The 72,089-nt window shown below is 38.4% G+C and overlaps 2 pseudogenes; one reads left to right on the plus strand and one right to left on the minus strand.

The window, feature by feature from the left end:
- Positions 1 to 2,591: 2,591 nt before the first annotated feature.
- Positions 2,592 to 36,439, minus strand: LOC101434884 (heterogeneous nuclear ribonucleoprotein D-like pseudogene; annotated as a pseudogene).
- A 17,844-nt stretch (positions 36,440 to 54,283) lies between these two features.
- On the plus strand, positions 54,284 to 55,153 carry LOC101438864 (RRP15-like protein pseudogene; annotated as a pseudogene).
- The last annotated feature ends 16,936 nt before the right edge of the window (positions 55,154 to 72,089 follow it).

A 72,089-nucleotide genomic window follows, 5' to 3' on the forward strand; every position in this document is an offset into this window, starting at 1 on the left:
GGAATGTGGCTGGTTATGCTGGATATCCTACAAGTCCCTGGAAACTACATTCAGTTGAGCTCTGTGGACCTACTGGAATAAACACATTGGGAAATGGATCTCTGCATTTACAATTTGCAGTTCCATCTGCCTTCAGATACCCTTGAATCTAGGTCAAGCATTGAGGGACAAGGGACCAAAAGAAAAAGGTGAAAACACTACTCTCATAGTGTACTTCCTAGTTGAAATGTATAGGCATGTCCTATTGTTCCCTTGTTCCCACACATGGACTTGAGCTGGGTGAGCAATTGTACATGATAGATCAAGACTTTTCCATGAAACTTCAATTCCTCAGTGTGCCATGACCTCCCCCTGAAGAGAGAGACTTTCCAGTGTCTGTTCTGTGAAGATGTAGAATACTTTCATTCAAGAAACCAAGTTCTGTAGAGGTATTGAAGGTACTGAGTCAGTAAATACCCATTTAATCCTCTAAGACCTCTGCGACCAGGGCTTCAAAAGGAGGTCCATTACATCATGGCACTACATAAATGCTGTATCTGAAAGCCATGCTCTATGGATGTTTATAGGAGAAAGGGGATTGTGAATATGCAGCCATTCACATTGGTTCTGCTTTGGGTACCCCTATCCCACTGCTTTCCTACTTTTAGCTTGGTAAAGCATCCAACATTTGCAAGAGATGTGGATAGAACCCAAAACTGCCTTAATCTTCACACTGAGATCTACCATTTCAAAGCCTAGAAGGAGTGGTTTGGTTTCAGTTCTTCTGTCCAGATATCCATCCCTGAGACCTTGTCGAAATTGGGTGTGTTACCAATTGGGTATATGAGGCCAATATTCATTACATATGACCACCAATTCCTCCGGAAACTCTTGACAGCATCCTATACTCTCCTTTTTCAGGTGGAGATGTTGATGGATTTTTCTGCCCCTTGATGTGAGGGTCCACCAAACTGGTTGCTTGATATGTTTAGGATGCTGTTTTATTGATTCTAGCATAATGTGTATAAATACTTTTGTTATTATAATGTCTTTGGTATCAAAGAAGAATTGGAAGAGCTTCTTTTTGGAAGTATATCTTGGAGGAGGACGGGGTAGAGCTTCCATACCTTCTTGGGAGAAATAAAATATTCATTTAAAATCTTATCTATAACTTTTCATTTACTGAGACTGGAGCCTGGTCTCAGATGGAATAAATTAGTGAGTTGTACTATTAGAGACTATAGTGTTGCAGTCACCTCCTATGTATGTAGCACCCAACTGAGGACAGGTAGTATTACACTATACTAATCTACTTAAAACATGTTTGGTAGAGTTAATTTTCAGCAGCTAGAACAATCTTTTGTTTGCAAAGTGAATTTTGAATGGTGCCCAAATGATTCTCTGGGAGTTGCCAGGTATTATTAGCCTGGTTGCCTCTGACAGTCAGGGAAATCAGAAGTACTTCTTCCCTCATCTTTATTTTAGGAGGGTTCATTTTTAAATCCCCAGAACTACAAGGGAAGATGTTAATTTTAGGCATTTGGCTATATTTACACAAATGAATACTATGTCCTGAATAGTAAATAGTTGGTAAAGTTTCTCTCCAGAAGACATAGGAAACATTTTCCCTACTTCATATGATTTTTTTCTCCACATAAGCAATTTGCATGTGAATTGACTAAACAAAAAGGTAAATGCCAGCCTACTGTGTGCTTGGCTTTAAAAAGTGGGATATACTCATGAATAAAGGAGTCCCCACCCTCAAAACGTATGGTCTAGTGAAAGAAAGCAACTAAATATATATCATATACATCTGCAATCCAATTTGATGAATTAGGTGAAAAAATTTCAAATAGGATTCAGTGATCATTGACAATAGAGATGAAAGTTGAGAGGAGTCTTTAAATTTTATTCCCCTACAGATTGGAGGAGCAGATTGATGATTTTTTTTTTTTTTAAAGCAAAATGTTTTTTAAGAATTTGGCTGAAATTCAAATTAAAACTTTGCATAAAATTTCTGGGCTTCAGAGAGAAAAAACATAAATATTTGGCAACCTAAATTTTTGTTGTTGTATGGCTAGGAACATTTTAATGTCCCCTTAGTTAATTTAAAGTAAAAGATTCACACCAGCTATTCATCATGGAAAACTCTTTGAATTCAGTTTTGTCTTTTCTGCTTTCAGCTGCTAGATTATTTCCCCCTAGCTCTTTGAAAATGAATGCTGTATGTGCAAATTACTAGATATATGGGCTAAGATGTGGGCATAAATGGTACAGTCTGGAATTGTTAAAATGCATTTTACCTAAATAGATGTTCCATGCAAACTTAACTATGCATTTTATTTACTTAACCAGAAAAACTTGCTATGTTTATTTTTTTCACATAAGGAAGCATTTATTTGAGGTTTATCATGAAATCTTACAAATAAAATTTGTATAAACATAAATCCACACCAAGGCATAACACAGGTAGCAAAGGACAAAGTAAAAACAAAGAAAACTAATTGGCAGCTGTATACAGTTGGACACAGTTCTGTCTTGTACACTGGGAAGTCTTCTACAAAGTAATCATTTTAGATCAACAGTTCCTTCTCTTTCTCCAATGTCATCCTTTAGAATGGTGGGTAATTGTTTTGGTGATTGCCACCCCCTTGAGATGCCTTGCCATATGTGCTCTGTTGGCCACTGTTGTCTGCATATCCCTATCCATAGTTTCCATGGTTATTCTCAGTATAATCATATCCACCATAGCCACTATGGTTTGATCACCACCATAGGCACTATTGTAATTTCCATATCCTTCATCATAATAGCTATTAAATCTTTGGTTCCAGTTTTGGCCCTTACCACATCTATGACCCTTAGAACTACCTCATCCACCAGCTGTAGCCCCTCTTCCTCCTTTCTGTTGTTGCTGTTGCTGCCTACATACCTCTTCGGGTTGTGCAACTTTGATTTCACATTTTCTGAACCAATTCAATGATATCTGCTTTCTAATAATTTCTTTACTGGCTCTTCATCTGTATGTGTGACGAAACAAAACCCTTTTCTTTCAATTGTTTTTGTATCACGGGCAGTTTAATATTTTTTATCCCTCTAAATACTCCAAAATATTCTTTTATTGTTTTCAGAAGTATTTGGGCTCAATCTACACACAAAAACTTTTTGGGTGGGTGGGGGGGCGGTTTCTTTCCCTTTTAAAGACTTCTCCCTTTTGGGGCCTGTCAATTTACTAACCAGTTTGTATTCTTTTAGTTCAAAACCTTATCAACACTAGCAGCATCTTTGAAAAGCACAAATCCAAATCCTCTTGATCTTCCAATGACTGGATTAGTCTTAATTGTGTGGTCTACAACCTCTCCAAATTGAGACAAATAGGTCTTTCTTGCTTGTATTGCAGCTCAGGTCTCCAATAACATCATCTCACTGATTCTTGCTGGCTTTGATTTCGAATCCCTCTGCAAATTCCCTTATGTTACTATACTCCTTCATGTTCTCCACAGTGTTGCAGTTGTTGGCAGGGGCGTGCTGGCACTCAGACCAAGTCCCAGCAGCAACGGCAGCAGAGCGTTGTGTAAAACTGGTTTTAAAATGGTGGCAAAAGAGCCACTATATTTATTTTTAGCCAATGTCTTTTCAAGATTGTATACCAAAGGCCTTGTAAAGACTTTTGCAATGAAAAATTAAAATTCTGCATTGTTGTTTTTAAAACAAGCATTTTTTTCATTCTTGCTGCTGATCCCATTGTCTATGGGAGACAAAGAAGTTGCTCATCTTTAAATTTGTAGTCTTTTTTCCCCTGTAGCCTTCTTAGAATCAGGTCCCATACTCATGTTTTTGGATGTATGATCTGAGATAAAATGAAATTAGAAAACAGAAGCATGGGAAAGCTTTATCTTTTCATCACTCTCCTTCTCCCAATGTCATTAGAGAGACAGTGAAAGCCTGTCCCAGTGGTGTGTACCAGCCCTCTTCTTTCTCTTAAAGAAGAAGAGCAGTAATACAAGGACCATCCATGTGCCACCAAGGTAAAAATTCTGGGTCTACCTACAATGGCATGAGGAGAGGGAGTTGCATGGGATGTTTTCTGTACAGTTATCAAATCTTGGAGATCTTTTAAAAAATGAAAACCTGTGGAACATTGCCCTGCACAGATTTATTTCAGCTCCATATCTGATGTGAGAATTTGAAGCTGGGTGGACCCCAGGAGATCATGTCCTGAGAGCTAATCCATTCTTGTGCCTGTGAACCTATTGTAGTGGGGTCTTTTGACTAAATCACTTTGGTTAGGGTCTTTGATTAGATTGTGTGACCCAGGGTGGGTCTTAATCCTCTCACCAGAGTCCTTTATAAATTGGAATTGGCAAGATCACAGAGACGGAGAGAAATGCCCAGAAGCTGAGAGAGAAGGCCCCGGGAATCAGAAGCTGAAATCAACAGAAACTGAGAGGAGCCAGAAGCTGAAACAACACAGTTCAGAAGAGAAGAGAGAGGTGAACACATGCCACCATGTGCCTGATCACGTACAGATGCAGCTCAGAGGAGAAAGCATCTCCTGATGATGCCTTGATTTGGATACTTTCATAGTCTCAGATATGTAAGCTTATAAGTTAATAAATTCCTAATGTAAAAGCCAACCCATTTCAGGTATATTGCTTCAGCAGCCTTTAGCAAATGAAAACATCTGAGTTTCAGGAAAAATGTGCAACTGAAACAAGTTTGACCCTCTGGTTCTCAGACCAGGATTCTACCTCTGATATTGGTGAATCTTGGTTCCTTCCATAATTTACCAAGTAATTATTGCATGCCTAGTATGTGCTAGGTGATGTTAGTTGCAGGAGATAAAATGGTAGGTAAAACCAAATGCAGTCCCTGCTCTCACAGAGCATATGCCCTAGTTGAAGGAACCTGAAGTCAAATAATTACACAAAGAAATGCCACTCATCACCTGAATGAATGAACCCAGTGCTGTGGGAGTGAATTAAAGATCCTGACCTATAACTAAAGAAAGCAAGGCTTCCCAGAGGAAATAATGTCTCTGCTGAATTAATTTGGGGTAGTGGGGTTGTGGGATGAAGGGAGGATGCTTTTGGAGAAGGGGAGAGCATGTGCAAAGGCACTGTGCCCAAAGGAGCAGGATGATTTGAGGAACTGGAAGATGGCGGCAATGTGGCCAGACTGCAGAGAGGCAGGCAGGGTGTGGTATAAGGTGAACCTACAAGGCAGGCAGAGGACAGATCATGTAGGGCCTTGTGTAATTTGGGTTTTATTATAAGAGGAGTGGAAGGGTCCTGAAGGGTTTGAAGCAAGGGGCTGGTACGGAGAACAGAAGTTAGAGTAGGGTGACATGCTAAAAGTTGCCTAGAGTCCTTGTGGCCTTAGAAGCTTAACTATTAACCAACCTATTTTTTTTTTCTTTTTCTTTTTTTCATTTTTTTTGTTTTTGTTCTTTGTTGCTGTTTGTTTTCTTCTTTGTTTATTTTTGTCCCAACCTATTTTTACTTCTTAGTCAAAGCTTATTTTTACTTTCAAATAAATGATGATTATTCTTTGTGTTTATGGTGTTCAGCTGATATTGGCTTCATAGAATGAATCTGGTATCATTTTTGCTTGTTCAAATTTTTAATAGATTTTGAGTGGGAAACAGATGTGGTTCAACCAATTGGTCTCCCATCTACCATATAGGAGGTCAGGGTTTGATGCTCAGGGCCTCCTGGTAGGGCACTCTGGCCCAGGTGGCAAGCTGGCCCACATGAAGTACTGAGGTGGCGCTAGAGAGTAATTACCTCTTTCCTACTCTGGAAGGCCCCAGGATTTGTTCCCGGAGTTGCCCAATGAGAATACAAGCAGACACAGAAGAACACACAGAGAATGTACACAGAGAACAGTAAATGGGGGGAATGTGGAGGGGGGGTGAATGGAAGGGGGGAATAAACAAAAATAAATCTTTAAAAAAGATTTTGAACAAGATTTGTACTAAGTGTTCTTTATTTTTTTTTAATTTTTAAAATTTAATTGCCTTTTAAAAAAAGACACATAGATCATACATTAAAAAATATAAGAGATTCCCATATACCCCACACCCCACCCCACCCCACTCCTCCCATATCTACAACCTCTTTCATCACAGTGGCACATTCATTGCATTTGGTGAATACATTTTGGGGCACTGCTGCACCGCATGGATTATAGTTTACATTGAAGTTTACACTCTCCCCAGTACATTCAGTGGGTTATGGCAGGATATATAACGTCTAGCATCTGTCCCTGCTATATCATTTAGGACAACTCCAAGTCCCCAAAATGCCCCTACATCTCATCTCTTCTTCCCTCTCCCTGCCTACAACTACAGTGGCCACTGTCTCCACATTTCTTCAATTGCTAGAGTCACAATAGTTCTATAGTAGAATACCAGTAAGTCAACTCTAATCCATATTTTATCTTCCATCCTGTGGGCCCTGGGCTGGTGATGTCCACTCCACCTCTAAATTGAGAGGGGTTTAGATCCCACATGGTTGATGGATGTGATTCTCCTGCTTGCAGTTGTAGGCACTCTTAGGTCCCTAGTATGGTGGTTGACTATCTTCACCTCCCTCTAACTGACCTGGGTAAGTCCAAAAAATTGGAAAGTAGGAATTGCAACCTGATGAGGCTCAGGGCCTAGCTGGCACATGGCCAGTCCAGAGATTCAAGTCTCCTGAGTATACACCAACCCCAGCGTCAACTGCACATTCAGTAAGAGTGACAGAAGGGGCATGTGTAGAAAGGTCACATCTGAGTTCAACTCCATCACACCCAGGAATACAAATTCCAAAGAGGACCCACTGACAAGGCACTGAACTCCAGAGCCTTCTGCCATGACCATAGAACCTGTGTGTCTCCATAGCCCTCAGGAGCACCAGTACCTGGGTTGTATCTACTTTGGCTGTCTCTTGGATCCTACTGAGATGTGCATAAGTGAGACCCCTCTGATGACCTGCAGACTTTTTTGAAGACTCTTAGCCATATAAACACATTTGTCTTTACCATTATCCCCCTTTTATTCAAGGTCTTTTTCTAGTTGCATCACCAACTAGTGATTGGTAGTAATCCCTCAGTGTCAGGGAGGCTCATATCCAGGAGTCATGTCCCGTGCTGGGGGGAAGGTAATGCATTTACATACTAAGTTTGGCTTAGAGAGAGGCCACATTTGAGTAACATGGAGGCTTGCTGGAGGTAACTCTTAGGCACCCTGCAGCATTAGGCCCAGTTGAAATTTTAGGCACACAGGCTCATAAACATAGTCATCAGTATCAAGGGCTCATCACTGGACCATCTTCTTCATTGGTCTTTGCCCTTGCACTTGGGAGATTGTTGCTGTTCCATTGAGGAATGTGACAGAGTTCCCCTGGCTAGGAACTCAGCACTCCCTCAGTTGTCATTTGTAACTGTAACTATTATGAAAATACCCAAAGAATATCTGAACATATTTATATACCCTATATACATACCCTGGAGAACTCCCTCCCAACCATGTGCCCATCAATAACACCCCACACCAGTGTTCCTCCCCTGCCATAGTTGAATCTTTCTGTAGTCCAAAACTTCTTCAAAAATGAAACCTACTATATTGCCAAATTCAGTTAGTAGGAAAATGAAATAGTAATGATAGGTTTAAAGATTAGAAATAGAATACATAATAATTTAGAAAAACTAAAATAAAGTAAAAAATGAATTGGGGTATTAAAAAATGAAAAATAGTTTTTGATAGTTTTTGATAGTTTGCCTTTCATCACTGTAATAGGTGTTGCCCTGTATGTACAGTGGCAAGGCAATTTCTTTCATTCCTTTCTCAGTATCTACAACTTTTTTTTTTAATTTTTAATTTTGTCTTCAAAAAAGTCTTAGATCACAGTAAGGTCACCTATACAATAATAGGGGACTCCCATATATCCAACATCAAACCCATTTCCCCCTTCTCCAGAAATGACCTTTTCACATGTTCATGTTACATTTGCTGCATCTGATGTACAGATATTAAAACACAGCTACCAAACATGGTTCCATTTTAGTTTATATTATGGTTTATACTTTAGACCATACAGTTGTCTATATTTTAGTAACATTATGGCTTACATTATGATTTACTTTTTAGAGTATTTGCTTTTATACATTTTTGGTGAAATTTAATATGTCCTATATCCATCATTGCACTATCTTGTGGAATACCTCCATTGCCCCCCCCAGTTACCCTGCTTTGATCTCTTCTATTCTTCTCTATCCCTCCTCTCAGGGCCCACAGTGACAACCAAGCTTCACTGCTTGAAGAACCAGATTCACAGATACTTGCAACAATGCTGAGGGCTTGACACACTAGACTGTCCTTCCCCGTTGGGAGTCCAATTCTCTCGAGAGACACAATTCCCTATGTTTGAGAACATCAGGCCTACCCAGGATGGGAGTACACTTTCCCATTCACTGTATGGGTCTCTGCCCAATGATATAACACACTATTACAAGATGAGCACTCACTCACATCCTAGAAGCCTTCCACTGTGCTAGATGTCCCCCATTAAGCCCCTTAAACAGGTAAACCTTCCTTATTATATTTTCTAAAGACTTTTCTCAACATTATAGTTTCAACCACATACCCAGCAATCTCCCATGTTCATTTGTTTTCCCCAACCCTATCCCCAATTCCTTGGGCCATCTGACCCAGCCTCCCAACCCTAGCCACCCTCAAGCCTGCAAAGCCTCACCCAAAGGTATCCCTGTGCCCCTGTCTTATTCCTTCTCTGTACAACTACTTACCTCTACTTTATCATAGATTTCACCCATGTAGGCATCAGCTCACAACCTTTCTTTCCTCCCTGATTTCCTGTAAGCCTATCATCCAGTCTCTAACTCTCTGAGACAGCTTGGTTTGCTTATTTCATATCAGAGAGGTCATGTAGCATTTGTCCTTCAATGCTTGGCTTGCTTCACTCAACATAAGGTCCTAAAGATTCATCCATCTTATCCCATGTGTTTGTACTATATTCCTTCCTATAGCTGAGTAGTATTCTATTGTATGTTTATACCACATTTTGTTTATCCATTCATCTGTTCATGGGTATTTGGGTTGATTCCAACTTTTGGCAATAGTGAATAATGCTGCTATGAACATTGGCATGCATATATCAGTTCGTGTCCTTGTTTTCAGTTATTTTGGGTATATACCCAGCAGTGGAATTGCTGGATCATATTGCAAATCTGTAGTTAGTATTTTGAGAAACCGCCAAACTGTCCTCCAGAATGGCTGTATCCTTCTGCATTCCCATCAGCAGTGGATGAGTGTTCCCATTCCTCCACTTCCTCTCCAACACTTGTAGTCATCTGTTTTTTTAATAGCTGCCAGACTAATGGGTATAAGATGGTATCTCATTGTAGTTTTGATTTGCATTTCTGTAACAGCTAGTGATTTGGGGCATCTTTTCATGTGCTTTTTAGCAATTTGTATTTCTTCTTTGAAGAAGCATCTGTTCAAATCTCTTGCCCATTTTTAAAATGGATTGTTAGTCTTTTTATTTTCTGGACATAGGATTTCTTTATATATGCTGGATATTAGTCTCCTGTCAGATATATGGTTACCAAATATTTTCTCCTATTGGGTAGGCTGTCTTTTCACTTTCTTGACAAACTCCTCTGAGGAGCAAAGGTTTTAATTTTGAGGAGGTCCCGTTTATCTATTTGTTCTTTTGTTGCTCATGCTTTGGGTATGAAATTCATGAAGCCATTTCCTATTACACGGTCCTGTAGATGCTTCCCTACATTGTTTTCCAAGGTCTTTATGGTCTTGGCTCTTACATTTAGGTCTTTGATCCATCTTGAGTTGATTTCTGTATAAGGTGTGAGATGGTAATCCTCTCTCATTCTTTTGCCTATATATCCAGTTCTCAAAGCACCCTTTGTTGAAGAGGCCATTCTCTCCCAGTTGAGCAGGCTTGGTGGCCTTGTCGAATATCAGGTGACTGTATATGTGAGGATATATACCAGATCTCTCAATTTGGTTCCATTGGTCAGTATGTCTATCCTTATGCCAATACCATGCCATTTTACCACTGCTTTGTAGTATGTTTTGAAGTCAGAGAGAGTGATTCCTCCAACTTCATTTTTCTTTTTCAGTGTCTTTGGCTATTTGGGGCCTCTTTCCTCTCCAAATAAATTTCATAGTTAGAATTTCTAGTTCATTAAAAAATGCTGTGTTGATTTCTATTGGGATTGCATTGAATCTATAGATCAGTTTGGGTAGGATAGACATCTCAATGATATTCAGTCTTCCTATTCCATGAACAGGGAATATTCTTCCTTTTACTTAAGTTTTCTTTGATTTCCTTGAACAGTGCTGTGTAGTTTTCTGTGTATAAGTCTTTTACATCTTTAGGTAAATTTATTCCTAGGTATTTGATTTTTTAATTTACTGTTGTAAATGGTATTTGTTTCTTGATTTCCTTCTCAGATTGCTCATTATTGGTGTACAGAAATGCTACTATTTTTGTGCATTGATCTTATAATCTGCAACTTTACTGAACCCATTTATAAGTTCTAGAAGTTTTGTTGTAGGTTTCTCAGGGCTTTCTATGTACAGGATCATGTCATCTGCAAAGGGTAAAATTTTGACTTCTTCCTTTCCAATTTGGATGCCTCTTATATCTGGCTCTTGCCTCAGTGCTCGAGCAAGTACTTCTAACACAATGTTAAATAGAAGGGGTGATAGTGGGCATCCTTGTCTTCTTCCTGATCTTAGAGGGAAAGATTTTAGGATTTCATCATTGTGAATGATATTAGCTGTGGGTTTTTCATATATACCCTTTATCATGTTCAGACAGTTTCCTTTTATTTCTGCCTTTTGCAGTGTTTTCATCAAGAAAGTGTGCTGTGTTTTGTCAAATGCTTTTTCTGCATCTATAGAGATGATCATGTGATTTTTTCCTTCAATATGTTTATGTGGTGTATTACATTAATTGATTTTCTTATGTTGAACCATCCTTGCATACCAGGAATGAAACCCACTTGGTCATGGTGTATAATTCATTTAATGTGTTGTTGAATGTTATTAGCAAGTATTTTGTTGAGGATTTTTGCATCTAGGTTCATTAGAGAGATTGGTGTAATTTTCCTTTCTTATACTGTCTTTGTTTGGCTTTAGTATTAGGATAATGTTGGCAACATAGAATGAGTTAGGCATGTTCCTTCTATTTCGATTTTTTTGAAAGAGTTTAAGCAAGGTTATTGTTAGTTCTTTTCAGAATGTTTGATGTCATTCACCTGTGAAGCCACCTGGCCCAGGGCTCTTCAGTTTTTGTTTTGTTTTGTTTTGTTTTGTTTTGTATTTTTTTAAAGATATATTTATTTTATTTCTCTCCCCCTCCCCCATTGTCTGTTTTCTGTGTCTATTTGCTGTGTTTGTTCTTCTTTGTCCGCTTCTGTTGTCAGCAGCATGGAAATCTGTGTTTCCTTTTATTGTGTCATCTTGTTGTGTCAGCTCTCCATGTGTGCGGCGCCATTCCTGGGCATGCTCACATTCTTTTGCACTGGGCCACTCTCCTTACAGGGCACACTCCTTGCGTGTGGGGCTCCCCTACATGGGGGACACCACCCCTGCGTGGCATGGGACTCCTTGCACACATCATCACTGCATGTGGGCCAGCTCCACACAGGTCAAGGAGGCCTGGGGTTTGAACTGCAGACCTCTGTTGAGAGGTTTTTAAAAACTGGTTCTATTTCTTTACTTGTGATTGGTTTGTTGAAATTGTCAATTTCTTCTTTCATCAATGTAGGTTACTTATGTGGTTCTAGGAATTTGTCCATATCCTCTAAATTGTCCTTCTTGCAGGCATACAGTTTTTCAAAATATACTTTTATGATATTTTTTATTTCTCTGGGATCAATGGTGATATCCCCTTTCTCATTTCTTATTTTGTGTATTTGCATCTTCTCTCTTTTCTTCTTTATTAGTCTAGCTAAGGGTTAGTCTAGCTAAGGTCAATTTTATTGATCTTCTCAAAAACCAGCTCTTTGTTTTGTCTGTTTTTTCTAATGCTTTCTTATTTTCTATTTCATTTAGGTCTGCTATGATCTTTGTTCTTTCTTTTTCCTTTGGGGTTAGTTTTTTTGTTTGTTTGTTTGGTTTTTTTTTAGTAATTCCTCCAAGTGTGCAGTTAGGTCTTCAATTTTAGCTTTCTTCTTTTTTGAGGTATGAATTTCCCTCACAGTACAGCTTTTGTTGCATCCCATATGTTTTGATATGTTGTGTTGTTGTTTTCAGTAGTTTCAAGGTAGTTACTGATTTCTTTTGAGATTTCCTCTTGACCTACTGTTTGTCTAAGCATGTATTGTTACCTTCTGTATCTTGGTGGCCTAATCTGGGTCTCTGGCCCTTGTAGACTTCCAGCTTCATTCCACTGTGGTCAGAAAATTATTTTGTATGATTCAGTCTTTCTGAATTCATTGAGACTTTCTCTGTGGCCTAGCCTGTAGTCTATCTTGGAGAATGATATATGTGTGCTTGAGAAGAAGGTATATCCTGCTATATTTGGTTGTAATGTTCTGTGTATGTCTATTAGGTCCAGCTTCTCTAATATATTGTTCAAAGTCTTTGTTTCTTTATTGATTTTCTGTTGAGATGTTCTGTCCACTGGTCATAGTGATGTATTAAAGTCGTCCACTATATTTTAGAGGCATCTATTCCTTCACTTAGTTTTTCCAGTATTTGCCTCATGTATTTGGAGGTGCCCTGGTTAGGAACATAAATATTTATGATTGTTGTTTCTTCTTGAAAGATTATCCCTTTTACTACAATGTTTGTCTGTCTTTGTTTATCACAATAGTTTTGCATTTAAAGTTTAATTTGTCCAATATTAATATAGCTACTCCTGCCCTTTTTTGGTTATTGTTTGCCTATAAGATTGTTTTCCAGACATTCACTTTCAACCTTCTTGAATTCCTTGGTCTAAGATGAGTTTCTTGTAGGCAGCATATAGATGGTCATATTTCCTTATACATTCTTCCAATCTGTGTCTCTTGACAGGTGAGTTTAATCCATTAACATTCAGTGTTATTACTCTCAAGGAATTACTTACATTAGCCATAGTTTCTTTGGATTTGTGTATGTCATATATTGCTTTTTTCTCTTTTTGTCTTTTTAGTTGTTCTTACACTCTCCTCCAACTCCATCACTCCTGTCTTTTTCTTTCCTCCTGCAGAACTCCTTTTAGTATTTCTTGAAGGGCTTGTTTCTAGTTGGCATTCTCTCTTAGTTTCTGTTTATCTGTGAATATTTTGAACTCTCCATCATTTTTGAATGCTACCTTTGCTGAATAGAGTATTCTTGGTTGAAAATTCTTTTCTTTTAGTAACTTGACTATGTCATATCATTGCCTTCTTGCCTCCATGGTTTCAGATGAGAAATCAGCACTTAATATTATTGAGCTTCCCTTGTATGTGATGGTTCTCTTTTCTCTTGCTGCCTTCAGTATTTTCTCTTTGTCCTGAGCATTGGATAATTTCATAAGTATATATCTTGGGGTAGACCAGTTGGGATTTATGCTGTTTGGGGTGCATTGTGCTTCTTGGACATGTACATCCATCTCCCTCAATAGGTTTGGGAATTTTTTAGCCATTATTTTCTCCAACACCCCTTCTGTCCCCTTCCCCTTCTCTTCTCCTTCTGGAATGCCTATAATGCATATGTTTGTGTGTTTTGTGTTGTCACTCAGGTCCCTAAATCCAAGCTGGATTTTTTCTATCTTTTTATCTACCAATTCTAATATCTGTTTGATTTCAGATGTACTGTCTTCCACATGACTATTTCTTTCTTCTGCCTCTTCAAATCTGTTATTTGCTGGAAGTGTGTTTTTGATTTCTTGGATTGTCACCATCATATCAATTATCTTTTTGTGTATGTTTACTACTTCTTCAGTATGCTCTCCAAGTGTTTTCTTAATATCCTTAATCTCTTAATTCACTTCCTTAAGTTGATTCATGATATTTGATTGGACAGCTTTGATTAGTTGTTTGATGTTCTGCTCCTTTTCCTGGTTTTTAGTTTGTTCATTAGACTGGGCTATGTGTTCCTGATTATTGGTACGGTTTGTAATTTTTTGTTGCTGTCTTGTCATCATTTTATCTTGATGAGTTTGTTCAGCTGCTTAGCTTCTCTGTCTAGTCTTGGGGTTTATTTAGCTGCTGTTTTTGTGTGTGTGTTTAGTCTTCTCTTTGACACTTTGTTCTTCTTTTTCTATTTCCTTGTTGTTGTCTAAGTTCCCTTGAAGGAAAATATTAGGGCCAGGGAAAGCAAAAGAGGTAAGAAAAGTATTGATAGTAAATGTTAGCAGAAGAACCATGTGAGACCTGGGTGAATGGATATTCAACTCATGTAAGCTGTGTAGCATTATAACAGTAAAAAAGTGGAGAACCTACAATGAGATGGTAAAGTGAATATGGAGAAGAATGTAGTATGAATTAAAAGGCTATTGTGGTCAGGAGAGAGAGAAAAGAAAGGACAGTAACATAAACAGTGAATGAAAGACAGAAAACAGAATAGAGGTGTTAGTAGTAAAAAGTCAGAAAAATTTGGGCTAAACAGAGAGGTGGAATGTAAGAGAAAAAATAAACAATGGAAGATAGAAAGATATAATGGAAAGGTGATAGCATTGGTAGTCAGAATCAGTATAAACAGAAAAGAGGAAATCCAGGATGAGGAAGCTCAGCAAACAAGAAACACTGCCTGTAGCACCTAATAAAAAAAGGAAAAAAAGGAAAAAGAGAAAAAAAAGGGGGGGCCGTGGGGGCATAGGAGAGGTAAAAAGGGGGGACAAAGGAAGGAAAGGCAAGAAAACAAACAAAGAAAAAAGACCAGACAAGGCCTCAAGTAAGGAATTCTCTTTGCAAGTGAATAAACTGCTTAGGAGTCTATCCTTCCCGGTTTCTCCCTTCCTCACTTCTTTCTCTCCCAGGGCAGCAGGAAGGCCAGTAAGAGCTCCCCTCTGAGATTCAAATGGGACCCTGGTGAACCAACTCACCACAGAAAATAATGACTCTTAGTTTCTTTGAGAGAGAACACCCACACCTTCCCAGGATATGCTATTGGAAACCTACCAAGCACATCCTATTGTCCCCCTCCCTTAGGTGTGCTGTACAGGACTAGTTAATTGTTTGACTCCACCTTCTGCCAGATCAAGTTTTCCTATCCAGGGCATTTAGGTAAATCAGGGTCTCTCAGCAAATTCACCTCTCCTCTCTTCCTAGCCTCTCCCTAAGCCAGCTGGCATGCTCCTCCAATCTCAAAAAAAGGGGGAATCAGACAATTGAACCTGCACTCCTCTGGGCCCTCTGCATCCCTCACCAAAACCCTCCCACTCTTGGAGTTTGCCCAAGACTGGAGGGCTAGGGGAATGCCAGGGTTCGGGGAGTCCTGGGTTTAAGGAATGTGGGCTTGGGGGAATGCGGGCTCAGGAAATGTGGATTTGGAGAACATGGGTTACTGGGAAGGCGGAGTTTGGGGAATGTGAGGTTCAGGGAACATGGGTCCGGGGAATCACGTGTTTGGAGAACAAGGGGTTCAGGGATGCCGCCATGCAACCAAAGATGTTCAGGGAATGCTGCAGCTAGGAAGGTTTTGCCTTCCCACAGCTTCTGGCTCTAATGTCAGAAACCCACACTTTTACCTTGAGCAAACACTCCTTTTGTCGCACTCTCTCCAGGTAGATGTCCAGAAACCTCCTGCTTTGTGGGTTCCCAAAACTGCTCACTTGGGCAGGATTCTATCCCCACTCAGCCAGTTTTTTGCAGGAGAGATGACAAGGGTGCACTCACTCGGACACCATCTTGCCCCTCCTCTATAAAGTATTCTTTAAATGATTGGTAGAATTCCCCTGTGAAGCTATCTGGTCCTGAGCTTTTCACTTTGGGGAGGTTTTTGATAACTCTTTTCAGTCTCTTTGCTTGTTATTGGCTTGTTGAGGTCTTCTCTTTCTTCTAGGGTCAGTGTGGGTTGTTCATGTGTTCCTAGGAATTTGTCCATCTCATCAATGTTGTCCAGTTTGTTACCACACAGTTGTTTATAGTGTCCTCTTAAAATCTCTTTTACTTCTGTTGGGTCAGTGGTAATATACCACTTCATTTCTGATTTTATTTATTTGCATATTTGTTCTTTCTTTCTTGGTAGTCTAGCTAAGGGTTTGTCAAATTTGTTGATATTCTCAAAATAACTTTAAAAAATGTCTCTATTGGTTTTTTTAATTCTCAATTTCATTTATTTCTGTTCTAATCTTTGTTATTTTTTTCCTTCAGCTTGCTTTTGAATTTCCTGTTTGCTATTCTTTCTCTACTTCCTCTAGGTGTACAGTTAGGTCATTGATTTTTGCTTTTTCTCCTTTTTTAATGTTAACATCAAGGGCTATAAATGCCTTTCTCAGCACTGCCTTCACTGTACCCATAATTTTTTTTAAGTTACTGGGACAGGAGACTTAACCTGGGACCTCGTCTGTGGCAAGCCTGCACTCAACCACTGAGCCAAAGCTCCCCTGAATTGGTTGCTTCATTTGTCTGCTTGTTGTCTACTTTTGCTCATTTTTTTTTTTGGAGGAACTGGGGATCAAACCCGGGATCTCCCAAATTGGAAGTAGGCACTCAGTCACTTCAGCCACATCAACTCCCCTCCCATAAGTTTTGACATGTGTTCTTATTTTCATTCATCTTAAGATATTTACTAATTTCTTTTGCAATTTCTTCTTTGACTCACTATTTAAGAGTATGTTGTTTAATCTCCATGTATCTGTGAATTTTCCCTTTTTTTTGCCAGTTATTCATTTCCAACTTCATTACATTATGATCAGAGAAAGTGCTTTGTATAATTTCAATCTTTTCAAATTTATTGACATCTGACTTATGACCCAACATATGGTCTATCCTGGAGAAAGATCCATGAGCACTTGAGAACAATGTATGTCCTGTTGTTTTGGGGTATACTGTTAAATAAGTGTCTGTTAGGTCTAGTCATTTATTATATTATTCAAGATGTTTCTTTATTTATCATCTATCTAAATGTTCTATCCAATGCTGAGAGGTATAGTGAAGTCTCCAAATATTACTATTTTTGTAAGTTTAAATTTCACTTCTTCTCAGTCTTTATATGACAGATCAGAGACACCAGTTTCTTGGCCTCTTCTAGTATGAAAATGAAGACCATTCTCAGCAGTCAGACTGTCAACATTCCATAAAAATGTCGACATCATGTTGAAGGGATGCAGTTATTGTGATGGTCCCCAGAAAAACCCTGTGGAAGGACTTCAATCACATTGCTGTAGACTTCAGTCTACTTGGGAAGAAAAAGAAGAGGCTTCAGGTTGACAGATGATGGAGAAATAGAAAGGAACTGGCTGCAGTTCCCACCATCTGTAGTCATATATAGAACATTCTCAAGGGTGTTATATGGGCTTCCGTTATAAGATGAGCCCCTGTGTATGCTCACTTCCCCATCAACGTTGTTATTTGAGAGAGTGGGTATCTGGTGAAATGCGAAATTTCTTGGCTGAAAAATATATTCACATGGTTTGGATGGAGCCAGCTTTTGCTTGTTCAGTATCTCAAGCCCAGAAAGATGAGCTAATTCTTGAAGGATATGATATTGAATTTGTATCAAATTCAGCTGCTTTAATTCAGCAAGCCACAACAGTTAAAAAAAAGGATATGAGAAAAAGTTTGGATAGTATCTGTCTCTGAAAAAGGAACAGTTGAGTAGGCTGATGAATGAGACCTCAGATTTGTGTAGCAGTGGAAAGAAGATGCCTATATGTGATATTTTAAAGATGCAATAAAATTCATATATTATTATTTTTAAAAAGACACCAGTTCTTGGAGGACATTACTCTCTAAGTCCATTCACTTCATATTTAGCCAGGCTGTCAGAGAAATGGAATCCCATGGTCAGGGGCTCACTTATTCACATTCCTCTGTCTCAGGTCTTTTATTGATTCATCTTTACTGTTTTGTAGCTTTAGGTCCAGGTGGAAAAGCAGGTAAACTGCCTGGAATCATTCAATGTGTGGCAAATGTTACAAGCAACAGACCCAAAAATGTATTTATTGGAAAAAGAACTGGTTCACCAAAATTCAGAGGAGACAGGAACCAAGGTAGTCTCAGGAACTTGGCAGAAATTTCATCAGGGTGCTCTTGAAACTTTTTGTTTCAGGTATTTGTGAGATGATTACATTTATGTATCGAGGCACTGGATTCATCTTAATATTATAAATGCCATTTAAAAGACCAAAAGCCAAAAATCCCAAGCAAACAGAATCCTGCACACAGAAACAAACTCATTTGTTCCATTTTTGGAAGGCATCCGAGCAACATGTAAAAAAAACTATGAAAATAATCATGCCAAATGAAAATAAAAATAATACTGATCAAATTTGTGGGATGCAGTGAAAAAGCAGCACCTGGAAGGAAATTTATAGCATTGAATGCATATATTAGAAAAGAGAAATCTAAAATCAGTCATCTAATTTTCACTCCCCTCATGGGGTAAAAGTGTGTTTGAATTCAGCTCTGCCACTTACTATTTGTGTATCTTCAGTCTGGCAATTTCTTACAAAGCTATATATAGCCTTATCAATCCTTGGGGATTGACTCATGTCCCTCACAAAAGGCACAATCCAATGGTGTGAACCCATTTGTAAATAGAGCCTTTGAAGATGTTATGAGTTACAGTGTGCTCAAACTGAATGAGAGTGACTCTTAATCCAATATTACTTACGTCCTTATAGGCAGTGGAAATTGGACACAGATGGAGAAGCTCAAAGTCAAGGAAGCCCAGAAGAGAAATGAGAAGATACCTCCATGTGCATTGTCATGTTATGGAAAAACAAAGGACCCCATGATCACCGGTAGACAAATCATAATGCCAAAGTCTTTGGGGAAAAAGCATTGCATTGCTGAAGCCTCAATTTTAGATTTTGTCTAGCCTCGAAACCATGAGCCAATAAATTCCTGTTGTTAGGCCAATCCATTGTATGATATTCGTTTTAGCAGCCAAGAAACTAAGACATAACTATTCAGCAATCATGCTTCCAAGTATTTACCCAAATGAGTTAAAAACTTATGTTTACACAAAAACCTGCACATGAATGTTTGTAGCAGCTTTATTCATAATTGCCTAAAATTGGAAGCAACCAAGATGTCCCTTAATAGGTGACTGGATAAATAAACTGTGATATATCCATACAATGGAATATTATTCAGTGATAAAGAAATGAGCTATCAATCCATGAAAAGACATGGAGGAACCTTAAATACATATTGCTAAGTGCAAGAAACCAGTCTGAAAAGACTACTTACTGTATGATTCCAACTATCTGACATTCTGGAAAAGACAAAGCTACAGAGAAAATAAAAAGATTAATGATTGCCTGTGGTACAATGAGAGGGGAGGATGAATGAGTGAAGCACAGGGGATATTCAGTGTAGTGAAATATTCTGTATGATACTGTAATGGTGGATACATGACATTATGTATTTGTCAAAACCTACAGAACTGGACAAAATGAAGAGTGAACTCTAATGTAAGCTATGGACTTAACAGTAATGTACCAATTGTAACATATCTATTACACTAATGCAAAATGCTCTTAATGGGGGAAATAATGCAATGGGAGAAAAGGGGATATTTGCAAACTCACTGTTACTTTCTGCTCCATTTTTCTGTACACCTAAAACTGGTCTAAAAATAATGCCTATTTATTTTTAAAAAGAACATACATTTGATTTAGGAGTCTCAACCTTACAGCAATAAAAAAGTTAATATGTGTTATTTATTGAATTTACATTTTTAGTGAATTTTAAAAATGCTTTTATCCTTATCTTGCACTTTGAGAGCACCTTTATAATTTATGATTCTGTAGAAATAAAAAGTTAATCAATATTAAACATATTTCCTTGATAGCTTTATGATCATAGGATTTTATGCACACATCAAATTTGTGACTTAAAGTTTCAGCAATCCGTCCCAAGGGGCAACATTTCTCAAGATGTGCAGAGTCCAAGTCACTGACTTAGGCCGAGAGGCTTAATGCATAGAAAGCTGGTTCATACCTAGCTCCCAGGATCCGAGGTTCTTTAGCTGAGAGTGCTTTTATTTTTCTTTTTCCATAGGATGTACCTGGGATTGAACACAGGACCTTATACATGGGAAGCAGGTGCTCAACCTCTGAGCTGCACCCATTCCCCAGGAGAGTGCTTTTAACTTGGAATTTGAATCAAACTTAGCACCAAAGTTCACCAAAGTGAAAGGTCAGCCATATAATGGAATATTTTTAATTAAATGGTAATGGCTTTGTGTTATATAAAAAGAAAGCAAGTTCCAAACTGGAACACTGAATAGTTAATTCTAAAGACGAAAGCAGGCATATGAACACAGACAACAAAGTTCTTATTAATTACTTTCTTTACCAAAAATTTATGGTATACCATTTGCCTCTGCATTAACTTTTATAATGAAATATATATCCTCTATTTATACTAAGTTTTTTATTACAATTTGTGTTCTTGAGTTGTCTTACCTAGAGTTACAAAACAGAATAGGTATATTGAAGATATTTTGCCATTAGAACTTGAGATGAACTGTATGTGCATTGATAATTAAAGCTCACTTTTCAATATTCATTGTTTTAAAACGAGTTTTAAGCCAGATATATTAACTCGAAGTCAAAACTATTTTTCCTCCAAATTGCTGATTTATATTACAAAGCCAGTTCCTATTTCTGTACATAGAGTTATGGATGCTCATTACTGAGTTTAAGGTTTACTCTGGGTACTTTAAACAATAGCAACCAGAGCAATTTTGTGAAGATTTGTGCTAAAGCTAAATTAAATCAGCAAGTTAACTGTGAACATAAACAAATATGCTTAGTATAAGTAATATTTAAGTGAAGCTGTTATTGGTCAGTCCAATCTTTTCAACATTTATATACCAACCACCTCCCTAACTCTCACTGCCATCTGATATAAAAACTTTAAATCTACCTTTTAGGGAAACGGACTTGGCCCAGTGGTTAGGGCGTCCGTCTACCATATGGGAGGTCCGCGGTTCAAACCCCGGGCCTCCTTGACCCGTGTGGAGCTGGCCCACGCGCAGTGCTGATGCGCGCAAGTAGTGCCTTGCCACACGAGGGTGTCCCCCGCATAGGGGAGCACCACGCCCAAGGAGTGCGCCCGTGAGGAGAGCCCAGCGTGAAAAGAAAGTACAAAAGAAAGTGCAGCCTGCCCAGGAATGGTGCCGCCCACACTTCCCGAGCCGCTGACGACAACAGAAGCGGACAAAGAAACAAGACACAGCAAACAGACACGGAGAACAGACAACCGGGGGAGGGGGGGGAATTAAATAAATAAATAAATAAATCTTTTAAAAAAATAAATCTACCTTTTAGCCAAATTACCCTATGAAAATGTTTTGAGAACTCCAATGACTATCTAAGTTGCCCATGCCAATAAGTTTTTAAAAATATATTTTAAATTGGAGTTTAATATGCAGTTAGAAAAATGCACAAATCCTAAGAGCAAGCTCAATTGTCTAAACATAACTATCATCCTTACCTTCATGATTTGGTTTTGCCTAATTTTTTGAGTTTTATGTGAATAGACTCATATGGCACTCTGCGAGTATGTGTGCATGATTTTTGTTCCACACTACATTTGTGAAATTTCTCCATGTTTTTAGTCATAGCTGTAGTTTACATCTGTCTCCTTATACTATTCCATTATAGAAGATATCATAATTTATCCATTTTAATGCTGATGGGCATGTAGGTTATAGTCAGGTTTTAACTATTATGAATAATGCTTCTATGAGCACGTTTGTGCACATATTTCTATTAATTATATACTTAGAAGCACCTAAGTGGTACTAAAACCTGAGTTGCTTTGAATGTGAGGGATGTGTAAAGCTCAGCTTTCCTGAATACCACTGCTGGGGAGCAGCACATGTCTTACAGAAGAAAGGCTTTCCACTCCTTGCAAGAAAGGCAGTGTATCTCAACAAGGACATACATTTGGAGAAAATCATAGTCCTCATTTTTCTCCATCCCATTGGGTTTTTTTTAAAGATTTATTTATTTTTATTTATTTCTCCCCCCCTCCCCCGCCTGGTTGTCTGTTCCCTGTGTCCACCTGCTGTGTATTCTTTTTGTTTTTTCTGCTGTTGCCAGAGGCACGGGAATCTGCATCTCTTCCTGCTACATCATCTTGTTGTGTCAGCTCTCCGTGTGTGCGGTGCCATTCCTGGGCAGGCTGCACTTTCTTTCATGCTGGGCAGCTCTCCTTACGAGCCCCGCCCCCCGTGCCCACGTGGGGCTCCCCCTACGCCGGGACACCCCTGCATGGCACTGGCACTCCTTGCGCATATCAGCACTGTGCGTGGGCCAGCTCCACAGGGGTCAAGGAGGACTGGGGTTTGAACCGCAGACCTCCCATGTGATAGACGGAAGCCCCACCCACTGGGCCAAGTCCGCTTCCCCTCATTGGTTTTTTTATCTGAATTATGCTGTGTTTGTCATTGAACGTAAAATAAAATGAGCCATTTAACTAAAAGACAAAAATATCAAGGGAAATCAGCTTTGCAATTACTTAAAATGGAATCTGTTCTACAATTTGGTGTTTTTTTTTAACAACTTGTATTTTACTCTTCCCAATTAGCAATACTTGCATGATATAACATGAAGATAAATATTCTGAATTCTCTCCTCTTCTTACATTAGTTCCTAGACTTAAATTGCTCCAGTACTCTGAAGTTAAAGAAATAAATAATCATTTGTCAGGATTTCCTGAAAGGGATGACACTTGAGCGGAATATTAATTAACTGGGTTCCATTTTATTCCTTTGAAAAGACAGGCATGTGATGGATTGATCTAGGTTCTTTTATCTGTATGTGTATAGAAATATATATATAGTGCTAAAATTCTGTTAGAGAAGAAAAAAGCAGAGCTGATTACCCCCACTTTGGAATGTGTCTATGCAATATATATTCCATTTACTCATGTAGCAGTTACATATTGACTTTATTATCAATGCATCAATTACCTGTGGATTTTGAGTCTTTTAAATTAGCTAATTGTATCGATCAAATGATTTAATAATCACTATCACTCTTCTAATAATTAATAGTAGGCAAAGCAGGAGCAGTAACAGTTTCTACCTCTGTAGCATTTTACATTTGACAAAGAGTGCTCACAGATTTATCTCATTTGATAAATGAGCATGCAAATGAGTGTAGCATGCATTCAACTCTCCTTTGGGAAACAAAATGCCATATTTAAATGAGAATAGTTATCTCTTTTCTCAAAACCACAGAGATTGATTTCTATTCCAAGGCCTGTTTCAATAAAATTTTTAAGTAGACAATTATCAGTTGCAACATGAATGACAGGTTTAATTAATATGAAAAACACAAAGTGAGCACTGCCTAACATCCAAAATTATTGTGCTCTACCTTCTGAGCATCGGGCTGTAATAAAGAACAGTAAAATAAGCTCTACTGCTGATTAAGATTAATCAGAAGGATGCCCATAAAATAGGAAACTGCAGAACAGTTTTGCTTTGAAAACCTTAAAATATATTTAGCATGTTTATATTTGATCAATTTATGGCTGATAATTAAAGATCAAAGAGTTTTGGGTCTAATTTTTTTTTTTACAACTTTATTGAGTATTAATTGGTTTGCAATAAGTGGCACATATTTATAATGTACAATTTGATGACTTTTGACATACACTTGTGAAACCATTGCTTCAGTTAAGGTAAGAAGCATATCCCTCACCCCAAGAGTTTTCCCAACACCCTTTGTAATTCAATCCTCACTTCCGGACTTCCTAAGTAATCTCTAATCTGCTTCCTTTTGCTATACATTTGTTTGAATTTTCTAGAGTTTTATATAAATAGAATAATGCAGTGTGTACCCTTTTTGTCTGTTTTCTTTCACTCAATATAATGAATTTGGGAATTATCCATGTTCTATGTATCAATAGTTCTTCCTTTCTAATTGCAGAATAGTATTCCAATATATAGATAGTATACAATTTTTTTAATCCTTCCACCTGTTGATGGACATTTAGATTTATCCTAATTTGGGGCTCTTATAAAATAAAACCACTATGAACAATCATGTGCAAGTCCTCATAGGGATAAATTCTTAGGAGTTAGATGGTTGGATCATATGGTAAATTCATGTTTAACTTTTTAAGAAACTGTCAAACTCTTTTCCAAAGTGGAAATCAACAGATTGCTTCCAAAATAAATACTTCTTAAAAATTGAATGTGCACTGTATGAAACAGCTGATTACCTGGAGGAGATGGTGGTGGTGGTGACTATTGTTCACACTAATTAATCAAAATTAGCCTTGAATGAGTTGATACATGCCTTGTACTTTCTGATTGAGATGTTAAAGTTCGCCCCAATAGATTTTTTTCAAGTCTTATCTGTCTGAGACATCCATTTAATTGTATAGGCTGGAGTGCAAATATATCAAGTCACTTGTCTTGCTTCTTCCCTTGCTTGTATTGACGTTAATGAAGAGATCAATAGTAATACATCCATGTTAGGATTTTCATTATATGAAGACTTTAATTTAAACACAGATTAATTGAAACCAGGGAACTAGGAAAAAGGTATCTATCTGGAAATACATTCACATTTCCTAGAAATAGTAAGTAACCTGTAGAACAGATATAGAGTTGAATGTGAATTTTCAGCTCCCCAGCTCTGCTCTAGGGAGAGAGGGTCATAAATCTTTTAACATGAAAATAACCATAGCCCCACTTCACATTCGGAACCAGCATCTCTCCTTCTCTAGTCTTCTCTACTTCTCATATTCCCGAAGATTTTGGAGCCCATGTTTCTCTTAGTGATCTCTTGCTTTAATTTCCTGCTTCTGCTGAACTCTTGATCTCCTGTGCATCTTACTTCCTGCAGCTGGAACAACCAACTTTTCTTTAATCCCACAAAGAAATACAAACACAAGGCTGTTGTATACAGCAGCGTAGTGTTAGTTTGGGGGCTTTCAGAGACATCGGAAGTAAGGGGCAAGGTATTGTATCACAGTACAGCAAACTAATTGAGTATTAAATATTATTTTTATGGAGTTCTTCAGCTATTTACCTTAGAAATTTCCTGTCCAACACCCTATTGTTCATCCCTCCACTCTTTCTTGTCAGTCTCTCCTTCTCTTAGCTTCCGGAATCCCCCAAACTCTTAATCTCAGGGTCTCAGAATTGTCTTCATTTTAATCCATAGGCTAGAGCAGAGCTTCTCAGACTTAATGTGCATATGGAGCATCTACAAACTCTCAGGTGATGTCACTGCTGCTAATCTGGGGACCGCTCTGTACTGAAGCAGTCTCATTCCTGCCCCTACCATTTCTGAGCCTGTCTATCCCAGTGGATATCAAGAGGTTGTAGGAATTTCCATGAAATACAGGAATTCTTATGGTTTTGAGAAGGACCAGGAAGTAGAGTATGTAAAGGGGACTGGGAAGAAAAGTATATTTGATCTATACTCTTATGTTAATACAACTCTACTCACAATTAATAGATTGGGAGCGTAGGCAATAAATAATTATGACTCCAAACACCCATCCTTAAGTCCAGGTGAAAGCCAGTCCCTTTGCCTAGGAAGAAATTGGACCAAAATAAAAAACAGTAGAAGTAGCTGAAGAAGAGAAAGGTGGGAATTATGCAGCAAATATTAATTGAATACAATGATAGCTACCAGATGCAGTGATGCATGAACTCACCTGAGATTTATCATTTAGTGGGAGGGACAGACAAGAAACCAAGAAATTACAGTGTGGTAAATGCTATTCCAGGGTGATTTAAATACTATGCCAGGAATGGAAGGGTGATTTGGAGGGGTACATTTTGTGTTTCCACCTAGGATTTACTATGTTTTCCTGTAAGTTTGGAAGGGAAATGTTAAAAAATAATGGTAACAACTGAAGGAGACAAAGTGTGATGGTTGAACACCCTCATCCTAAGCTTTAGCATGGGTGATGTCCTTTTTTGTCACCTCCATGTGAAGCATGTGACTGTCCCAGGACTCATTGCCATACTCATGTTCTCAGTATACCTTCACCTCCAACAACATGCCAAGAAGCAGTCTGGGGAGGAGAATGTGTGATAATTTTCTGTTGCAATGAAAAAAGTACTGGTTCACTTTGTGAGGATATGAAAGTAACAAGCTATTATATATGTTCTAAATTAATGGAATCCCAAGGAAAGAGTAAGGGCCAGAGGTTCCCACAGAATCATGGCTAACTAACTTCACTCTTGATCCTTGTCCCTGGAAGAACTAGACATGACCTGAATTCTGGAGCAAGAAAAGAAAAGCTATGGACTTGAGCTGATGGCACTTCCACCTTAGCACAGCCCCACACTCTACTCCTAAATAAGCTCAGTTCTTACCCTACTTAGCCCATATCGACCTGAATTTCCTTCAGAAAAAACTTCACAGAATTCTGATTTAACACTTTACTCTCAGCTTTTCTCAAGTGTTGATCAGTGGATGGACCATATGAAGAGCACTTTTTGCATCTTTTAAGGACTGCGACTGAGATGATGTCTATTACTTTACCAATTGTAATAAAGATCCATGTGATTTGAATTTACTGCCAGGCAAGTGGCGCTCTCTCTTGAGAAAATGGTGCAGATAGTTACAGCTGTGAAGCCACCTGCTTCAACTGCAGGGAAGTTCAGAGCTAAATTTCCTACTCAGGTAGAAAATTACATCACTCTCAGTTGCCTCTTTCTCCACTAATTTATTATATTTCCCTGTGTATATGTGTATGTGCTTTTTCTATAAGAAGATAAAATTATTTTATTAAAATAGGAATGGTAAAAATTACACACTTATTTTTAAAATGTTAATATGTTTGATAAGGTCTCTATCATTTTTCAAGTCATCCAGGTCCCAAACCTTCTAATCCTCTCTGACTTTTCCTTCCCTTCACTTTCAAAACTTATGTCACATCAATTTTCTTCTAGAAAAATCTTTATAGCCATTTCCTTCTCCACCTCCACTGCTCCCACTGTAGCTCAGTGCTTTAGTCAGTCAAAGGGGTGCTAATGCAAAGTACCAGAAATCTGTTGGCTTTTATAAAAGGTATTTATTTAGGATTAAAGCTATAGTTATAAGGTCCTAAAGAGTCCACCTCAAGGAACTATAAGAGGTACGCTGCTCAAGGCTCTGGTCTCTTCAGCTGCAAATTATCAGGCAAATGGCTTCTCTCTCTTCCGGGGCCACAGTATCAAAGCTGACAAAGTTCTCTCCTCTGGTATCTATGACACTTCTCTCTTCCCATGTGTATCTTCTGTGTGTCTTCTTGATTGGGTGTCCATCTATATAGCCCACAAAAGTTGTGGGGTCTCAACCCAGAGCCATGCCCTACTGACTTGGCCAAATCAAAGGCCCTAAATTGATTTAATCAAGTAAACATAAAACCTTTTAATTTAATGCAATCAAAGGATATCATGTCCAGAGGAACAGACCCATTTATAAACAATCTCTCTTTCTGGAATTCATAAGTAACCTCAAACTGCAACACTCCACCCTCTGAATTCCAAAAAGACATTACAATATTCAAAAAACCTTAAATCCTTTCAGTTAGCAATGATAAATGCAAAATCACATCACAGTTATTCATAGAAACACAGTTTGTCTTAGGGCAAAGTTCCCGCTGGCTGTAGACCTGTGAAACTTACAGAATAATTGATTTGCTTCCAATATACAGTGAGACAAAGTATAAACATTTGCATTATGATAGGAGGAATTGGGAAGGAAACATGAATCATGGTCCCTTACAGTTCCATAAACCTGCAGGGCATACTTCATTAGATTTCAGTCTGAGAGTCATTCTTACATGGTTTTACTCTCAAAACTGTTTTCCTTTCTGTCTCTCTCCTCCATGTCCCTTTCAGTCCAGGCTGATGGTGGTTTTGTTCATACGGCTCCAACAAAAATCTAGTTGGTTTAGCATGCAGGAAGCAGGGGTCCGAGCCATCAGGCAGTAAGACTTTCCACAAGTTTTCCTTAGATAGCTGCATTTTCAATCCTGGCTTAAAAGTTCCAAGTTTAGTTAATTCCTCAAATGGGACACTTTCATCTGGAAGCTTGATTTTCAAAGGTGTGGAATTCTTTGTGCCCAACAATTCAGGTCTCAGTTTGTCTCTTTCATCTAGCATTTTGCTATAATCTGCAAGGAGAAGCCAGGATGCACTTTACGTATTTAATTTGGAAATCTCCTTTGCTAAGTGTCCAAATTCATAATTTTCCAAACACAGATTGCCTTTCCTCCAGTATAATAGTTTCATCATTTCCTTCTAAAGCCTCATCAAAAGTCTTTTTAGTGTCCATATTCCTACCAACAGTCCCCTCAAAGCAATCTAGGCCTTTTCTATCAAGCATCTCACAATTCCTCTAAAAAATATGTTTCCCATTTATAAAACCACATCAGCATTTTTGGTAATTGCAAAAGCACAACCCCATTCCCTTGGTACCAAATTGTATTGAATTCAGGGTTCTCTAGGGAAAGAGAATGGAGGGGAGACATCGTTAAATAGTATGAGATTTTATAAAATTCCCTCAAGTGACCATGGGGATGCACAAGTCCAAATTCTGCAGGCAGGCTGCAAACCAGGGGCTCCAATGAAGGTCACTGATGAGTTCCCATGAGACACTGGCTGTCTGAAGTTGAGCTAGAAAATTCTCTCTGAATGCTGAAATCACTTCCCCCTTTTAGGCATTCAACTGATTGGGTAAAATTGTCACTCATTGCTGGTGGCAATCTCCTTCATTGATTGCAGATGTAATCAGCCATCTATGCAATCAACTTATTGATGATTGAAGTCTGTGAATGCCCTTGTATTATAATTAGCCCAGTGCTTGCTTGACCAAACAACTGGGCACAATTACCTGGCTCATATGACACATTAACCTAACCATCATGCTCAGGTTCTTAACATATTATACCTAGATTATTACAGCATCCTCTTATCTGACCTCTTGGCTTAGATATGTCCACTGAAATCCAACCTCAATATTAATATTCAGTAAATGCCACTTTCATAGTGCTATTCCTCCACTCAAAAATGTACAATTATTCTCTATTTCTTCTCTCAGTTTTACCTTCATGGCCTGGCACCTTTGATCATACCTTGTTTGCTTGTCTGGTCTTATTTCTTTTTAAGCACTTATTATCCAAACTCCATTTGGGTTCAGCTTATTTCCTCACTTCCCCATACCCCTGTTTCCAAACCTTTGCTCATGTTTCTTTCACCAAGGATGTGTTCCTTCTTCCCTTCCTTCTTCAATCAAAATGGAACATTTTTAAAGATAGTATTTTTTAAAAAGTACTGTCTTAACAGCTGGTACCAGAGTTTCTTACAGAGAGACAGTCACCTTTGTTTAAGAAACAAATAAAAACAAGATCGTGATAAGCTAATTCGGGTGAAAAGTGAGACCTTTAGGGCCTGGGTCAGCAGCTCCTAAAGCAGAAAAGAAATTGCTAACTCCTTTGTGTTAGAGAAGGAAAGAATTAGGAATGCCAGAGAGCAGGGAGAGTAAAAGTGTGGGTCAAGCAACAGCATTTAAGGGAGATTCAATGGTCAATTTGAAATTATTTTCTTCGCTGTGATGGAAAACCTTTACACCACTTTTGCCAAACTTCACTTTCCTTTGCTCCCTACACTAAAGATTACTATGAGTGTTTTCTGTTAAAAATCACAGAAATGAACTGAGTCCCACATGTGCAATATAGCACAAAACATTTTTTTCACTTGAAACAGATTTTAAATTACTTGAGGACAGAGGTTACAATTCACATTCATTCAGAATTATCCACATGGACAAGCACAGAGCTGGGCAAGCACATCACTAGCTCACTGTGGAAACCTGCCCTCCAACAGATTCTATGAGCAAGACCCAGGGATATTCATAACTGGCAGAGCAGATAAAAATCAAATACGAGAGAAAAGTAAATTGTCACAAAATCTTTTTTAGAGAGTAAGTTAAAACTGTTCTAATTTATAGTGGGTTGGCAAACATTTTATAAAGGGACAGACAATATTTTGAGCTTTGTGGGCCATGTTGTCTTTGTTTCAACTATTCAACTATCCATTATAGCACAAAAACAGCCAAAGACAATATGTAAACAAATGACTATGGCTGTGTTCCAATAAAACTTTATTTATGGACAATTAAATCTGAATTTCATATAATTTCCTTATGCTATAAAATACTATTCTTTTGATATTTTTCAGTCATTTAAAAATAGAAAACTATTCTTAGCTTGCTAGCTGTTTAAAAACAGGTGACAGGCCAAATTTGACTTTGGGCTTTTGTGGGTGATTTCTGATTAGAAAATTTATCTTGATTCCTTGTGTGTTTTATGAAGTAAAAATATCTCATTTGTTTTGACAGAAGTTTGTTGTTGACTTTCTTTTTACCTTCAAGATTTTATTCCCTAATCTAGTATTTCAAAAGAGAGTAAGGATAATTCGTTACAAATTTATTTAGCTATTGTCTTTTTCAGACTTCAATGTAAGGTCATAAAGGCAGAAACATAACATAGTAGGTGTTATATGAATATGAGTTGAATAAACGAACTTGCCAATCTTAATAACCTCTGTCCTGATTTTTGTAATGTCTGGTGTCTTATTATATTTGAAATTCTTTATTTATGGGACCTAGATATTGCTCCTTCCTCTTAACAGTGAATTGTCCTTGTGAGTTGCGGCAGCATCATGCACGTGGCAGTGTCTTTGCTTTTTAGCCTAAACAAGTACTTTAAGAAGATTTTATAAGGAATTCAGAGTTTTCCCTTCCAAGTATACTAGTGTGGAGTGAGTTGCTTTTTGACATTTTGTGGGAACACAGGCTCAGACACAACAAAGATTTCAGCAAATGTTCATTTCATTAACATAGCCGAAGTGTCCAAAAGAGGAGGGGAAGAGGTTCAATTATGAGGGTCTTCTGTGGAAGCCAATTGCTCCATTCACAGTCCCTACTTTGCACTGGAGGGGAGGGACACCTGTGCTACCCAAGGGTTGGGTATTTATACACTCTAGGGGGAGGGTTCCTGACACTTGGAGTCTCCTCTCTGATAAGCAGCTAGAACTGCTTGTTCCAGGTTTTGGGTTCAAGATACAGTGAGACTGTTATATTAGACCTAACACCTCCTCCCATCCCATCCCAGGCTGTGGAATGGAAACATATTGGAACATCAGCACACAATAGAAAAGGAAGCAGTAGGAGATGGACGCTAGGTGTGTCTATTACTCTCCAGCAACTAGCCATTTAAATTTTTTTGAGTAGTTGCACAAGGCTGTGTAAAAATGTATTTGAATGGCTTTTTTACATATGGTGTCTGTTAACAAGTTTACAAAATTAACATTGTATAAATGCTAGCAAATGAAGAAAGAGGCATCTGTGTTTGTATAAAGACCTACAGGGGCATCCGCTGCCCCAGCCTTTGTCCCAGTGTCTCCAGTGGTACCCACTGTCAGGCCCAGAGGCTCCTGAGTTCCTCACAAATGCTGTAGGAGCCAGCATGGGATAAAGAGTGGGGCTGGGGAGTGTGATGGGGCAGAACTGACAGACCTCTAGTTCCTCCCAACTCACTCCCATGTCAACCGGAGCAACTCTTATTTTTTAAAATCTAGTTTCTACTCTGAGGATTCCATACACAATTTGTTAAAAGTTTGGGTTTCTTTCCTTTAAAAAGACTGAGAACTACTGGTAATGATTTTAGGCCATCACCAAAAGGCTGTTATTTCCTTCGAGTTACTGTGAAAACTTTGAAGTGTATATCAGTGCTATAAACTATAAAGGGCTCAAACACATGGATTGGGAGAAAACACATGCAGGGCGTGATTACTCAAGCATTTGTATATAAGATGGCCATATCTCAGAAACTAGGTCCCCACCCCCCCACCCCCACCCCCACACCAGATCTCTATAACAGTTGGAATTTCTATTCCAATTAAGTTCTCAAATGTATATGCATTTGAATCTTTGCCAGTGTTGGAGGACCTAAAATATACCTGCTTTAAATTTGTACAATATCCCTGGGCTTGGAATCTAGTAATTTTAACAACATTACATGAGTTTTTAAGCCAAAATTCTGAAGAATATTTTGTCTTCAGACTGAAAATAACGCAAAGTTGTGGTATTCTTACGGAAATTTCTAAAGTTAGGACTTTACCTGCCTAGGGAAGAAATTCATAGTTCAGTATTCCTTGTTAGGTTATCTGAAGCCCAGAAAAGTTCAAGTTTGATTCACATATTTCTACCCATGAAACTTTTATTTTGCATTTTCCCCACCAGGGGTCATTTAGCATTAAAATATCATTAACCATTTTCATAAAGATATTGCAATGTACTGAAGGTATTATTGTAAACCTTTAAAGATCATTCTGCTAATTCATTTTATGTTGATTATACCCCTGACTCACTATATTTGCAACACATTCTGCTCCAAATTTGTCCCAAAGGCCTAGAGAAAAAGGAAAGACAGAAAAGAATAATGATACCAGAAAAGTGAAAATATACTTTAGGAAACCCATTGAAAAAAGGCCTAGATATTCTCACTCCAAATGAATACAAATGTACTGGATCCCTCAATAGTACCAAATACCTGATGGCCTGCAAATGTGTATCAATACAATTTGCCTTCTTATTGCTATATTGCATTGTGTTTGGAGAATATACCTTCGAATTTCTCTAGTTTTAATATTTTTTTCCTTACTGGGAGAGGTATTTAATCATTTTATGTTAAATAAATAAATAAATATATATATATATGTTATAGCAGAGAGAAGTCGGGTGATCATGGTATTGAAGGCCAGGACATGGCCTTCCTGAGAAGGAAGATTTATCAATAGCCGCCCGGACCTGGTGGACTTCTGTGAAAAAAACCCGAACCCTGAATAGGATTTCTAGGTCCCTTTTATACAGAAGAAGTAGGATCAGGAGGTCGAGTGGTGCTTTTATACAAAAAGGACTTTCTTTGTTAGTTTCTTAGGTTTTAGGGGTTTGTTTAGATACCAGGTAGGTTTGAATTAACATATCGCCCACATTCCATCTGGATGTAAGTTCGAGGACACATTCAGTCTGCGTCCTTCCTGAATATTGAAAGTCTATAGAGCCTGTATCACTTAATTGGCTTTCTGGAAACTAGGCAAACTTGGATATAGAATTAGATAAGTTTGAATTTATGCACAGGCCATATTTTTCCCCCCGTTTGATGCCTGCTTAAGGTTGTTAAGCTTTAGCATCACTATTGCCGGAGTCTTTCTGGACTGACTGGTATGTACATAGAGCCATGAGATGGGTGGCTGTTTGTGTTTTCACTGTACTATTTATTAGGATGTGTATTCTGCTTATGAGGCTGCTATCCTGCTTATGAGGAACGGGAAGAGGCAAGCGAGTATGGTGCATCTTCCTATGAGGAAGGCAATTATTCCCACTAGAAGTTTGAAATTTTCTGCTATTGACTGCCAATTTCCAAAGGGATTACTTAAATTCCAACTATTCCAGGTTTGCACTGGAACATGAGCAATTTTTACCATTTTGTTTGTAATTTCATTGATAACCTTTCTGGTGTTGTCTAGTTCAAGGCAGCAATTAGAGATTGAACTTTCTGCAAACTCCCCCTTCAGCTGCCAGGAGATAATCTAGGATGAGACGGTTTTGTAGATAGCGTTTCTCAATTTAGTTTTCTATTGGGCTAGCAAGGTTAGAGGATGGGCTGTTTCATTAGTTATTCATTAGTTATTTGTTTTATTATTCATTATGTTATGTGTTTCATTAGTTATGTTATGTGTTTCATTATGTTACGTGTTTCACTAGTTATGTGTTTCATTAATTATTCATTAGTTATGTGTTTCATTAGTTATTCATTAGTTATTATTTCTACCACAGCTTGTAAGCAGATGATTCGGTTTAGCATATAGATAGGGAATCAATAACCCCATCTGCCATCCTCCACCCAATTTGCTGGCCCAAAGAACTGGACTATACTCTCAGGGGGCCATTCATCATCTGCCCAGCTAATGACAGTCCTTTTCTCTCTTATGTTTTGATATACAGATTGGCTCAGCTCTTTCCCTTCTGCTAAGGGAATGGGGAAGAAGGAGGGTTTTATTGAATTGAGAGTGTAATTTCCCCACCAATCTAGGGGAAGTTCTCAGAATGTGGCATTCCCACAAATCCAGTACAGACCATTTGGAGCAGTAAATAGGGCCTTTTGCAGTGGAGTTCCACACTATGATTAATTTGTGGAAAGTATAATTTATGAGAATGAGGTTAGATTCATTCCATGTTCCCCAAGACTTCATTGTATTGGTGGCATGATTTCGGAATCTTCCCCCCATACATGTTAGGTTTCCAACAGATATAGAGGAGTTTAGGCATACCCTTGAAATGCAATATTTTCCTATGACAGAAATTTGCAGGGACCACATACAATCCCAGGGGATGACCTGGAGGCCAGTTTTGTTTTATATGGCTGACTGTAATTGTATTATTTAGTTTCCCAGGGCCATTGGTCTCCCATTTAGTACTTCCACATACATAGCATGAGGAGACATTTAAGGTTGTCCCTACTACCTCAGCTAGGTTTATGAAGAGGTTTTTTGCTATTTGCAGAATGGAAAAGGGTTTTTCCATTTCTTCATAGAAGGAGTGGAACACAGAGTGGGCTTTACTTATAAGTGGGTGTTCCTGATACCCGACCCAGATGAAAACTCCTGCGTCTATTCCTCAATGTGGAGGCCCATTTGGATTCCCTAGGTCTGCCAGGATTCAAGGTTCAGGATGGTGAGGTTTAAAGGGTTACATTGACCACATGGACAGTTAGTTGGGGCAGTTCCTTTGGTGAGGATGGTTGTTTGTCTAGTTGTATCTGTGGCCCAGGTGGCCCAGGTGACACAGGTCCAGTAGGGGCAGTAGTATCCACCTAGGTATTTGCACCAGTAGGCCCCCCCTTGGGCTGCAATTTTCATTTCTGTAGCACACAAATACTTATTGTTATGAGTATATTCCTGCTCCCAGCTGAGCCCTCCACAGTCAGTGTTTCATGGTGTCCCAGAGTCTATGACCTGACATACATCAAATAGGAGGGACACTCATTGGTTCCAGGCTTGTGACTAGGGTGGAGTTAAGTAGCTCTCCGTCTTGATTAGATGCTCTTATTTCCCATTGATGGGAGACTTGGGGGCTTGAGGTCAAAGCAGATTATTTGGCCAGATTTGTTACAGACACTATAGAAGAGTCCCTGAAACTGGCAGGTGTTTATATGACCCTGGCGGGTATAATGGTTAAGATATATTGACATGGGCCCCCGGCACTTCTTGGATACATGGCTCACACTCTGTGGTACCAACCTGTGACCATGGGAGGGTCAGGGCTAGGAGTAGGGAAAATAACCAAAGGGACATTTTAGTTGGGATTAAACCAGAGTCCTACCCTTCAGTTATGCATAGACCACAATCAGTTTCCAGGCTGTGATTGGAACAGAACTTGGTGTTCCATCCTTAACCTTTGGCTGTGCATGGACCATTCAGCTTCTAGGGTCTGAATGGAGCAGGGCTTGGCATCTTATTCTTTCACAAGATGAGTTTGGCTGAGTTGTGGGTGTCTGGAATACAGGTCCATGCCTCTGGGGCAGCTCATTTGACCTGGCTATGGTGTATCTATGGGGTGATTTCAGCTACTTTAGCTACAGTGGGGGTGGATAAAATGACAAGATATGGTCCTCATTATTGAGGTATTAGTGGAGCTGATTTCCAGTCTTTGACCCAGACAGCATCTCCCTCTTGGTACGGGTATGAGCAGCTGCTTAAGCTAATGAGGGCCCTTTCTTGGACCCAGTGATTCAGGTTCTATAGAGTTTTTCCTAAACTGATCATTTGCTGAACTATTGATAAGTTTCTTCTTTCTCTGAGGTCCCCTTCTATATTTTGGATTAAGGGAGGGGCCTCCCAAAGAGGATTTCATAAGGGATTAGGCTTAGCTTTCAGCTAGGGCTGGCCCGAAATTGGAGGAGGGCACTTAAGAGTACTTGCACCCGTGTTAGCCCAGTTTCTCGGCAAATCTTGGCAATAAGTCTTTATTGTATAGTTCATTCTCTCTTCTTTCCCTGAGCTTTGAGGATGATAAGCGGTGTGCAGTTTCCACCAGATGCATAGTTCTTTGGCAATCTTTTGAGTGATTTCAGAAATGAAGGTGGGTCCATTGTCGGAGCCAAATGAGAGTAGTAGCCCATATCGAGGAATGATTTCCCTGAGCAGAACTTTGGCCATTTCTTCAGCCTTTTCAGTCCGAGTAGGGAAGGGTTCCAACCAGATGAAAAAGGTGCAATTGAGGACTAAGAGGTATTTGTAGCCTCTGGATTGTGGCATTTCGACTAAATCAACTACTAGATCTTCGAGAGGCATATTGCTGATTCATTGGACTCCTGGGGCTCCCGTGGGTCCCTGGCAAGGGTTATTCTTTGCACATGTCATGCACTGCTGGCATACAGCATGGGTAATAGACTTGGGATGAAGAAGAATCTTCCTAACACTTCTTTAAGATGGGTTTTTCCCAAGTGTGTGTTTTTGTGGTAGTCCTGAACTATGGTTGCAGCTAATATTCGAGGCACAACTATTCTGTGATTGGACAATGACCATCACCTGTTTGTTCTTTGTGTCCCATTCTCGGAGAGTATCCACTCTCTCTCAGCTTGAGTATATTGTGGCTCCCGGTGATTCAGAGGCTGGGGGAGAGAGCACCCTGTGTATACTGGAGTTTATGATAATTAAGAAGTTGGGGAATGAGGGTAGTGGCCAGGTTTTCAGATAGCGAACCTTCCAATGTGGCTCTTTTTGCTTCAGCATCTGCCCTCCGATTTCCTTGAGCAATGGGGCTGTGGCTTGTTTGGTGTCCCTTGCAGTGCATCCAAGCCACTTTGGTGGGCTCCCAAACTGCTTCTAGTAGTTCCAGGATCTGTGAGCCATATTTAATGTCCTTTCCTCCTGAGTTAAATGAGTCTTTTTTGTGCCTGCAGGGTAAGGAAGGCATATTTGGAGTCTGTGCAGATGTTAACCTTCACTCCAGCCACAAGTAGTAAGGTTTGGGTGAGGGCAATGAGTTTGGCTTTTTGTGATGATGTGCTATCTGGGAGATTCTGGGCTTCTACTGTGGTTTTGGAGGTCACCACAGCATATCCTTCTTGCCGGTCACTGCCCTGAACAAAGCTACTCCCATCCATGAAGAACTCCATGTCAGGATTTGGTAGTGACTGATCTTGAAGGTCTGGCCTGCTGGAATACTTCTTGCAATGTCTCCAGGCAGTTGTGGTTTAGGACCACTGGCTCGACAGGTAGCAGGGTAGCAGGATTCAGATTTTTTTATGAGTTCCATTTGGATGGACAGATTTTCACATAATAGAGTCTGATATTTAACCAGGCATCTGTTAGTAAGCCAGTGTGTTCCTTTGGCTTCTAAGATTGTGACTACTGCATGCAGAACCTGAACAATCATAGGCTGTCCAAGAGTTAATTTCATGGCTTCTGGTGTTAGCATTGCTGCAGCTGCCACAGCTTGCAGGCACGAGGGCTACAGTGTCCAGTTGTTTGGATAGACAGGCTACAGGTCTTTGCCAGGAACCCAGGTACTAAGTGAGTATTCCTACTGTGATACCCTGGTGATTATGGAAGTAGACATAGAATAGTTTACTGAGATCTGGAAGCCCAGGTCTCAGTGCTTCCATCAGGGCCCACTTGAGAGCAGTGAAAGTATCTTTCTGTGGGTTTTCCCAGAGCAGAGGTTCATGATCTCCCCACTTTGTGGCTTCATACAAAGGGGATGTGAGGAGTCCAAAATTGGGGATCCAAATGTGGCAGAATCCAGCTCCTCCAAGGAATTCTCACAACTTTTGGTGAGTGCTGGGCTCAGGGAGGCTATAGATTGCTTCTTTTGTTTCAAGTCCTAATTTGTGGAGCACTGGTACTATTTTATAACCTAGATACTTGACCTGAGGTAGGCAGATTTGGGCTTTCTTTTAGATACCTGATAACCCTTTTGTTGTAGATATTTTAAGAGGGCATGGGTTCCACTAACACAGTCTTTGTAGGTGGGAGAATAGGAGCCCAGTCTGTCCTAATAGTCCTCATCAGAGCCCTCCATTCCTGCAAGTTCAGTAAGCTGATTTTCAGGTTTTCCTTCTGAATTTTTGTGAACTCAGTGATTAGTTTGCAATGCCCCATTTGCTCTCCTGACTAATGCTTTGGCTGCTTTCTTGGGGGTGATGGGGTTGAATGGCCTGTTGGGACACTCCTGCTGCCAGTGCCCTTCCTCCTTGCAGTATGCTCACTGATTTTACCCTATCACTGATTTTACCCTAGGGGTTAGGCCCCCCTCCTTGGGGCAGGGGCATCCTAGTTCACTTTCCTTGACATGGGGTTGCTTCTTTCGACTATTGCTGCTATGAGAAGGTCTGCTTTCTTTTCATTTTCCAGTTTTCATCTCTCCTCGTTTCTACATTGCAGTTGATGTAAACCTTGGTGGCTACCTCCATGAGCTGGGAAATGTTCATACCAGTGAACCCATCTAACTTCTGTAGCTTTCTTCAGATGTCAGCCTGTGATTGGGCAATGAATGCTGCATTGACCATTGTTTGGCTTTCAGAAGCATCTGGGTCAAAGGGTGCATATACATGAAACACCTCACACAGTTGCTCATAGCACTGAGCAAGACTTTCATCAAGAAAGACTTAGGTGGTCTTCACCATGTTTACTGCCTTTTGGCTCCCATCTCTGAACCCTTTGAGTAAGGTCCTATGGAAAGTTCTAGTCAGTTGAGCCTGGTCATGTCATTGGGATGCCATTGAGGGTCCTCATCTGGGAACTGTATGTGGGCATATTGGTCTCTGTCCAGGTTCCCTCAGGTGGGTGTTCTTTGAACCAGATTAGAGCCCCTTGTGTGACTTATGTTCTCACCTCAAAGTTTAGTAAGGTCATGAAAAGTTGTTTATAGTCAACCCAGGTGGGTTTGTGTGTTTGTATGATGGATTGGAAGAAGGCTGTCATGGCCTGAGGCTTCTCTAAGTATGGTGGGGTGTGACTTTTCCAGTTAAAGAGGTCAGTGGTAGTGAAGGGTTGGAACACGAATGTTTGGTTTCCTCCTTGGATTTGGCCATTGGTATCATAATAAATTGGAGCTTGGGCTTCATGAAGAGGTAGCTGTAGGGTGGCCCTTCTCCCTGCTCCACTTCTCCCCTGGGGTCCCCATGGTCTGAGTTGCCATCTTTCAGGGGCTCCTTCCTGACTGATGGTCAACACTTGTGCCTGGGGGTATGATGCTAAATTGCTGGGGGCCAAGATTGGTGGAGACAGTGGTTGTGGGGGTGAAGAGGCTGCATTGCTTGGAGAAAATGGTTGTGGGAAAGATGGGGCTGTGTTGCTTGGAGAAGATGGTGGCAGGTGCAGCTGCAGGAATGGCAAGGTCATGCTGCTTGGGGGCAGCACGGGCAGGTACATCTCCATGGAACTCTTGGGGAAAGTTTTTCAGCATATAACCTAATGGGGTCCTACTTTGGGTGTCCCCATGTTTCCACCCTGTGTCAGTGCCGCACAACACTCTACTCAGCCTTTCACTTCCTCCATCTCTGGCCACTCCCCTTGTGGGGACTTACAATGCCTCTTTGCCCTAGCGGGTTGGTATAAACCCCCAACTCGGAAGAGGGTCCCTTTGCAGGGAGGCCCCCCAGACTGCCCTTGACCAGATGAGGTCACCACAGAATCATGGACTGGGACTCCATACTCACCCTGCAGATGTGTGTCTGTGTCTTGCTCCATCCCCACAATCACATGTACACAATCACCCTCCTTCCTTTCCTTTCTTGGACCTAGAGAAGATAGCTTCCTCCCTTCTCCTCAGGAGTACTAGGGTATTCTTGAGGGCTAAAGAGGCTTCCCTCCTAACTTTTCAGAATTAGGCTTTTCCTGCACTATGCCCCTGGGGGTCTTACCCATCTGGTGTGTGGAACTCCTTGCTTCATTCTCAGGGTCTCTTTTGAACCCTCCAGTGCCTCCAGTTTCTCCAGGAGGGCTCCATCAGAGTCCACAACCTCTTTCTGGACTAAAGGGGTCCAGGGACACCCTGGACTGGGGTTTGCCTGGACCCTCCCAGCCTTCTCAGAGGTAACTGAGAGGGGTTATCAACTGCCACCATCTCTGGCCTTCTCAGTGATCCTGGACAAGCCCCCAGAGATGTTATAATGGAGAGAAGTAGGGTGATCATGGTTTTGAAGTCCAGGACATGAGAAATCTCTGAGAAGGAAGATTTGTTAACAGCTGGCCAGGACCGGTAGACTTCTGTCAAATAAAACCCTGAACCCTGAATAGGATTTCTAGGTCCCTTTTGTACAGAGGATGTAGGAGCAGGGGTTTGAGCAGTGCTTTTATGCAAAAAGGACTTTGTTAGTTTCTTAGAGTTTTAGGGGTTTGCTTGGATACCAGGTAGGTTTGAATTAACATATCACCAACAATCTAGGTAAGCTAGAATTAACATATGGCCCACATTCCATCTGGATGTAAGTTTGAATACACATTCAGTCTGCATCTTTCCTGAATATTCAAAGCCTATAGGACTTATATCACTTAACTGGTTTTCCAGAAACTAGGCAAACTTGGGTATAGAATTAGATAAGTTTGAATTCATGTGCAGGCCATATTATATGGAGTTACCATCACATTTAAAATAGTTAAAACAATGAAAATATGAGATGAGGAGGTAAACAGTTCATTTAATTTACTTAAAATGTCTTTCTTCTAGATGTCGTCTCTGAATGTCCCTTGCACTACCACTTTGGTAAAACTATTCAAAAGGCATACATCCTTTACCAGCATGTATCTTACCATCTAGGTATGTATGCTTAAAGGTTGGGGCTAGACATTAATTATAAAAGCTGTCTTGGTTTTGAAGTCTTTAAAACATACAATGACTAAATAAGGAAGGGAATGTGTTTTTCCAACTGGAAGCAAGACTACCAGATGGCAGAAACAAGTAGAAAACAAGTTTGAGACCCAGCTTTGTAAAGGTGATGACAATTAATGTCAGTTTATTTTTAAAATCTAGTCAATCTATTATGTAAAAAAGTAAAACTATATTTTGGTAGGTTGACTTGTCCACCTTTTCCAACCAGTTATTTTCATGTCTTAGCCACAATCTGTGTGTTGAAAATAAACAATGATTGAAAGTGTAGGGTATGAATGATGGATGGATGCATGGGTGGGTGGATGGATGGATGGATGGAAGGGAGGAAGGAGAGAAGGAATGAAGGAAGGAATGAGAGGGGGGAGGGAAAATGCAGGAAGCAAAGAAAGAAAAAAGGAAGAGAAGGAAGGAGAAAGGAAAAAAGGAAAGAAAAAATTGGTCTCTGGGAATGGTTAGATGATTCCACCCTCCCCCTACCCCCCCCACACAGTGTCTAGTGCTAAAGCTTACAGTGACTATAAACTTAGCTCAGCTGAAGAGGGTAAAAATCAATATTCAGTTGACAAGTTTGTCCAGCAGATTATTAAGCAGTTTACATAATTTTTTGTTTGTATTTACATTTTCAGTCAAAGATAGAATTAGTCTTGATTGTATGTAACTAGATTTGAAAGAATTTAAGTTTAAAAACTGCTAATACAATGATTTTGGTAATGTTCTGCCACTTTTCCATTACCCCACTCCCATCCTGAGCCCCTCGTGGGGAAAATAAATACATTTTTTGAGATTAATAATTTCCTTAGAAATAGTCCTTAGTTAAATCTCTATCAAGTCATAGTCAAAATCAGAAGTCAGTAACTGCAGCCCGTGATTCAAATTTGGCAAGCCCCTTGTTTTAAATAATACCCACAAACTAAGAATGATTGGACATATTTAAATGGTGGAAAAAATCAAAAGAATAATAGTGTGGAATTATATTGAATTATATGAAAATCAAATTTCAGTGTCCATAATAAAACTTTTTGGAATACTTCCATGTTCATTTACATATTGTCTGTGGTGGCTTTTACACTACAACAGCAGAATCAAGTCATTGTGACAGAGACTGTATGGCCTGCAAAGTCCACAGATACTTACTAAATGGTCCTTTACAGAAAAAAATTGCCACCTCTGCTCTAGAATAGTCTTCTCCACAACCTATCTATGTACTTTAAGGTAAAAGAAAAAAATAGCTCATTATTGACTGATTTAATCTAAATAATTTGGATGATTAGGCAACACTGTCTTATTGTGCTGTACATGCCTAGCCCAGAAGATTGTGATTTAGTAAAAGAAATTAAAGAGTGAAAAAGAATAGGTATCACTGTGTTTAGAATGTATGTGAAGAGTTTATTTCATGTATATGAGATGGAGACTGATTTAAGTTTGATCTGGTAGTTTCACCCTTCTTTACCAGAACTTGTTCTAGCTCACAAACAAGTACAATGTTAAGATAGGTGAGGCTACAAATGTTAAGAACTAGGACATGTTTTTAGTATACACTTTCCTCAAGAAAAACAAATGTGGTCTTCAAACCTTTTGTATTAGTCAGCCAAAGGGGTGCTGATGAAAAATACCAGAATTTAGTTGATTTTTATAAAGGATATTTATTTGGGGTAGGAGCTTACAGATACCAGGCCATAAAGCATAGTTTACTTCCCTCACCAAAGTTTACTTCCACATGTTGGAGCAAGATGGCTGCCCAAGTCTGTGAGAGTTCAGGCTTCCTAGGTTCCTCTGGGCTCAGCTCCTCTGCTTTCTCCACAAGGTCAGCCCTCGACCATGAGGCTTGCTAGGCTTTGCCTCTCTCCACAAGGTCAGCTGTAGACTACCAGGTGAATGGTTCTGTCTCTCTCCCTGGGGTTTCTGTCATGTTTAAGGAGCCATCTCTATTCCTTTGTGTTCTTCTCCTGGCTCAGGTCCTGTCTTTCTGGCATTTGCTTCTCTTTCCTCTGTGTGCTTACTTCCTGGTGCACCAGCTTAAGACTTCAGCATCAAACTCCAACATCAAAAACCCTCAACTTTGTCCTTTGCCATGCCTTTTATCTGTTAGCCGCCACCCACCAAAGGGTAAGGACTCAATGCCCTAGAGATGTAACCCAATCAAAGCCCTAATCATAACTTACTCCCATGTATAGACCAGATTACAAACATAATCCAATTATCTATTTTTTGGAATTCGTAACCATATCAAACTGCTATACCTTTTTTATTATGTACCACTAGCAACAAAATTTTTGGAATATACATCCCCAGTAGTTGTTTTAAGCAGCTTTATTGAGATATAATTTACATACCATACAATTCACCATGGTAACAATTCCTTCAAAGGAAACTGAATTTGATTAGATCAGTCTGTGGAACAATTTATTCCCCAGGGCATTTTTCTGAACAATAAAGCAATCAGGAAGCCATTGGTAGAACTTGAAAGCTGGGTGATCATGGAAAGAGATAGTCAAAGAGAGTACCGCCAATACTGCCTTCATTCCAGGGTAACAGTGGGAATACTCAACTTCCATTTCCTGTGGAGTAACATCAGAGACTTTCCTCTGTGTGAGGGGTTGCGGGTGGAGGGGGGAATGTATAGACTTCATTAAAATTACCCAGCTAGTCACTACACAAAGAAATAACCAAATGATAGTATTATGTCCTAGGGAAGGTGAGGTAGTACCCAGAGTGCTACAATATATTGCCTAAAGTGACCCCTTTCCAACAAAAATGATGAGATATGCAAAGAATCACAAAACTATGATCCATAATTGGGGTAAAAGACAACAGCAAAAGACACTGCCTATGAGAGTAATCAGGTGTCAGGTTTAATTGGCAAGGACTTCAAAGTAACCATTACAAATAAAACCAAAGAACTAAAGGAAACCATGGTTAAGGAAGTAATGGAAGGTTTGATGGCAATGTAATATGAAATAGAGAATTTAAATAAAGAGATAAGAATTATAACTTTTATATATAAAATGCATATATAATTTATATATAAGTTATATATAAATTATTATTCCAAATGTAAATTTTGGGATTAAAAAAGCAATAACTGAAATGACAACTTGACAAGGGGGCTGAACAGTAGATTTAAGTGATAGAAGAAAGATTTAGAGAACCAGAAGATAGACTGATAAAGATTATACAGTCTGAAAAAAAGAGAAAATATATTGAAGAAAAATGAACAGACTCTCAGAGAAATCTGGGACTCATTCAGCACACTAACATACATGTAATGGGAATACCCAGAGAAGAAGATAGAAGGAAAGGAGCAGAAAAAATTCAAAGAAATGATGACTGAAAACTTCTCAAATTTGCTAAAAAACATTTATCTACACATAGCAGAAAGCTTAATGAATTCCAAGTAGAATAAACACAAAGAATGCACAAGCACATGCATCATAATAAAAAAAAAGTTGAAAGTCAAAGACAAGAAGAAATTCTTGAAAGCAGTAAGGAGAAAAAATATGTCACTTAAAAGGGAACATCAAAAAAATTAACAGCTGACTTCTCATCAGAAACAATGGAGGTCAGAAGGCAGTGGGATAACATATATAAAGTGCTAACGGAAAAAAAAATACAAGCAAGAATCCTCTAGCAAAACTATATTTCAGAATAGGAAGGATGAATAAAGACATTCCCAGAGAGACAAAAACTGAGAGATGTCTTTGCTGAGAGACACACTTTAAAAGAAAACCTAAAGGAAGTTCTTAAGGTTGAAAGCCATTTGACACACATACAAACAAAGAAAAAACAAAAAAACATGAATAAGAGTAATTACATAATTATAAAAGACAATATAAATGCATATTTATTCTCCTTTCTTTCCTTAAGTGATTTAAAAGCAATTGTATAAAGCAATCTACATATAGTGTATTGTCGAGCCTAAAACATTAGAAATGTAGTATTTTACCAATACAAAGAGCAAACCTATACTAGGATAAGAAAATGACTTCAGGTGGTAACTTGAATCCACAAAAACAAATAAATAGGACCAGAAATGATAAATAAGGTTAATATAACAAAAGCTATTAGTGTATACTTGCTCTTCTTTCTTCTGTAAGCTTCTTTAAGAGATTAATTATATAAAGTAATAATTATAAAAAAACGTATTGGGGTTTTTAACATTTATAAATGTAATAGGTATAACAATAATAACACAAAAAAGGGAAATAGAACTATATAAGAGTAGCATTTCTATATCTCATTGGAACCAACTTGGTAATATTCTCTTAAGATGTATATGGTAAACCCTAGAGCAATCACCAGGGAAATAATTTTTAAAGTACAGTGAGGAGAGTGGGAGGGAGTGCGAGAGTGGAAGGGAGCATGAGAGTGGGAGCCACTGGCAGGCAGTTAGGCCCTGTCCTCAGGGCCAGTGAGGGGACTTTACTGTTTACAGTGAGCCAGAGCACTAGGCCTACCCTGCAGTCCCCCTGCAGTCCCAGCACTGCATGTGCAAACTGGATGCAGGGCCTACCAAGGTCCTGCCAGCTGACTAAAAAGCATGTGCATAGCGCTCCAAGAAAGACCCACAGGGACACCAGGACCAGCTGAGTGGTGATGCAATCCTGCCAGAGTTGTTTCAGCAAACTACAAAGCAGGAGGTGTCTGGATGTAGATTTGGAGAGACTGAGACAAAATTAATGCTTCCTCAAGGTAAAACTGTGGGTTTCTAACACTGAACTTGGAAGCTGTGGGAAGGTAAATCCCTTCCCCCTAGGGCAAAGGGCTGCAGCTTTCCCTGAGAATTACCAGCCACAAGGCGGAGTTCCCAATCCCATGTTCCCCTAAACATGTGAGCCCTAAGCCCGTTTTCCCTGAAACCCCGTGACCAACATCTAACAGACCCACGTACCCTGAGTCCACATTCTCCCGGACCTCTGTTTCCCAAACTCAGTACTCCAGGAAATCTGGCAGAGGCCTGGCCTGCTGGGCTAACTCTAGGAGTGGGAGGGTTTAGGTGGGAGGTACCGAGGGCCCAAGGAGTGCAGGTTCAATTTTCTGGTCCCCTCCCCACCCTTTTACTGAGTTTGGAGGAGCATACCAGCTAAATTGGGGAGAGCCTAGGAAGAGAGGAGAGGTGAATCTGGTGAGAGAGCCTGATTTACCTAAATGCCCTGGGATAGGAAACTTGGTTGGAGAAAAGGTGGAGTCAGAAAATTAACTAGGTCCTCTGTAGCACACCTAAGGGAGAGGGACAGTAGGCTGTGCTTTGCAGGCTTACAAAAGCATATTTAGGGTTCCTGGCAAGGGGTGGGTGCTCTCTCTCAAGAAGTTAAGAGACATTATTTTCTGAGGAGAATTGGTTCACCAGGGACCCATTTGAATCTCCTTCAGGAGTCTGTACACAACCTTCCTACTGTCCTGGGAGAGAGGAAAGTGATGAAGGGAGAAGGGGAAGGTGAAATTCATAAGCAGCTTATTCAATTGCAAAGAGGATTCCTTCCTTGAAGACTTGACTGGTCTTCCTTGTCGGCTTGTTTTTTTGTTCCTCCTTCCTCTTCCTACCCCCACAGACCTTTCATTTAATTTTTTCCTTTCTCTTTCTCTTGCTTGTCTTTTTTCCCCCTTATCCTTTTCCCCCTTTTCCCCCCTTCTTTTCTCTTTTTTTTATATTAAGTGCTGCAGGCAACAATTCTTATTTGCTGTGATTCCTCGTCCTCAATTTCCTCCTTCCTGCATGTACTGAATTGGCTACCAACTCTATCCCCTTTCCTTTACACCTTTCTATTCTCCATCATTTATTGTTTCTCTTACATTCCACCTCTTTTCATTTAGCCCCCAATATTTCTGATGTTTTATCTCTAATACCTCTATTCTGTTTTCTATCTTTTATTCACTGTTTATATTATTGTCCTTTCTTTTCTCTTTACCTCTCTCTAGATCACACTGGCCTTTAAATTCATTCTATATTCCTTCCCATATTCACTTTACTATCCCCTTACAGGTACTCCACTTTTTTACTGTTATAACCCACACAGCTTACATGAGTTCAGTATCCATTCTCCTACATCTCACATGGTATTTCTCTTAATATCCACCATCAATACTACTATTGTCTTTTTTTTCTTACCTCTCTCACTGTCTCTGATCCTAATATTTTCATTCAAGGGAACTTAGCCAACATCAAGGAAATAGAACAAGAAGAACAAAGTGACAAAGGGAAGACTTAACACATGCAAAAACAACAACTAACTGAACCCCAACATGAAAAAACTAATCAATTGAATAAACCCATCAAGATACAATGATGACCAGACAACAACAAAAAACTACAACCATACCAAAAATCAGGAAAACATGACCGAATCCAATGAACAAACTAAAAACCAGGAAGAGGAGTGGAACACCAAACAACTAATTAAAGCTCTCAAAACATATATCATGGACCAATTTAATGAAATGAAGGAAGATATTAAGGATATTAAGAAAACACGTGGAGAGCATACAGAAGAAATTGTCATCATGCACAAAAAGAAAACGGATAATATGGGGTTGAACAGCACAATCCAAGAAATCAAAAATACACTTTCAGCAAATAAAACAGATTTGAAGAGGCAGAGGAAAGAATTTGGGATTTGGAAGACAGTACATCTGAAAGCAAAGGATAGTAGAACAGATCAATAAAAAGATAGAAAAAATCCAGCAGGGACTTAGGGACCTGAATGACAATGCAAAACACATAAACATACACATTATAGGCATCCCAGAAGGATAGGAGAAGGGAAAGGGGACAGAAGGGGTGTTGGAGGAAATAATGGCTGAAAACTTCCCAAACCTACTGAGGGAGATGCATGTACATGTCCAGGAAAAAAACAAACCCCAATAGCATAAATCCCAACAGGCCTACCCCAAGACATATACTTGTCAAATTATCCAATGCTCAGGACAAAGAGAAAATACTAAAAGCAGCAAGAGAAAAGAGAACCATCACTTACAAAGGAGGCTCCATAAGATTAAGTGCTGATTTCTCATCTGAAACAATGGAGGAAAGAAGACACTGGTATGACATTGTCAAGGTACTAAAAGAAAAGAATTTCCAAGCAAGAATACTCTATCCAGCAAGGTTAGCATTCAGAAGTGATGGAGAGTTCAAAATATTCACAGATAAACAGAAACTGAGAAAGTATGCCAACAAGAAACCTGCCCTTCAAGAAATACTAAAGGGAATTCTGCAGAAGGAAAGAAAACAATAAGAGAGACAGAGCTGAAAGAGAGTGTAAGAACAACTAAAATAACCAAAAGATAAAAAAATCAAACAACATATGACTAACACAAATCCAAAGAAAATATGGCTGATATAAGTAATTCCTTGCAAATAATAACACTGAATGTTAATGGATTAAACTCACCTGTTAAGAGACACAGATTGGAAGATTGCATAAGGAAATATGACCCATCTATATGCTGTCTACAAGAAACACATCTTAGACCAAGGGATTCAAGGAGATTGCAAGTGAATGGCTGGAAAACAATCTTATAGGCAAACAGTAACCAAAAAAGGGCAGGAGGAGCTATATTAATATCAGACAAAATAGACTTTAAATGCAAAACTATTGTGAGAGACAAAGACAGGCACTATATATTAGTGAAAGGGATAATCTTTCAAGACGAAAGAGCAATCATTAATATTTATGCCCCTAACCAGGCTGCCTCCACATATATGAGGCAAATACTGCAAAAACGAAAGGAAGGAATTGATGCCTCAACAGTTATAGTGGGGAACTTCAACACACCACTGTCATCATTGGACAGAACATCTCAAAAGAGAATCAATAAAAAAACAAAGAGTATGAACAATATCTTAGAAGATATGGACATCATAGACATATATAGAACATTACACCCAAATACAGTAGGATATACATTCTTCTCAAGTGCACATGGATCATTCTCCAAGATAGACCAAATGCTAGGCAACAGAGAATGTCTCAATGAATTCAGAAAGATTGGAATCATACAAAACAATTTCTCCGACCACAGTGGAATGAAGCTGGAAATCTGCAAGGACCAGAGACCCAGATTTGGCACCAAGATATGGAAGTTAAACAACACACTCTTAGAAAAACAGTGGGTCAAGGAAAAGCTCAACAGAAATCAATAATTACCTTGAAACTAATGAAAATGATAAAATGACATATCAAAACGTATGGGATGCACAAAAGCTGTATTGTAAGGGAATTTCATAGCCATAAACTCATACCTCAAAAAAGTAGAAAGAGGCGGCGGACTTGGCCCAGTGGATAGGACATCTGTCTACCACACGGGAGGTCCGAGGTTTAAACCCCGGGCCTCCTTGACCCATGTGGAGCTGGCCCATGCGCAGTGCTGATGCACGCAAGGAGTGCCCTGCCATGCAGGGGTGTCCCCCACATAGGGGAGCCCCATGCAAGGAGTGTGCCCTTAAAGAGTGTTGCCCAGTGTAAAAGAAAGTGCAGCCTGCCCAGGAATGGTGCCGCACACATGGAGAGCTGTCACAAGATGATGCAACAAGAAACATAGATACCCGTGCCGCTGACAACAACAGAAGCAGACAAAGAAGACACAGCAAATAGACACAGAGAACAGACAACTGGGGTGGGGAGGGGAAGAGGAGAGAAACAAACAAACAAACAAACAAACAAATCTTTTTTAAAAAAAGAAAGAGCTAAAATTGAAGAACTAACTTAAAAACTGGATGAATTAATAAAAAAGAAACAGCAAACTAACCCCAAAGAAAGAGGAAAGAAATAACAATGATCAGAGCAGAACTAAATGAAATAGAAAATAAGAAAGCACTTGAAAAAATAAAATAAAGAGCTGGTTCTTTGAGAAGATCAAAAAAATTGACAAACCCTTAGTTAGACTAACAAAGAAAAAAAGAGAGGAGATGAAAATATACAAAATAAAAACTGAGAAAGGGGAAATCACCACTGACCCCACTGAAATAAAGACTATCATAAGAGGATACTTTGAAAAACTATATTCCAACAAGAAAGACAATTTAGAGTAAATGGACAAATTCCTAGAAACACATAAGCAGCCTACATTGATGAAAGAAGAAAACAATGATCTCAACAAACCAATCACAAGTGAAGAGATAGAACAGTCATTACAAACCTCCCAACTAAGAAGAGCCCTGGGCCAGATAGCATCACAGGTGAATTGTACAAAATATTCCAGAAAGAACTAACACCAATCTTGCCTAACTTTTCCAAAAAAACAAAATAGAAGAAACACTGCCTAACTCATTTTATGATGCCAACATTACCCTAATACCAAAGCCAAAGACACCGCAAGAAAGGAAAATTACAGGCTTATCTCTCTAATGAACCTAGATGTGAACATCCTCAACAAAATACTTGCTAATCACATTCAACAACACATTAAATGAATTATACACCATGACCAAGTGGGTTTCATTCCTGGTATTCAAGGATGGTTCAACATAAGAAAATCAATTAATGTAATACACCACATAAACAGATTGAAGGAAAAAAATCACGCAATCATATCTATAGACGCAGAAAAAGCATTTGACAAAACAGCACACTTTTTCTTGATGAAAACACTGCAAAAGACAGGAATAGAAGGAAACTTTCTGAACACGATAAAGGGTATATATGAAAAACCGACAACTAATATCATTTACAGTGGTGAAATCCTAAAGCTTCCCCCCTAAGATCAGGAACAAGGCAAGGATGTCCACTATCACCCCTTCTATTTAACATTGTGTTAGAAGTACTTGCTCGAGCACTGAGACAAGACCCAGATATAAAAGGGATCCAAATAGGGAAGGAAGAAGTCACAATTTCACTATTTGCAGATGACATGATCCTATAAGTAGAAAGCCCTAAGAAATCTATAACAAAGCTTCTAGAACTTATAAATAGGTACAATCAAGTCACAGGTTATAAGATCAATACACAAAAATCAGTAGCATTTCTGTACACTGATAATAAGCAATCTGAGGAGAAAATCAAGAAGCAAATACCATTTACAATTGTATATGAAAAAACCAAATACCTAGGAATAAATTTACCTGAAGATGTAAAAGACTTATACACAGAAAACTACACAACACTGTCAAGGCAATCAAAGAAGACCTAAATAAATGGAAAAATATTCCCTGTTCATGGCTAGGAAGACTAAATATTATTAAGATGTCTATCATACCAGTACTGATCTACAAATTCAATGCAATTCCAATAAAAATCAACACAGCAGTTTTTAATGAACTAGAAAAACTAACTATGAAATTTATTTGGAAAGGAAAGAGGCCCCAAATAGCCAAAGACACATTGAAAAAGAAAAATGAAATTGGAACAATCACACTACCTAACTTTAAAATATACTACAAAGCTACAGTAGTGAAAATGGCATGGTACTGGCACAAGAATAGACTCACTGACCAATAGAATCAAATTGAGAGTTCTGATATAGGTCCTCTTATATACAGTCATCTGATATTCAACAAGGCCATCCAACCACTCAACTGGGAGAGAATGACCTCTTCAACAAATGGTGCCTAGAGAATTGGATATCCACACGCATAAAAGGAAAGAGGATTACCAACTCACATGATATACAAAAATCTACTCAAGATGGCTGAAAGACCTAAATATAAGAGCCAAGACCTTAAAGACCTTAGAAAATAATGTAGGGAAGCATCTACAGGACCTTGTAATAGGAAAGGGCTTCATGAACTTCACACCCAAAGCACGAGCAGCAAAAGAACATAAGACTGGCCGTTATCAAAAAAAAAACAGAAGACTACAAGTACTGGAGAGGATGTGGAGGAATGGGAACACTTGTCCACTGCTGGTGGTAATGCAGAAGGATCCAGCCATTCTGAAGGACAGTTTGGTGGCTTCTCAAAAAGTTAGCTATAGATTTGCCATATAACCCAGCAATTCCACTGATGGGTAATACCCAGAGGAACTGAAAATAAGGGCACAAACCAATATATGCACACCAGTGTTCATAGAAGCATTATTCACTATTGCCAAAAGTTGGAATCAACCCAAATGCCCATCAACAGATGAATGGATAAATAAAATGTGATATATACATACAATGGAATATTACTCAGCTATGAGAAGGAATACAGTACAAACACATGTTATAACATGGATGAATCTTGAGGACCTTTTGTTGAGTGAAGCAAGCCAGGGATGGAAGACAAATACTACATGATCTCTCTGATATGAAACAAGCAAATCAAGCTGTCTCAGAAAACTAGAGACTCAAAGATAGGCTTAAAGGAATTGTGTGGGGGGAGACGAAGATTGTGAGCTGAAACCTACATGTGTTAAGTCTAAGATAAGCTGGAGGTAAGTATTTGTACAGGGAAGAGATAAGATGGGGGCTTAGGGATACAATTGGGTGGATCTTTGTGGGCTCGAGGAGCCTAGGTTTGGGAGGATGGACCAGACGCCCAAGGAATTGGAGGGAGGGCTTGGGGGCTACAGTTGAATATGGGAGAATCTCAGGTATATGGTTGAAAGTATAATGTTGGGAAAACTCTTTAGAAAATATAATTAGGAATGATTACATGTTTAAGGTGCTTTGGGGGGGGCATTTGGCACAGGGTTAAGCTGGTAGGGATTGTGTGAGTGCTCATAGATGTTTGTCATAGTGTGTTAAATCATTGCGTGAAGACCATATAATGAGTGTGAAGGTGTACCCACGTCCTAGGGAGACCTGATGTTCTCAAATGAGAGAATTGTGTCCCTCGAGAAAATCAGTGGCTCCCAATGGGTTAGGGCAGTCTAGTGTGTCAAACCCTCAGCATTGTTGCAAGTATCTATAAATCTGGTGCCTCAAGTAGTGAAGATTGTCATTGTGGGCCCCTAGGGGAGGGGGAGAGAGTTAAAGAATAAATGGAAGCATGGCAACTAGGGAACAATGGAAGTGCTCCACAAGATCAAAAAAAAAACAATTTACAAGAATGATGGGGGGTGGAGGGTGGGGTGTGGATTATATGGGAACCCCTTATGTTTTTTTTAATGCAACATTCTATGCAATCTATTAACTTTAATAAAAATAAAAAATAAATAAAATTTTTTAAAAAAGAACTTGTTTGATAAACTCATATTATTATAGTCTCTCTGTTTTAGAAATAAATTTCACTCCATCTTTGATGTGGAAGTATTTTAGTTCTAGATAAATTAGATAGCATCTTTAGAATAACGCAACTTCAAAAAGAATCTCAAGATTTTATTAATCCTAGTCTTTAATTCCTTGATGCAGCCCCAATGAGTCATGGCTGATGTTTTTCTTTAAAATATCTTGCAGGATAGGGATTAAGGGCTATAGATGAAATAAGAGTATACATGAGTTGAAGCTTATTGATAACATAAGCTTTCATGTATGTGATTGTCTCTTTATTGGTATTTAAAGTTTTCCATAATAAAAAACTTTTTAAAAATCAAGAAGAGGTTAAAAGTAAAATTACAATAAAAAATCTATACCTCCTTCTCACCGTCCCCTATGTTAACAGTCCCTTCCTCTTTCTTCATTGTTTTTTCACTGTTTTTAACCTTTCCTCCCCATCCCAAACACATAGAAATTATGGTAAGGCCTGTTTGCTTTCCCTCCCAGGCATGCTTGGTTTCCTTCCTACCCTTTTCATTTATCCTAAGAACCACCTGGGTGCATAGACTCTCGTTTTCTTTCTTGGTGATATCTGCCTCACCAACCCTGGTTTTCCTAAAAGCAGTCTTTATTCAAAACAGAATAAAATAATATTCTGGTTCTACTTGTATTCTCAAACCATTTGGTGGTGGTGGGGGGAGCAGGTATTGGAAAAATACCTAAAATGAAGAATGAAAGGCGTTCTTACCTTAGAATTAATTGGTGGGAGTGAACGTGGGAAAACAGGTCTGGGACTTTATTTTCCATTTGTATTCCAAACTTGGGTTACATTTTTCTAATAATTGTTAACGAGGCAGAGACAGCTGAGTGTACTGTTTAATATCCAGACTACCACTCAGCTCCAGTACTGCTGTTCCCTCTTAAGTAAAATGAGAATATAATTGTACTTACCCCATAGGATCATTATGAGGATTAAATGAGATAATATTTATAAAGTACTTCAAATAGTACCTGGTATATAGAAAGTGCTAATATAAAGTTGGTAAAACATAATTCCTTTGTCAAGATATCAAATCTTCCCATTATCAGAAACTGCCATATCTTATTGCCTTTTAGAGTATTCCCTTTTTAAAATAACTCCTGGCCTGTGACGGATAATGGCCGCTGCCTTGCAGGAGTCATTTGTTAGTGCTGGGAAAAAACTGAAAATTTCCTAAAGAAGAAAAAGAAGATGAAAATGGTAGCTAGGGCCACAGCATAAGAACTAGAAGACGGATGAAAAGAAACTGCAGAAAGCAGAGCTTTGCAGGAAGTTGTGAATCAGAAAAGGATCCATTTTCCTCTTCTGATGGAGCAGTAGATGCTGACAATGAGGATGATGTTGAACCCTGCGAAAAAGAAAATGAGACTGCCTCAGAATCTGTTGTTGGAACCAACACAGGCTGGGCAGATGCCATGACTAAGATCCTTAACAACAACAAAAAAAACCCTAAAAGGAAACCTACCATTATGGTCAAAAACAAAGACCTGGAAAAGGAAAAAGAAAAGTTAAAGCAAGAGAGACTCTAGAAAAGAAAACAGCTTGATAAGAAGCAGGAGTGCAAAATGATGTGCAGAGTAAAGTCAGATGTTGTCGAAGACAAAAAAAACAGAGAAACCTTCAGGGAATTGCAACAAGGGCTGTGGTGCAATTGTTTAATGCTGTTCAGAACCATCAAAAGAATATTGACTAAAAGGTTTAAAAAGCTGGAGGCTGTATTAGACAGCATGCTAAGTTGATATCAACAGTTTCTAGGAAAACTTTCATCAGTGTTCTTAGAGGAATGGATGGAAGGACAAATGAGAAAAGTTCTACTGGGAGGAACCCCAAAACCAAACAGGCTGAAATGAAATCAGAAGAGGGCCCAAGGTGGAGTATCCTTCATGATGATGATTTCATGACAGGAGCATCTACGAAAGACTGGGACAAGGAAAGTGATGGGCTAGATGGCAGCAGACCAGGATCTGGAAGAGACTCTGATATGTGAAGTTATATAGGAAACAAAGTCTTCAATCATTTTATTTTTCCTGGAAAAATTCTTTATGATCAGAATGATGGGGAATTATAAGGATACCATTTGTAAGAAAGCCAAAAGACTTTTTACTTTTACCAACTTTACTCTTTCCCTTTTTCACATTAAACTTTGTTAATAAAACAAAAAAGCAAAACAAAACAAAAAAACCCTCCTAAATTGTGAGTTTTTTCCCCTAAGTTCTCCCAAAGCAGGTGCATTTCCAGGGGATGTTTAAGACAATTATCATGGGGTGGGGTTTGTGGGAAGATGGGAGCAGAAAAAAAAAACAACAGTTCTCTTTGTATTTATATATTTATTTAATTACAAATTAGGTTCTATTAGAGTCCAAAATTCAGAGACACACCAGAGCCCTCATTCTTTCCATTAGTAAGTCTGTCAATATGAGAGGAAAATATATTAAAGGATGGTTAATATATTTAACCACCTTTACACCTTTACTACAATGAGGTGAGAGGGGCAACAGGGGTTAACATGGTGCTTATCCTCATTCATTCACTTTCAATATAATGCCAGGTACTACGGCTCATATGTGCTGGGAAAGGGAGTTTATAGTTTTATTCTCTACTTTTAATGACAGTAACCTTTACAAAAGCAGTAAACAGCTTAAAAATATTTCTTCAAAGAAACCAGAGAATAAAGATAGAACTAATAATGCGAATATAGGCAAACAGTAAGAAAATGGCAGATGTGACATTCTTTCCCTTGTATAAGCTCTTGGCAGCCCCATTACAAAGTAAAAACAATGATGATATAATTACATCTAACAAGATGCCAGCCCTCCTTAAAAACGAAATCCTCTTTGAAATATGGATATATACATCCATGAATGTTTAGGATAAGTCTTATCCTATGTATACCTTCTGCTTTGAGATACCAGCTAGTGATTGGATAAAACCATTGCTATCAATAAACCCTTTTAAAATGAAATTTTAGAACATGAAGATAAGCCTCTACAATTTATTAACAATGTTTAAGTCATAAGATGCTCAGTCCATTGCTTTACAAAATTTCCAAATCTTATTGATAAATGTTCAGAAGCTTCTTTTCTAAACCTTATAATAAAAAGCAAAATGCACGTATTATTAGAGAAGTGTCTTCTTTCAGGCACAGTAAAAATGACTAAAATAATAACCAGAGAACCATATGATGAAAAATAAAATGCATTCATTTTTCATCAGGAATTACTGGAAAACACTACTCAAGGCTTTAAGTAACAAACATTAGAACAAATTATGTAATATTGGAGATTTGTCATACAGCTGCATGGAAGTAGAGATGTTTCTAATGTGTTCTCAAATTATGGTATTTGCTAGATTGTGAAACACACAGAGCTCCTGTTTTAAGTCAGCTAAGAAAAGATATATCAGATAAGATATAATCTCAACAGTGAATGGCTTCCATTTTAAAAGTTTTATCTGAAAACTAAGATAGGTGGAACTGCTACTTTGATCAGAATAAATTTTTATAATGACTGAAAAAAAAGAAACTCTGAATATTTGTGCTTGGTACACATACATGTTATTTAGCATATTCTAGTGATTTAAATCTCTTAATATAAGATGATATGAGTTCTTCTTCTATATCATAAATTTTACTGCAACTGTTAAAGGTTAGGGCATCACCTGGTAAAAACTCTATGAAATTAAATACAAAAAGAAATTCATGAAAGTTTGTACAGATTATGATTCAATTTTGCCTGGGATAAGAAGCTGGCCATAAAGATAGAACTCCAAATCTCTTTCTAAAGGAACTGATTTCATTTGCAACAGACTGTGGAGAAGGTAAAACATAGGGTAGTCTCAAAAACAATGGAGGTTGTGATGAAAGTCAATTGAGAAGACATTGATAGACTCATTGGATATGTAGGCCAGCTAGTTTGCCAGACAGAACCAGGGAAGAAGACAGCCGGGAGGAGTCCTCCTAGGGTCTGAAAAAAATCTCAAGCACAGACCATTTAAATCATAAACTCAATAGTTTTTGTTATATTCACAGATATGTGCAACCATCACCACAGTCAAATTTAGAACATTTCCATCACTTCAAAAAAGAAATCCCATTCCCTTTAACTATCATCCCCATTTAACCCTATTCCCCCAAGTTCTAAACATCTACTTTATTTAGACTTTGGGTTGTTTCTACCTTTAGACTATTGTGAGTAGAGCTGCTACAAACAAATGTGTACAAGATTTTGTGTGGGCATGTTTTCATTTTGTTTGGATACATATGGGAGAGTGGAATTGCCAGGTCATATATTTTATATATAAGCATCAGAGGAGATGCCAGACTGTTTCCGAAGTGACTGTACCATTTTACAGTCTCATACAATAGAGTACGAAAGTTCTAAAGTCTCCACATTCTCGCCAACATATTCATTCTCACACACATTCTTACCAAGACAACTTGTCTTTTTTATTATAACCATCCTAGTAGGTGTGACCTCTCATTGTGATTTGGACTTGAATTTTCTTGCTGACTAGTGATGTTAAGCATCTTTCCATGTGCTTATTGGCCATTCATATATATTCTTTGGAGAATTATCTATTCAGATCCTGCGTCTGCTTTTTAATCGGGCTATTTGTCGTCTTGTTATTGAGTTATAAGAGTTCTTTATATTTTCTGGATTCTAGACCCTTATTAGATATGTAATTTATAAATATTTTTTCCCATTCTGTGGGTTGTCTTTTGATTTTCTTGATAGTGTTCTTTGAAGAACAAAGTTTTTTATTTTGATGATGTCCACTTTATTTTTTTTTTCTTTTGTTGTATATGCTTTTGTTTTTTTATCTAGGAAGCCCATGTCAAATCTGAGATCATAAAGATTTACTCTAATGTTTTTTTCTAGCATTTTAAAAAATTAATTAATTACACTCTATTTGTGGAGCCGTTTTAGGTTTGCAGAAAAATTGCACAGAAAGTACAGAGAACCCCATATACTGACTACTGCATGCACATGCGCGCGCGCACACACACTCCTATTATTAACATCGTACATTTGTTACAATTGGTGAACCAATATTGATGCATAATTATTTATTAACTAGAGTTTCTAGTTTACATTAGGATTCACTCTTTGTGTTGTACAGTTCTGTAGGTTTTGACAAATACATAATATTGTTGATCCACCATTATAGTATCATACAGAATAATTGTATTGCCCTAATGATGCCTTGTGCTCCACCTCCAAGGCAACCACCAATAAGGGTTTTTATTTTCAATTTGCCATTTTGAAATAATTTCAAACTTACAGAACACTTGCAAAAAATAATACAACCTTATACAGGGAATTCCAACAAGCACCCAATCCTAAATCTGCCAATTTTGCTATTTTGCCACCTTTGTCGTAGCATTCTACCTACCTACCTATCAGTCTATTGGTCGGTCTGTCCATCTATGTATCTATTTTTTGAACATTTGAGATTGGGTTGCGCATATAATACCCCTTGAACAAGTAATACTTCCATGTACATTTCTTACACATAAGGATATTCAGTTATGTAATCACCTTAAGTGCAATATCAAGTTCAAGAAATTTAACAAAGATTATAGTTTACATTTTATATTGCAGTTTTTTCTTATGCCCCAGTAATGTCCTTTTGAGTCTTTTCTCCTCCATTCTTAGATCCCTTCAGTGTCATGTATTACACTGAATTATCATTATCTCTTTAGTTTATTTTTCTCTTTTAATTGTGGAAACATAAATAACATAAATATTCATAACCTACTCCTCCCAAGCATACCGTTTGGTGGGACTAGTCATATCACAATGTTGCAGTACCACCAGTGATTACTGGAACTTTCCATTCACCCCAAACAGAAACCCTACATTCATTTTGCATTGACACCCCATTGCCCTTGCCCCCTACCCCTGGTAGCCGGTACTTTACTTTCTGTCTCTATGAGTTTGCATATTTTCTCTGATATTTTATTTGTGGCTATGTTTAGAATTTTATAAATTTAAAATCCTAAATCTATTACAATTTCATCTGCTTTGATACCAACTTAACTTCAATAGCATACATAAACTAAGCTCCTGTATCCCTCTGCTCCCCCACCTTTATGTAGTTCTTGTCAAAAATTACATATTTACACATTATGAGTCCATAACTATTGATTTATCCTAACATTTTATGCATTTGCCTTTCAGATCCTGAAAGTATCTGAAGTAAAAAGTAGAGATACAAACTATAAATACAATGGTACTTGTATTTATATTTACCTATGTCATTATCTTTAATGGACACCTTTATTCCTTCATACAGCTTCAGTCCATTGTCTAGTGTCCTGTCTCTTCAACCTACAGAACTCCCTTTAACATTTCTTATAAGGGCCAATGTGATGAAATTCCTCGGCTTTTGCTTATCTGGGAATGTCTTAATCCTTCCCTTATCTTTGAAAGATAGTTTTTTTGGATATAGGATTCTTGGTTGGCAATTTTTTGCTTAAAATTTTTAAAATATGTCCTCCCATTGCCCTCTTGCCTCCATGTTTTTCAATGAGAAATCGACACTTAGTCTTACTGAGGCTCCCTTACCGAGGCTATGTGACACATTGCTTCTCTCTTATGGCTTTCAGAATTCTCTTCCTATCTTTAGCATTTGACAGTTTGACTATAACATTGTGCAGTCTGGGTATATTGAGTTTATCCTGATTGTAGTTTGTTGATCAGCTTGGAAATGTATATTCATACCCTTTGTTAATTTGGGAAGTTTTCAGCCATTATTTCTTTGAATATTCTCTTTTATTTTATTTTTTCTCTTTCTTCTCCCTTTGGAACTCACACAATGCATAATCTGGTATACCTGATGGTGTCCCACAGGTTTCTTATGTTCTGTTCACTTTTCTTTATTCTTTCTTCCTTCTCAGACTGGATGATTTCAATTGTCTTATAATCAAGTAGACAAATTCTTCTGCCAGCTCTAATTTGTTGGTGAATCCTTCTAGGGTTCATTCTTTTTCATAATTTCCATCTAATGATATTCACATTGTGACAATATATCATTTTCATGATTTTCTTTAGTTCTTTTTCCTTGTTTTCTTTAGTTCTCTTAGCATATTGAGGACCAGTTTTAAAAGTCTTTCTGAAATGTGCTACGTTTAATCCTTCGCATTGATAGTTTCTAATGCTTTAATCTTCTCCTTTGCCTGAGCCATCAGTTCCTATTTCTTTGTATATTATGTAATCTTTTGTTGAAACTTGGAAATTTTGATATTTCAATATGTTATTGCTAGAAATTAGACTCTGAGACATCTCTTTCTTAAGCAAATATTCAGCTAATGTTATGACAGAGCTTTCTTGGCATGCCAGGGGCTAACAAAATAAAGAGGAGAAAGAAAAAAATTAAGCACCTTTCTCAGTTCTTGCAGGATGACCTGAACAAGTGTGCTCCTTCAGTGCTTACCCACATAATGAGTTTAGAGAACAGCTCCAGGCCAAAATTCAGGGGCCTCCATGGTCCTTTCTGTGGCTGCATCTTCTCTTGGCATGTGCTTGTAGTCCTAGGTATTTTCCCACTTACACAGTTCTAAATGTCACCTCTTTGCTAGGAAAAAGATCCAGGCACTGCGCTGCATGTCTTAGGTTCTATACTCAGCAATCCCTTGCTCCAGGCAGACACTGGACTGCTCTCACTCAGCATTCTATAAGAGAGTTCTTTGAGATGTCTTCTACACACAGGGCAAGTTCTGGGTGAGACATACATGCCCTCAGTATGTGCATAAATGTTAGTCTGCTCCCTCTGGAACTGGGACCAGAGATCTGCACTAGGAGCATGGTCGAGCTGATGAAGGGGTGGGAGAGGGACCAGCCAGCGTACCATAAGTTGCTACTACTGCAGTTTTTCTTGATTCGGTGCTTGCCCTGTTACTACAATCTTTTAGCTGTTTTCTGCAGTTTTTAGAAAGATGTTTCTGCTAGTTCTTGCTGGTTTTCATAGCTTCTGTGAGGGACAGACCCCTGTATCTTCTCACCCTATTTTGATCTCTAGGGGTTTCACAGTTTTGGCTCTTACATTTAGGTCTTTGATCCATTTAGATTTAATTTTTTTGTATGTGATACGAAGTAAGGATCCAATGTTATTCTTTTTTATGTAGCTATCCAATTGTCCTTTACACCATTTGTTGTAAAGAATATGCTTTCCCCCATTGACCATTAGACACATGGATTTGGGAAATGGATGTCACTCAAATGATAAGGCATCTGGGAGGTATATGGGAGAAACTGGGTTCAATCCCTGGACCCTCCTGGTGAAAAAGAAGAAGAGAAAGTGTGCCTGCACAGAGAGCCAGTGCCCACATGGTGAGCTGAGTGCATACACAGTGAGCCGAGTGCCCATGTGGTGAGTCAAGTGCCCATGTGAGTGCTCATGTGGTGAGCCGAGTTACCATGTGGTGAGCCAAGTGCCTGCATGAGTACCCATGTGGTGAGCTGAATGCTCACACGAGTGCCCACATGGTGAGGCAATGCCTGCATGGCAAACCGAGTGCCCACGCGGCAAACTGAGTGCCTGCACGGTAAGCCAGTGCCCACACAAGTGAGTCACACAACAAGATGCTGATGAAACAAAAAGAGATGAAGGAGAGAGTCAAGGTGAAGTGCAGCAGAGACCAGGAACTAAGGTGGTGTAATTGACAGGGAAACTCTCTCTGCATCAGAGTTCCCCAGGATCAAATCCTGGGAAATCTTAGAGGAGAAAGACAAGAAGAGAAGACAAAAAGAGAAATATATACAGAAGATCACACAGCAAATGGACACAGACAGCAAAAACAACAGGGTGGGGGAAGGGGAGAGGAAGAAAAAAATCTTTAAAAAAAAAGACACACGGATTTCTTTCTGGTTCTAATTCTATTCCATTGATCTATATGTCTATTATTATACCCAGTACCACACTGCCTTGATTACTGTTGCTTTGTATTAAATTTTGAAATCAGGATGTAAGTCCAACTATGTTATTTTTCAAGATTGTTTTGGCTCTTTAGGGTCCCTTGCAAATCCATTGAATTTTAGAATCAGCTTGTCAGTTTGTACAAAGAAGTCGCTGGATTCTGATAGGGATTTCATTGAATCTGTAGATAAATTTAGGAAGTATTCCCATCTCAACAATAGGAAGTCTTCTTAATCGTGGAATGTTTTTCTGTTTTTTGCGATCTTCTTTAAGGTCTTTCAACAACATTTTGTTTTCAGAGTATAAGTTTTCTCTTAAATATACATATATATGCTGTAATTGTTAACTTAATTTCATTTTTGGCTTACTCAATGCAAATATATAGAAATACAATTGATTTTGCATGTTGATTTTGCACTTTTAAATCTTTCTGATTCATTTATTATTTCTAATTTCTAAATAAATGATTTCTAATCTTTTAGAGGATTCCTTAGTATTCTTTATATAGAAGATCACGCCATCTGCAAATAGAGGAAGTTTTATTGTTTCTTTTCCTATCCAGATGCCTTTAAATTTTTTCTTTTCTTTCCCAGTAAAAATGTTGAAAAGAAGTGGTAAGAGCAGACATCTTTGTCTTGTTCCAGATCTTAGTGGGAAAGCTTTAGTTTTTTTACCATTAATATAACATTAGCTATACGTTTTTTAGATGCTTTTTCAGGCCTAGGAAGTTCCCTTTTATTTCAGTTTGTGAGACAGTTTTTTTTATGAACGGTTCTTAGAATTTTAAAGTGATTTTTTGCACCTATTGAGATAATCATGTGTTTTTTTGTTTCTTATTCTTTTGGAATGGTGTATTACTTAATTGATTTTCAGATATTAAACCAACCTTGTACCCCTGGGATAAATCCCACTTGCTCATGGTGGATAATTCTTTTAATATATTGCTTGATTCTGTTTGCTAATATTTTGTTGATGGTTCCTGCATCCATATTCATAAGAGTTATTAGTCTGTAATTTTCTTTTCTTGTAATGTCTTTGTCTGGTTTTGGTATAATACTGGCCTCATAGAATATATTGACAAGTGTTCTTTTGTCTTATATTGTGTGCAGGACTGGTGTTAATTCTTCTTTAGATGTTTTTTAGAAAACAATTCACCAGTGAAGCTATTTGGACCTCTGTTTTCCTTTGGGGTAGTTTTTATTACTAATTCCACCTCTTTACTTCTTATAGGTCTATTCAGATTATCTATGTCCTTTTGAGTCAGTTTCAGTTGACTGTGACTTTCAGGAATCTGTTAATTTCATCCACTGTATCTAATCTTTTTTTTTTTAGATTTATTTTTATTTATTTCTCTCTCCTTCCCCCCCAACCTCCCACCCTGGTTGTCTGTTCTCTGCGTCCATTTGCTACGTGTTCTATTTTTTTTTTTTTTTTGGTCCGCTTCTGTTGTTGTCAGCGTCACGAGAATCTGTGTTTCTTTTTGTTGCATCATCTTGCTGTGTCAACTCTCCGTGTGTGCAGCACCATTCCTGGGCAGGCTGCACTTTCTTTCACACTGGGCAGCTCTCCTTACAGGGCGCACTCCTTGCGCGTGGGGCTCCCCTATGTGGGGGACATCCCTGCGTGGCACAGCACTCCTTGCACACATCAGCACTGCACATGGGCCAGCTCCACACGGGTCAAGGCGGCCCGGGGTATGAACCATGAAGCTCCCATGTGGTAGATGGATGTCCTATCCATTGGGCGAAGTCCACTTCCCCACTGTATCTAATTTATTGGCATATGATTATTCATAGTTTTCCTTCATAATTTTTTAAAATTCTATAAGATAGATAACAATATTCTCACTTTCATTTAGGATTCTCAAAATTTGAGTCTTCTTTCATTTCTTCTTGGTCAAACTAGTTCATCTTCAATTTTGTTGATCTTCAAGGAACCAACTTTTCGTTTCATTGATTTTCTGTTACTATTTTTCTATTGTCTATTTCATTAATTCCCATGCCAATCTTATTTCCTTTCTTCTGTTTGCCTGAGGATTAGTTTGTTCTTCTTTTCCTGTGTATTAAAGTGAAAGGTTAGATTAGTGATTTGAGATCATTCTTCTGTCTTAATATGCATTTATGCCCATAAATTTCCCTTAAGCACTGCATTAGCTGCATCTCATAAATTTTAGTGGATTTTATCTTCATTTTCATTTGAAACATTGTATAATTTAACTTTTGGTATTCTTTGATGTATTGATAATTTAGGAGTGTGTTATTTAATTTCTGTACATTTGTCAATTTCCCAAATTTCTTTCTAGCACTGATTTTGTTATAATTTTTAATTTTAAAAAAGCTTTAGATTACAACTGTGCTGATTTTTAATGTCATTCTATTATTCCAAATTCCATGACATTTTCTTCTTAGTTTATTGACATTTGCTTTGTGTCCTAGCATATAGTCAGTCAAAGAATATGTTCCATGTACACTTGAGAAAAATGCATAGTCTGCTCTTGTTGGGTAGAGTGTTCTGTAGATGTCTAGTTTGTGTACAATGTTATGCAAGTTTTCAAATCTCATGTTGAATTTCTCCCTAGCTGTTCTATCCGTTATCAAAGTGGGGTATTGAAGTGTCCAACAATTATTGTTAAACTGTCTATTTCTTCCTTTGTTCTTATAAGTTTTTGCATCATCTGTTTTTGGTGCTCTGTTGATAGAGGCATATATGTTTATAATTGTTATATCTTCTCATGAATTGACTCCCTTATCATTATGAAGAGTCTATCTTGGGAAACAGACTTGGCCCAATGGATAGGACAACCGCCTACCACATGGGAGGTCTGCAATTCAAACCTCGGGCATCCTTTACCCATGTGGAGCTGGCCCATGCAGAGTGCTAATGCGTGCAAGGAGTGCCATGCCACAAAGGGGTATCCCCCACGTAGGGGAGCCCCATGCAAGAAGTGCACCCCATAAAAGAGCTACCCAGTGCAAAAGAAAGTGCAGCCTGCCAAGAATGGTGCCACACACAAGGAGAGCTGACACAAGAAGATGATGCAATAAAAAGAAACACAGATTCCTGGTGCCACTGTTAAGGATAGAAGTGGCCACAGAAGAACACACAGCAAATGGACACAGAGAGCGGAAAACTGGGGTGGGGGAAGGGGAGAGAAATAAATTTTTAAAAAATTAAAATAAATAAAAAATCTTAAAAAAAAGAGTCTATCTTTATATCTCTAGTAACTTTTTTGTTTGTTATAAAGTGTCTTTTGTTTGATATTATTATAGTCATTCCATTTTTCTTTTTGCTGATATTTTCAAGATGTATGATTTTTCATTCTTTTTCTATCAATCCAATTGCATCATTGATTATAAAGTGTTACCCCTGCAGACATTATGTAGGTAGATCTTAATTTTCATTTCAGTCTGACAATCTTTGGCTTTTGATTGGATTGCTTAATACATTCATATTTATTGATTAGTTCAATTTATGCCTTCCTATTTACTTTTTGTTTGCAATTTGTTTCATGTCATTTTGTTCCTCTATTCCTCCTTTTAATGCTTTCTTTTGTATTAAGTGACTATTTTCTAAAGCAGCATTTAAAATTTTTATAATTTTTCACTGGTTAACATTGTGATTTATATTTTAGACTGTACAACTTTCCGTAATAGCTAGTGTTTTTGAGCATTTTTTCATGTGCTTTTTAGCCAGTTGTATTTTTTCTTTGGAGAAGCATCTGTTCATGTCTTTCGCTCATTTTTCAAACGGGTTGTTTGTCTTTTTATTTTCGAAATACAGGAGGTTTTTATATATGCAGAATTTAAGTCTATCAGATATTTGGTTACCAAATATTTTCTCCCTTTAGGTAGGCTCTCTTTTCACTTTCTTGACAAATTCCTTTGAGGTGCAAAAGGTGTTAATTTTGAGGAAGTCCCATTTATCTATTTGTTCTTTTGCTGCTCGTGCTTTGGGTGTGAAGTTCATGACGCCATTTCCTATTACAGCGTCCTGTAGATGCTTCCCTACATTATTTTCTAAGGTCTTTAAGGTCTTGGCACTTATATTTAGGTCTTTCAGCCATCTTGAGTTGATTTTAGTATAAGGTGTGAGTTGGTAATCCTCTTTCCTTTTTTTGCGTATGGATATCCAGTTCTCTAGGCACCAATTGTTGAAGAGGCCATTCTCTCCCACTTGAGTGGTCGGATGGCCTTGTCGAATATCAGATGACTGTATATAAGAGGACCTATATCAAAACTCTCAATTTGATTCTATTGGTCAGTGTGTCTATTCTTGTGCCAATACTATACCATTTCACTGTAGCTTTGCAGTATTATTTTGAAGTCAGGTAGTGTGATTCCTCCAATTTCATTTCTCTTTTTCAGTATCTCTTTGGCTATTCTGGGCTTCTTTCCTTTCCAAATAAATTTCATAGTTAGTTTTTCTAGTTCCTTAAAGAAGGCTGTGTTGATTTTTATTGGAATTGCATGGAATTTGTAGATCAGTACTGGTGTGATAGACATCTTAATAATATTTAGTCTTCCTAGCCGTGAACAGGGAATATTCTTCCATTTATTTAGGTCTTCTTTGATTTCCTTGAACAGTGCTGTGTAGTTTTCTGTGTATAAGTCTTTTACATCTTTAGGTAAACTTATTCCTAAGAATTTGATTTTTTAATTAACTATTGTAAAGGGTATTTGCTTCTTGATTTCCTCCTCAGATTGCTTATCATCAGTGTACAGAAATGCTACTGACTTTTGTGGATTGATCTTATAGCCTGTGAATTTACTGAACTCATTTATAAGTTCTAGAAGGTTTGTTACAGTTTTTTCAGGGCTTTCTATGTATATGATCATGTTATCTGCAAATAGCAATCTTCCTTTACTATTTGGATCCCTTTTATATCTGGGTTTTGCCTCAGTGCTCGAGCAAGTACTTTTAACACAATGTTAAATAGAAGGGGTGATAGTGGCCATCCTTGCCTTGTTCCTGATCTTAGAGGGAAAGATTTCAGGATTTCATCATTGTAAATGATATTAGCTGTCGGTTTTTCATATATACACTTTATCATGTTCAGACAGTTTCCTTTTATTTCTGCCTTTTGCAGTGTTTTCATCAAGAAAGTGTGCTGTGTTTTGTCAAATGCTTTTTCTGCATCTATAGATATGATCATGTGATTTTTTCCTTCAATATGTTTATGTGGTGTATTGCATTAACTGATTTTCTTGTGTTGAACCATTCTTGTATACCAGGAATGAAACCCACTTGGTCATGGTGTATAATTCATTTAATGTGTTGTTGAATGTGATTAGCAAGTATTTTGTTGAGGATTTTTGCATCTAGGTTCATTAGAGAGATTGGTCTGTAATTTTCCTTTCTTGTGGTGTCTTTGTTTGGCTTTGGTATTAGGGTAATGTTGGCATCATAAAATGAATTAGGCAATGTTTCTTCTATTTCAATTTTTTGGAAAAGTTTAGGCAAGATTGGTGTTAGGTCTTTCTAGAATGTTTTGTACAATTCACCTGTGAAGCCATCTGGTCCAGGGCTCTGTTTAGTTGGAAAGTTTGTAATGACTGATTCTATCTCTTTATTGTGATTGATTTGTTGAGTTCATCGATTTCTTCTTTTGTTAATGTAGGCTGCTTATGTGTTTCTAGGAATTTGTCCATTTCCTCTAAATTGTCTTTCTTGTTGGAATATAGTTTTTCAAAGTATCCTCTTATGATAGTCTTTATTTCAGTGTTTTCATCAAGAAAGTGTGCTGTGTTTTGTCAAATGCTTTTTCTGCATCTATAGATATCTTATTTTGTGTATTTTCATCTCCTCTCTTTTTTTCTTTGTTAGTCTAACTAAGGGTTTGTCAATTTTTTTTATCTTCTCAAAGAACCAGCTCTTTGTTTTATTTTTTCAAGTGCTTTCTTATTTTTTATTTCATTAAGTTCTGCTCTGATCTTTTTTCTTTCTTTCTTTCTTCTTTCTTTGGGGTAGTTTGTTGTTTTTTTATTAATTCATCCAATTGTGCAGTTCTTCAATTTTAGCTCTTTCTTCTTTTTTGAGGTATGAGTTTATGGCTATGAAATTCCCTCACAGTATAGCTTTTGCTGCATCCCATAAGTTTTGATGTGTTGTTTTCTCATTTTCATTAGTTTCAAGCTAGTTATTGATTTCTGTTGAGATTTCTTCCCTGACCCACTGTTTTTCTAAGAGTGTGTTGTTTAACTTCCATATCTTGGTGCCAAATCTGGGTTACTGGCCCTTGCAGATTTCCAGCTTCATTCCACTGTGGTCAGAGAAATTGTTTTGTATGATTCCAATCTTTCTGTATTCATTGAGACTTTCTCTGTGCCCTAGCATGTGGTCTATCTTGGAGAATGATCCATGTGCACTTGAGAAGAATGTATATCCTACTGTATTTGGGTGTAATGTTCTATATATGTCTGTGATGTCCATATCTTCTAAGATATTGTTCATACTCTTTGTTTTTTTATTGATTCTCTTTTGAGATGTTCTGTCCAATGATGACAGTGGTGTGTTGAAGTTCCCCACTATAACTGTTGAGGCATCAATTCCTTCCTTTCGTTTTTGCAGTATTTGCCTCATATATGTGGAGGCAGCCTGGTTAGGGGCATAAATATTAATGATTGCTCTTTCGTCTTGAAAGATTATCCCTTTCACTAATATATAGTGCCTGTCTTTGTCTCTCACAATAGTTTTGCATTTAAAGTCTATTTTGTCTGATATTAATATAGCTCCTCCTGCCCTTTTTTGGTTACTGTTTGCCTATAAGATTGTTTTCCAGCCATTCACTTGCAATCTCCTTGAATCCCTTGGTCTAAGATGTGTTTCTTGTAGACAGCATATAGATGGGTCATATTTCCTTATGCAATCTTCCAATCTGTGTCTCTTAACAGGTGCGTTTAATCCATTAACAATCAGTATTATTATTTGCAAGGAATTATTTGTATCAGCCATATTTTCTTTGAGTTTGTGTTTGTCATATATTGTTTGATTTTTTAATCTTTTGGTTGTTTTAGTTGTCCTTACACTCTCCTCCAACTCTATATCTCTTATTGTTTTCTTTCCTCCTGCAGAATTCACTTTAGTATTTCTTAAAGGGCAGGTTTCTTGTTGGCATACTTTCTCAGTTTCTGTTTTTCTGTGAATATTTTGAACTCTCCATCACTTTTGAATGCTAGCTTTGCTGGATTGAGTATTTTTGATTGGAAATTCTTTTCTTTTAGTTCCTTGACTAAAGGAACTGCCTTCTTGCCTCCATGGTTTCAGATGAGATATCAGCACTTAATCTTATGGAGCCTCCTTTGTAAGTGATGGTTCTCTTTTCTCTTCTACTTTTAGTATTTTCTTTTTGTCTTGTGCATTGGATAATTTGACAAGTATATGTCTTGGGGTAGGCCTGTTGGGATTTATGCTATTTGGGGTGTGTTTGCTTCCTGGACATACACATGCCTCTCCCTCAGTAGGTTTGGGAAGTTTTCAGCCATTATTCCCTCGAACACCCTGTCTGTCCCTTTCCCTTCTCTTCTTCTTCTGGGATGCCTATAATGTGTATATTTGTGGGTTTTGCATTGTCATTCAGAAACCTATCTTTTTATCGATCTGTTCTACTATCCTTTGATTTCAGATGTACTGTCTTCCAAATCCTGAATTCTTTCCTCTACATCTTCAAATCTGCTTTACTTGCTGAGAGTGTATTTTTTATTCCTTGGATTGTGCTGTTCATCCCCATATTATCCATTATCTTTTTGTGCATGATTACAATTTCTTCTATATGCTCCCCAAGTATTTTCTTAATATCCTTAATCTCTTCCTTCATTTCATTAAATTGGTCCATGATATATGTATTGAGAGCTTTAATTAGTTGTTCGGTGTTCCACTCCTCTTTCTGGTTTTTAGTTTGTTCATTGGATTGGGTCATGTTCTCCTGATTTTTGGTATGGTTTGTAGTTTTTATTGTCTGGTCATCATTGTATCTTGATGGGTTTATTCAGTTGATTAGTTGTTTCATGTCAGGATTCAGTTAGTAGTTTTTGCCTGTGTGTTAAGCCTTCCTTTTGTCACTTTGGTCTTCTTGTTCTATTTCCTTGTTGTTGGCTAAGTTCCCTTGAATGAAAATATTAGGGTCAGAGAGAGCAAAAGGGGTAAGAAAAAAAGATAGTAGTAGTATTGATAGTGGATATTAGGAGAAATGCCATGTGAGATCTAGGAGAATGGATATTGAACTCATGTAAGCTGTGTGGGTTATAACAGTAAGAATGTGGAGTACCTATAATGGGATAGTAAACTGAATATGGGGAGGAATATAGTATGAATTAAAAGGCCAGTGTGATCTGGAGAGAGGTAAAGAGAAAAGAAAGGACAATAATATAAACAGTGAATAAAAGATAGAAAACAGAATAGAGGTATTAGAGATAAAACATCAGAAATATTGGGAACTAAATGTAAAAAGGTGGAATGTAAGAGAAACAATAAATGATGGAGGACAGAAAGATGTAAAGGAAATGGGATAGAAATGGTAGCCAAAATCAGGACACAGAGGAAGGAGAAAATTGAGGATGAGGAAGCACAGCAAATAAGAATTGTTGCCTGCAGCACCTAATATTAAAAAAAAGAGAGAGAAGAAGGGGGAAAAAAGGGAAAACAGAAAAGGGGAAAAAGCAAGCAATAGAAAGATAAAGGAAAACTGCAATAAAAGGGCTGTGGGGGTATAAAGAGGAAGGAGAAACAAAAAAACAAGCCAACAAGAAAGACCAGACAAGTCCTCAAGGAAGGAATCCTCTTTGCAATTGAATAAGCTGCTTAGGAGTCTGACCTTCCCCCTTTCTCCCTTCCCCACTTTCCTTTCTCCCAGGGCAGTAGGAAGGCTGTGTGAGCGCTCCTGGAGGAGAGTCAAATGGGTCCCTGGTGCACCAACACTCCTCAGAAAATAATGTCTCTTAATTTCTTGAGAGAGAGCACCCACCCCTTGCCAGGAACCCTAAATATGGTTTTGTAAGCCTGCAAAGTACAGCCTACTGTCCCTCTCCCTTAGGTGTGCTACAGAGGACCTAGTTAATTTTCTGACTCCACCTTTTCCCCAACCAAATTTCCTATCCCAGGGCATTTAGGTAAATCAGGCTCTCTCAGCAGATACACCTCTCCTCTTTTCCTAGGCTCTCCCCAATTTAGCTGGTATGCTCCTCCAAACTCAGTAAAAGGTGGGGGGGACCAGAAATTGAACCTGCACTCCTTGGGCCCCTCGGCACCTCCCACCTAAACCCTCCCACTCCGAGAGTTAGCCCAGCAGGCTAGGCCTATGCCAGATTTCTGGGAGTACTGGGTTTGGGAAACAGGGGTCCGGGAGAATGTGGACTCGGGGTACATAGATCTGTTAGATGTGGGTCACGGGGGTTCAGGGAAAATGGGCTTAGGCCTCACGCCTGGGGCTTGGAACTCTGCCTTGTGGCCAGTAGTTCTCAGGGAAAGCTGCAGCCCTTTGCCCTAGGGGGATAGGATTTACCTTCCCACAGTTTCCAAGCTCAGTGTTAGAAACCTACAGTTTTACCTTGAGGAAGCATTAATTTTGTCATGGTCTCTCCAGATTGACATCCAGACACTTCCCTCAGGATCGCGTCACCACCCAGCCAGTACTGAGGTGCATGTGGGTCTTTTCTGGAGAGCTGTGTGGATGCTTTTTAGTCAGCTGGCAGGACTTTGGTGGGCTCTGCATCCAGCTTGTACACACACTCCTGGGACTGCAGGGGGGCTGCAGGGTGTGGGTTCCTCTTCCTAGTGGCCTGGCTCACTGTAAAAGGTAAAGTCCCCTTGCTGGCCCTGAAGACAGACACTAAGTGCCTTCCAGTGGCTCTCGCTCTCATGCTCCCTCCCGCTCTACCAAACAGATTCATAAACAAACTCTTTCACATTTTCCTACTTATTCTTTTTTTATTATTATTAAGATTTATTTATTTACTTATTTTTCATTTTTTTATTATCTTTTTTTAAAGATGTGTAGATCACACAGAATGTTA

The sequence above is a fragment of the Dasypus novemcinctus genome, chromosome 5 (assembly GCF_030445035.2).
Source record: "Dasypus novemcinctus isolate mDasNov1 chromosome 5, mDasNov1.1.hap2, whole genome shotgun sequence".
Lineage (NCBI taxonomy): Eukaryota > Metazoa > Chordata > Mammalia > Cingulata > Dasypodidae > Dasypus > Dasypus novemcinctus.